The following is a 72,089-nucleotide window of genomic DNA, read 5'->3' on the forward strand; positions in this document are numbered from 1 at the left end:
TGTTTTACAGCTATTAAAATCCACTCTGTATTAGCTTTGCAGGGCCACCACATTTGGCTAGGTAAGATGCCTAGTCCACAGTAACACGGTACAGCAAAGATTTTACAAAATTTCCCCTTCAGCTTTAAGACTAATTCAACCATCTAGCTTCCCTGCAAATACAAGGTTTCAAAAAGACAGTTGCAATTTTAATTCATGTAACACGTCATATTAAATCCACATGACCAGTTCTCATCGTCACCCAGGGTGCTTGGTTTTAGGGAGAGGTTCAGGCTGAGGAGACAATGTGACAGGAGAATATGAGTTTGCTCATTAGCCCTGACTAATTCATCACATTGTAGGAGCTGAAACTACAACACAAGTTGATGGTAAGTTCCACTTAGGTGAAACTGTAGAAAAGAAACCCCACTGATAATATCTGGCCTCTTGAACGTACAGCTCAGGAAGGGCCGCAGACCAGAGCATGGGCTGTGCAGGCAGATCTCAGGGCACAGAGCAGCAGGTACAGACCTGCAACCACCTTTGAGTTGAGCATTTATTTTCCAAAGCAGGTGCTGAAGCCAACCTGCTGGGAACATCCGTCTTCTGCAGCCTTGCTGTGCATTATGCTGGCTCTGCCAGAGCTCACAGCAATTCATTCCAGTCTGTGGGAGGTAAACACAGGCTCAGCACACAGGATTCCACAGCCAGCAGCACCCAAGTCCCCATCCCTTCCTGGGGAGGCACCCTGGTTCCCTCCCACAAGAAACAGGGATGGCACAGCTAGACCTCAAGGGAAACATTAGATGCCCAAGGTGCAAATGAGGCTGGTGTCACAAGGAGAATACACACATGAGGACCAAAAAAAAGACTTGCCAAGTTAAGGACAAAGCTGCCACAAAAACGAACGGTGGTCATCTTTTCTCCATTTCAGCAGGAGCTGGATGGAACACTCAGCTGCTCTGCAAAAATCCAGCAGACCTGAACATCTCCCTTCACAGGTGTGAGGGATTTCACCCACCCACTCACCCATTTTCACATTAGATGTTTGTGATTAATAACGCCAGGCAGTGACACAAAGCAAACGGTTTATTCAGATCAATCTTTTAATTCCATCTCACCCTTTAAAATAAATTACCAAATAAACTCTTCCATGAACTATGCTCTAAATTGTGAGGTGGTCATAGGACAAGAACTTCCCACAGAGGAAAAAAAAAAATCACTTATTTTGGAACTTGTTTTGGTTTCCCTGATTTTTTTATTCTCAAAACATAAGGATTCTGTAAAATTTTAATCTGACACAAAAATCAGAATGCAGTAAATAGCAGATTCTCTGCTCAGTCACACACTGATTAAATGTTCATAAAGCAATACCAATACTTTAACAAGGGAACTGCTTCTACAAAATCCTGATAAAAGCATTCCTGGAAAACATTTAAAAACATGGTTTAGTTGATTTTGATGTGCAGTACCAGCCTATTTTACTGGGGTAAGTGGATTTAAGAAAAAAAAGAAAAAAAAAAACTGACCCAGTATTTTGCAGTAGGTTATCTCAATGCACAACAAGCTCTGAGAAATTAAGCCTCAAAACATCCCTATAAGTCAAGGACTTTACAAGCAGGGAAACTTGCATCAACAGTTAAGTCAGATGTCAAGGTCATACAAGGACTCAGTCTTGACACTTGCGGTCATCCTATCACATCACATCACAATATTTTTCAGAGAATGATTTATTATGACTATGATAATTACTGCTCAGGTTTCTTATTAGTGTTATCTGCTGGAATGTAACCACACCATAAGATGGGATGTTTTTCAGTAGAACAGTCTGATCCATTGCAAAGCTTCTTCAGATTTAACCCACAACTGCAAGCTTTAAAACACTAACCCTGCATGGTTCCTCATTTATTTTGATACCAAAAAGGAAGTGCTGCATCACTCTAAAACTGCAAATTAAGGCTGATGTAGCAATGAGCTCCAGCTGCATCATTAGAGAAGCACAACTCTGCACACCACAGGGTGTATGTCCCTTCTTTTACTCTAGCTTGAGTTCCCCCTTCTGCCTTTGTTTTTCCTTTACTTGGCTTTAGATTTTGGCTTAAGCAGTTATCAGTGCTCCCAGACATCTATTCCCAAGGGACTTGTCTTGCCCTCATTACCAGCAGGTGTCACATTGAAGGATGTGAAGTACCCTTGTTGCCGAGCTCAGGCTGCAGTCCCTGCTCTGGGGATTGCTGGGGAAAGCCCCATTCCCCCGTCCCCCTGCTGGGGCAGAAGTCAGTGCCAGCACCTTGAGCAACCCCATGTCTCTAGTCTTCTACTTGCACCATCTCTCTCCATTACCAAGAGATGAAAAGTTTCCCCTCCCAGCTGCCCACAGCACCAGGCTATCAGGCAGCTGGCCTAACTCTCTACTAGTTGCTTTCTGTCCCTCTCTCTAATCACAGGATTATTTGTTGATTAATAATTATGTATTTCTGTAAAAGAGAAAAAAATGCCTCTCTGTGAAAAAGTTTAAATATATAAAAACATTTCATAAAAATATTTATTATAAAAATCAAAATGCCCCATGAGCCTGTAAACGTTGCCTGTAAAATCTCCACTAACTGGAATAAATTGAAATACAGTCATTCAGGCTCTTCTCTGCCCTCTCCAGTAAGATTTTAAGATAGCCAACAGAAATGCCACTTGTCTTGCACTTCAACCCTCATGCCACTCATTTTTCTTCTTCGTTTGTTTACAATATGACAGTTCGGTTACACAATGCTGGCAATTTTCTTTGGAGGCATCATTTGTCTTTGCTTTTAACAGAGTTCATCATGGCCTGATTCTGAGCCCTTCTTAGGGAGTGGGTTTGAGGTCTGATTGGTAACAGGAGCAACACCAGGATGCTTAGAATGTGCATGTGAAAATACACAGACCTGGGAACAAAAGCAGAAGGAGAATATTATATTTTTCTTGGCAATAACATGAATTGTGCAATATCAGTAAGCAGAATTAAGTGCTAAGGGATGAATGCAGAATGTACGAAACCTAGAAAGCACAAAAATACACCCTTGAATTTCACACAGTCACACATTTCACACAGATCCACATTTGATATCTGCTGGCATGGATGAAAACGTTGCCGTGAATGTTAATGAGGCAAGGAAACAATCAGCAAACTTTGGAATCCAAAATCTGACAGCTCAGATAAACCCATCTAATTCAACCCCAGACTTATTCAGCCCATCTCTCTTTTAATGTTACAGTATACAAGGCCATGTTCTGAAGAAATATCCTTCATGCTTAAAAAAAATTTAAAAGTGACAGAAAGCAAAAAATTCATTCAAAGTCCTGACATCCGAAATAAATCAAAGCACTCAAGTTTTAACTGGGGAAGGTCAGGTAATGATATTTACAGAAGGCTTGTGTTTTTGAAGGTAACTACTCAGAGATATCGTTATTTGGTATCTCACTAAACATCAAATATTTTTATTTCAAATAATTCAATATACACAAGATTGAAGAGAAATAAAAAATACTTAAACCAAATATGTGAGGCTCTGGCAGCTTGGTAAGGATGATGTTTGGGAGCAGTACAGTCCAGCCCTTAACCACAGAAATGCATCTTTCCATGGTCTCATTTATGCTCCTTACCACAGTTCTTAATATCCTTGTAAGGTGCTTAAGACCATTGCTAGGTGAGCAGTGCTCAAAAAATTCATGCCCTAGTCCAAAGGTGTATAATTTCCTTGCTTAACAGTCTCTTAACAATGCTCAAAATCACTAGGGCAAAAAATATTAAGAAATGAAACTAAGAAATATTTGGAGTAATTTTTATATGGTAAGTTTTCTGTGTTGAAATCAAATTTTTAAGAAACAGGAATAGAAAATGTCGAAATTCAAACCCCTCCAAACAGACTGGCATCAGCCTATCTTGACTACCAGTTTCGTGTCTTTTATGTTAGAGGAGGAAATTGTCTGTCTTCTGAACCAAAACTTGTTACTCTATGTTGACAGTTCACTGTAGAATGAAAGAAAAGCAAAGCAATGTACTCCAGTCTCCTTTTTCTAATTATTTTCTCAATTTCCCTATTTCAATTTGGTTTTATTAGAGTACATTTGATATACTCTGCAACAGCAGTGTTTTCTTATTTTAAGGAACCTAGGGAAGTACTCATTTCCTAAGAAAAGAAGCATACTTTAATAAAGAAAAGCATACTCATTTCAAAAAGTAATGGGATGCCAGAACCCTCCATATCTCCTGATCGATCACATCTCTTGTTGTACCCATTTAGCAGCTGGAAACCTGGTCTTTGCTCAACAAGTCCTTCCTACTGCCCACTCACATTATTTTTAACCTCTTCAGCCTTGGCTATGGCTAATGGCTGAGACTCAGCTGTTCTGAAAATGGGAACTGAGTATATGAAAAGTCGCATAAGGACACAGAGAAGTACAAGCAAAGTGCCCTGCCTTGGCATTATGAATACCTCACTGTGTTACCGAAGCGCAAAAATCACCCCTTATACATTATGAAGCATCCTGTTTGAACTCCTTTCAAATTTGATGAAATGCCAACTGTCTTTCAGTGCAGTTTGGGTTATTTAACGAAAGTCTATGCCGGTGTGGAGAACAACAGTCAAGAGGAGAAAACTTACTTGTAAAACTTAATTGTGGGCTCAACAGCCAGCATAACAAATGGTGCAACAGTATAGCACACAGCCAGTTGAGTGACAACCCAGGTAACAATGTCGTAGGCCATCTTAAGAGGCACTGATGAGAGGAAGTAATGTCTGCAATTGTTTCTTATCTGCAGATTAGGGAAAAGTAAACAAAAAATTATATACATCCATTTCTTAGGCAAAGCCACGTGGACACATTGCAGTGCATAACTTACCATCAGCATTAGTATCACTAGAAAGGTTTATATGCCCATTAGAAAGCACTGAGTAGGAACACAGAAGTGTATTGACTGGCATATCCAAGATGCCACAGTCAGTGGCAAACAGAGAAGTGGCCCCCAATTTCCTCTCTCATAATCACAGAAGCAGACTCTCATTATGGGTGTCTGGCACAGCATCTTTGGGGAGGGCAGCTGTTATGATGTGATCTTCCTCCCTCCTTGTTTTCATTTATTACTGGTTATCAACAGTAAAACAAAGTTACTTCAAATGGACAAATAAGTGTTTATACCTGCAAGTATGTGCTGTTCCATAGAGATTTTGGGTTAGTTTCACATCTATGAAATCCTCATAAATGAGAGGCAAAGTACACGTTAAGAGGGTGTGTTCAGCAACCTCCTTTAGCCACAGTGGTTAATACTGATTATTAGTTTAATTCACCTTTCAAATTGACCTGACTATTTATCCATAGTCAAACTCTAAAAGACAACAGTGGTGCTTCCTAGCCCTGCATAACTGGCTGGTTCAGCCTGAAAGATCAGCAGTGATAAATTTATTAACAGTGAGACATGAAACCTGTTCTGACCAGTTTACTGCATCAATTGAATCCACATAAATTGTTCAAGTTTGGGCTAATGCTCAGCCCATAGCAGCTTCTTGTGTAAGACTGGGCCCAGAGCCAATTACACACCAGCATATAGGCAACATAACCCAGCAAAAGTCTGCAATCCAACATGATCTTGAATTCCGAGCTAATTTGACTGCATGGACATAGTTGGTGGCTCTACTAATTGTATATCCTCGAACAACATTTCCTCTGACAGCCAGGGACAGCAGTGCATCACATGCAGAATCAGTGCTGGTTCTAACTGCTGGGGGTACTTTGCAATAAGCATCAATACAGAACAAAGTTTCAATGAACATCAAGCCTGCAAAGACATGCAAGAGGGCTCACATCAGGGACAAGCTGCTTGACCACGTGATGGTGCGGTTGGCAACTGGATAGTATCTAGCACTGGCCTTAGAAGAGAACAATGAAAGGTACATACTGCTCTGGCTGCAAGTGTGATAAGGATTCCAGTGAGAAACGTAAAATAATATCCAGGATAGATACCATGCCACAGGGCCGACAGGATAAATGTTAAAGCCGTAGGGTACCAGGGAGCTCTGTCATAGCAGACACTGCAAAAATGAAAACAAAAGAGAAGAGGCTGAATATAACTGAACAATGGACACTGCATTTCAAATACTTCTCTGTTTCTAAGGTCTTAATCTGTTTCCTTAATGGTCTTATCTTGCCTCTGTTACAGAACTAGGGCACGAGGCACTCTCCTTTCATTTAAATGGAGGTTTAGATGGAATGAGGAAGCATGCTTTTTTGCACTGAATATCCAAAGAGTGCCTGTACTCATTCCTGGTGCTCAAAGCATTTAAGTAAATCATGGGATAAAGGACAGGCAAGACTTCCTTCACCTTTACATCACTATCTGGAATCATACACTACCCTTCAAAACTCTGATGACAGATCAAGAGCAAGCTGAAAGACAACGAGATGTGACCCCACCCTTCAGTGGTGAACTGAGATATTTTTAGGCACAGTTATCTGGCAGATGCTGGGAACAACAGGGAGTGCCGTAAGCTATTGCAAAACAGGGGATTCCTGCTAACTTTAGCAGCCTGAAAATCTTATTCCCAAGATGCAAGTGAAGGATAACAGTTAAGAACACAACAACAGGTCTATTTGGCTATCCAAAGTTTAACTGAAACACTGTGTTCCAAAGAAACAAGTCAAGATAAATGCTTTTCTTATCAGGAACATAATTTGAATAATGAAAAATAGTAGACATTGACTTTTAAGATGTATGTATTTAACATCATTATAGTTATGATAGCTACAATAAATCTATGCCTGCATTTCAGACACCATGCTGACTGTACACTGAGCTTTAATCATGCCACAAAGTGTAATGAATAACAAGACATAGCCCAATCTACAAAATTTGTACTTGTGTTAGTATTTATAACATGTGCCTTAACAGTCAGAGGTTAAAATCAAGTCATCTCAGTGCCATATCCTAAACAAGGACTCCTTGGCAAGCATCTTCTGGTAACTCCAAACCAGACTACACTTGGACTTTGAAGATTTTGACTTCTCTCCACTTCTTACTGAACTGGATCCCAGTGATACAGCAAGGCTCACCTCTGCATGGGAAATGTAGCACAGTAAAGCAAAACAGTACAGGAAGAATAATAGAGAGAAACAAGAAAATGCTATTACTTCCTATTATGAGGGATTCGAACAGTTCATTTATTACTTTGCTGCTCATATATAAAATATGAACATTTTACATTTGCAGCAATAAAACTTTACAGCACCAAATACCCTTGTATACCACCAACTGTTTAAGACACCGAAACAAAAAAAGAACAAGAGGCTATACATTTATGAGATCCACCAGTCAGCATTTTTCCATGCCATGTAGTGGGTTTGGGTCTCACATGCATGTTACTGTTTGATTACTCTTACCGTTTTAGCCAGGTAGCTGTCTGAATGTTCCAGTTTTCAATGTACATTTTAAAACTTGTTGCAGTCTAAGAAACAAGTTCATGTGAAATGTTAGCACTGAAACCTGTAAAATACTACTTGCATTTTAAATTCATGAGGAGGTACATGGAAAGTATTAATTCTAGCTGCTAACTTTTGTGAAGACCGTGCCACAATCCATCATTACATTAATATGATTTGGGAGGGACATTAACTAGGTTGATGGCTCACTGCCAACTTGGCACTTGCTCTAAAGTCTCACTTTGTTACATAAAATTAAATACAATGTTTGGTTATTTTTCAAATAACGGCAAATCTGAAAAGCTTTCTTGTTTTATATGGTTGGTCTTCCCTTCAGTTCATAAACAGCTTCATTTTTGGAAGAGATACCTTGCCACCCAATTATGCAGTCTGGACTCTCCTAGAGTACAATTAAAACAATGTGTTAAAAAAATCAAAAGAAATGCATTATTATTTGGAGAAGGAAGGGGGGGAGACTGAAAAACATGGATAAAAAATTTTAGGACTAAATTTAGAAGCCAACTGTCAGTGCACTGCCAAGCTTGAGAAACCAGAGTAGACTCCAGGGTCCTGAGAGAACCACCCATACTTCCTCTGAGTTCCCCCAGCTTTAAGAGACTGCTGGACTCCGTTGTTCAGCATCAGTTCCCTAATCCTGATCAAATTCACATCTGGTGGTTCTCCATCCCTGCTCCCTGCCTCGGTTCCATGCCTGCTGACAAAAACCTTCAAGGGCCCCCTCACCAAGCAGGGTCATGATTCAGTGACACTGCATTATTTTGCCATATCAGCTGCAGGCAAGCGCACACTGAAAAGATGTATTAAGGGCAATGATTTCCAAAGGGAACATGCAGATATCTTTGCACTTCCACAAAGAATCCCAAGGCTAGCAATTCATCCTCTGAATTTAGAGTTAAAATGATTAGCAATTCCCAGTGCAGCACTGCCACATTTTAATTGCCTTACTGCACCAAGAGAAGCCAAGAAAAATACAGTTTCTCATCCAACTAATATTGTCACTCTCTTTTGGTCTCCTTTAATTTCCCCAGTTACATTACCACGAGTGAAAGTAGTCACTGGCTGTCAAAACAAGCATGTTGCCAAGGCTTTCACATCCCCAACATGTGTTTAGCCCCTGTCCACGTTTTAATGCTTGTACCACTCCTGCCATGTGCTTTTCTTACTACAGATCAGATAGTCCCATTTAGCACTCAAGTTCCCAACTCTTAAGCAATTTTACATATGCTGAATATACAGACTATACCTGTACATACTGCACAATCACACTTCAATTTCCAGCATTGTTGTTGGCACATAAAGTGATGGTTCAAGGCTTACCCAAAGTCATGGTCTCTGTAGCTCCTTTTTTTTCTCATTGCACACATGATCAGATCAGAGAGCACTCTGCTTTATGCTCTTGGAAACAATATCTGATCTCTGTTGTCCATGAGACCAATAAAGGAAGTAAGTTTTGAGAGGCCTACAGTTCAGTGGCTAGAGAGGAGCAAAAGCTCCTATTTCCTTAATTTGGCTCGACTAAAGAGAATTGCTTGCTCTTCATTTTCCTACTTCAAACAAAAGTTTCCTCAGCTCATCAAAGTAGGAATCATCTCCTGCCGAAGACTGAATCAGATATTTATTCAAGATCTCAGAGTGACACGTAGGGTGCTGCTGTCATTGAGGAGTGTAAAGCATTTCTGGGCTCTGTATTCTGTACTGCTCAAGGAGAGATGTACACTGAGACTTAATTAATATTTAAAAAAAAAAAAGAAAGAATGTTGAAAAAGAGGGAGTGTATCATGATACTTCCAATTTTGGCATCTTCAATGAAGAATTACAGGAGCTTTTTCATTTTTGAGCAGAGCTATTACAGCACGTTTACTTAATCACAGATCATTCTGCAATAAAGCATTCAACTTATTTTCCTCCATGATTATGTTTAAAATCATAACTACAAAATTACAGAGGGAAGCTCCTCTTATTTCTAAAAAAAAAAAAGGCCTTAGAAAGCAGTCTCAGACACATAAATATTTTCCTATCTCACTGGCATTCACAAAATATTTTTCAGGGGAAACAGTTGGCCATCTTTTGCATTAGAGATACAAGCATAAATAGCTTACAAAAGACTAATGGATTTTAAAAGTACACTGCAGTCACAAGAAATGTGTGACAGATGTTTTGAGAAACAGTGCAGTTTGCTGGATGGCGCTCTAGACCAGTAGCCATCTAAGCTCTATGTGGCTCTGTCAGTTCCCATTCAGGTTGCTTGATTTGTACCTGTTATGCCTCCTACCCTTGCTTTTCTCCATTTACAAGAGGCACTCCAGCCCTTCCAAGTGTTTGTGCAATGACTGCTTGTGCCTCTTTCACTACCACCACTTATCTCAACTAGGCTACAAAAGTGAAAGTGTTAGAAGTAAATAAACAGACATTTCACAGATGGTGAAGAATCATAGCTGTGAGCAATTTACTGACCCACTGAGCTCAGCCACAATCTACAGCACTTGACTGCTCATTTATTAAATATCTGATGTAATTATTTATTAGCATTCAGGAAAATATTTAGAAATACAACCTGAATGCAGACCATGAGGAAGCCTGTGAGACAGATGCTTTTTATCTGCCCAACAGATAAAATACAAAACCTCTTCACGCTAAAGAGGAGCAGTCTGGTGGCATGGACTTATTTTCCTTTCAACAAAGCCTCTCCCCATTATCATGCCCATTTCTCTACAATTATGCCAATGCAGCCACTCCTTTATCTCACCTCAATGTTCCAGATATTCAAATTGGACAACAGGTCCCAGCGGAAAGTGCCTCTCTCATCAACTCCACTGAATCCATAACCAGCTGCATTGTTGACTGCATCTGCTGCAATGTCAAAGCAAAACAGGTCAAAATCAGACTGCTGGAAAAGCCATATTTTCTTACAAGTCAGTATGACACTAAACACACATTCAAACCAGTTTTGTAGCAATTAGCAACCTCTCTTTCCAAGAAAAGCTTTTTCTTTGCAAAGGGGCACTACAATTAGGCTACATAAGAGTCATTTCCTGAAGAGGAAAGACTAGCTACCCCTTAGGCAAAAGAAATAACAATGAATAGAAATCACTTTTCTTATTATTTTGCATTTATTATTCACCTGAGATAGATATACAACAAGTGTGGCCATAAAATGAATATTTTCTTCAAAAGGGCAACTGGATGTCACAGCATCTTCCAGAATTCTGAAAAGCTGTAATGTCTCAAAGACATGCTTACCATTTCTATTAAGAGTTCCAACATGATTGTTCTAATTAAGACTGGCATTCAGACTTCCACAGACAAAGCCTTTTGCTAATCCTGCTGCCCAGTGCCTCACTAAAGTGTCTCACCATCTCTACAAATCAAATATTGAGTAACTTCAATTACAGACTTAGCTACTTTAAGCACAAGTAAAAGCTTGGATAACAGTAGGCATTACATATTGCTACACACTTGTTCTTGCCCAGGGTGCTGGTCAACTATCTCCCTCCCTCAGACTTGCCTGGAAGTCACCTCATCACTGGATCTCGAGATTCTGCTTTCAGTGTGCCCCTGCTAGAAATACGTTCTTGCAGGACTAAGAAAACAGAAGGGAGGATTCATTATCACCTCTGAATCACTAGTTGCAGCCAAAACTGAGGATCATTGGAAGAAAAAGTGAAGTGCAAATACAGGTAAGGCTTTTCCTTCTAGATCCTTTACAAAATAAAAGCCTGGTTATGCTTTAAAAAGGTCAGTATTTCTTTTCCAATAAAGAAAATTGATTTTGCTTTGTAAATGCTATGAGTACAGGCACAAGCTCACGGAGAAGCCCTAATGCACAAAACTAGGGAGAGAATCGAATTAAAAGCAACATGACTAACAACAAATAAATAAACAAGCAGCCTTGTCTAACCTGAAACTTTCCATTTTATTTTTCCACTTTACTAAATGAGCCAGATTTTATTGATGGAAAGAAAGGCCTCCATGTTTTTAATTATCTCCCTGTTCAAAAAAACCCAAACGAACGACAAACAACAACCCTGCATGAAGTTGGCCCATAGGATCCTGCCCAAACTCAGAGGCTGGAGCTGCACGTAACAGTCACCCCAGAGCAGGGGAACTCCTGCATTTGCTCCTTCTTGCCCTAAAGATTGCAGGGACCAATCATTTAGTGTTTATTTGCCAAAAATAAGAAATCAGAAATCATAGGATCAGCAGTTATAATATAGCAGACCCCTCAGCCTCTTACTTCCCCAAGCTGCTGTCTACAGAGCGAGGTGTGAAGCACAGAAAGATGACAATTGTCCACACTCAAATTGCTCTCAAAACCCCAATCTCCACAAAGCTCAGCGGAGGTTTGTCGCCCTGCTGACTTGAACAGCTCTGGTGTATGGCTTTCACCACTCCTTGGGTGGAGGCACTCAGATCTGAAGTGGTTTGACAGCTCAGAGTTAGATTTGCAGCCACGTTCCCATGACTATCGCTAATGCAGCAAGAAGCTGAATTTTCTTTCCGTGGATCTGGAGGAATTCAGCAGCGCAGCTCTCACACAATAGCGTGCCTGTCCTTTTCTGAGGACAGGAAGCGTTTATCAGCCCATTTCAGCAGGCACTTTTGTAATGCCCTGGGCCACACCACCAGGAGCAAAACTGCAAAAGGATAAAGTGTCTGCTGTTCTGCTGCCTGGATTTGCAGTATGAATAAAGGAGGCCTCACCCTCCAGTATGCAGTGCATGCTTTCCACCCGCCCCCCCCCATTTGTAAGATATTTCTACAGCCTCTATGGCTTAGTCATGTCATAAATCCAAGTTCAATAATGGACTTTCAGTTAACTATAATGCTGGAAAAAATGGAGGCAACAATTTGACATTGGATCCCACAAAAATAAGTTTGTGAGCAAGCCATTCTTAATCTTAAAGCTTTTCCCATCCCACACATGCCAGTCAGTCCTGGCTGCCTTTCCTCGATCTGACAGTTTTATTCCCAGCAGTTTAATCACAGTCTCGCAATGAATCTCCCTGACTATTTCCATCCCATCTCAGTGACATCCTTCTCAGCTTCAGGTATATGCACTGCTGGCTGGGCTTTTAGGATCTCCCCTACACACACTGTCTTGTAATACCATCAAAAAAATTCAGTATATTTTCAGCCTGGCCTAAAGGATCTGACTCCTCACACACAGATGTGAAACGTGACTTCTAAAAGAAAGAAGGTACAATGCAAAAAGATTATTTTGACCACCAGTCTAACTGGTTCCTAAAAGAAATTTGCTTCTCTTTCTAATGAGCTGTCTTACTTCTCCTTTTCCTTGCAGAGATTTTTGGGTCCTTCCCAACACCTCTCCTTTGTTCCCCGTGGTTCTCCAGTCCTTTCTCTGGACTGCTCAAAGCCAAGGTGTATACAGGACCCCACAGTGCCCTAGAGGCACAGCCTAACTTCAGCCCCACAACATGCACCACAGCTCTCTAATAGAGAGACATGTGCTAAAGAGGGTCCTAAAGAAAGAGAGGGGTCTGTTTGCACTGTAACATGCAAAGCCTGAGCCAGCATGACAAATTTTAACCTCTCAACCCCATCGATATAAGTGAAAAGCTATGAGTAAAGCATAAAAATCAATGTTAAAAGGAGGATTTCCTGTAATAATTAATTTGATATATTAACAAAGTTTTAAGTGAGAGGAAATCGTTACATTGACTCTACTGTAAAGAAGCTGAAAAATAGATTTGGCTCCAGACACAGGGAATCTTCACAGACAAGCTGGAATAGATTTTATGCACGTTTTTTCAAAACTTTTGACATCTCCCCACTTCACCACGGTTCACTGCCTAAGGAACACAAGTACATCTCTCAAGTGAATTACAGGTCTAGGGACCGTTTTACTCTGTCCCCATCCGCAGTGTTTCACCTCTCTCCCATTTATGAAATTATTTGTTACACACAAAAATACATGATGTAGCCACACTTACCCAACGTCCATGCAAAATAATACTTTGGTTTTGCTGCCTGTGTTACAACATACAGGTAACCAAGTCTTGACAAGAAGGGTGTTTTATCAAGAAATTCGTTATCAATAATATACGCCATAGGAAAGTTCTTGGTAAGCGTCAGAAATAAAATGAGAGATACTAGTGTGATAAAAAGCTTGTACATCACTGCTCCCTAAAAAGACAAAACAATGAAACATTCATTAGAAACATTTGATTAAGGGGAAAACAAGGTAGTGTTCATGACATACAAAAACAATGTGCTTCAAGAACCAATAAAGTTAGAAATTACAAAGTTGATACTGACTAATTCAGAAGAGGTGATGAAGAAAAGGCCAGAGTAAAAGGTTTAGTTTCATTTGGTTTACTGAACTATCTATAGATACATACAAGGGACAATCAGTCACAAGTCAATTGTGATTGGTGATGAACTTCAAGAAAGACTACTACACTAGTTAGTGGAGGTCCTAAAATGAGAAAGAAAACAAACAAAACCCTACAATGGAAAGCAGAAATCCTCTCTATATGTACTATCATCTCCTGGAACTGAAGACTGGGTTCCTCCTCAAAGCCAAAAGCATTGATATTCAGTGTAGGAGTAGGTTCTTACTGCCCAGCTACCACCCAGAGGTCTTGCTAAAAATCACTTGTCCAAAAAGTGTATGTGTTGTACAGCACACTTATACCCATGGTACAGGGTATCTGCTCTGCCACAATGTTTTCTGTTACAGCTACCTACCTTCCTATATACTACTATTGACAATCATGTCAGTAGTTTGAAGTTTGTTTTCACAGAATCACAGAATATTCTGAGCTGGAAGGGACTCACAGGGATCATTGAGTCCAGCTCTCAAGTCAATGGCCCGTACAGGGATCAAACCCACAACCTTAGTGTTATTAGCACCAGGCTGCTAATCTCAGGGTCAAACACACATAATGAGTAAACCCTTCTAGATACAGTCATAATTAAAAAGTAAATCTGACACTTGGGTACCACGTAAAAACTGACTCATGTTCTGAAAAGACTAATAAAAATGCAATAGACTATTGAAACAACAATGTGGTTTATGAACCAAAGTACTCTTTTTATATGTTGTCCACATTCTGGAATAAATTATTGTGAAATTATTTTTTAATGTAGATTATAATATTCTCTGCTGATTTACATCTTATGCAATATAGGCCTTATTCTGACCTCAGTCAGACTAATGTAAATCAGAAGCGACACCTCTAGAGCCAGTAGAAAGACAACTGTGTGCAACAGGAATCAGCAATGCATAAGCTCATACTCAACCTCAGAGGAAACATTCTGCCCACACTCACAAAGCTACGCGTTCAGTGTCACCTTAAGATAAGAGACAGAAATCTGGTTTTCATGTGTTATACTGCTGTACCAGAAGGCCGTTTTATTAGAAGGTTTTAAGTAATATTAAAAAAAATATAAAATAAAATTAATGCTAATAGTATGTGAAAAACTTACCTCTGAGTCATATTACAGTGTGAGATTCTCTTGCAAAGCACCTGGACAGGCTACAGCTTCTGATAAGCCATGAATCATATATTTCTAACATCTCCTGTACTAAAGGGGAAATTTTACTTTTTTCCTGATGTTTCCTCTTCTGTCTGGAGCTTAACTGCAACTTGTCATTGTCAGAACCTTCAGACCATTCCCACTGCTTCACAAAGGAGTGCACATTAACCAGTGACTCGTTCGGCAAGCCAAACCCATTTGGGGAATTCACTAGTCCCTTCACCCCGACCTTGTGATAAAAACAGCAGCCACACACAGAAAAAAAACCAGTGTAACATTTACTGGGAAGATAATCCAAAACTGTTTTTAATTCTTAGTTTTTAATTATGAGAATCATGTACAAAGCTGTACTCTCCTACCCTCTGCAATAAATCTTCGTCATTTTAAAACTTACAGTTGGAGAAGGATCAGGAAGCCTGTCATAACCCTTCTGCTTCCAGTTCACTTCTAACAGTTTCATGTGCACGTGCCTCCCTTCAATGAAGGCAATATAATCCTTGTAATTGCTGCAAGGCCCAGCTATGATGCTCATAAAATTGAGAAGATAACTTAAATACTCCAGTAAAGAAGGTCTTGACCTGTGAAAAATCAGCCACACACACAACAAAACAAAACAAAACAAACAAAAAAAAAAAGGTAAAACACAGCAAAGGCTTTCACCAGTTTTTGTTTGCACAGTCTGCCTCATTTCCCCACCTCTCTCCTATCACCTCACCCCAGTTGAAAGCTCATTAGATCTGTTTGGGGGAAGATGAAACACAGTCTGCCTTATATTCTGGTGATGTCTGGCAGATGGCAGTCAGAACAAAAGTAACATGAAGTGCTTAAGCTACAGGTGAACTAACGCTAAGGATTTGAGAAGTTGTAATCTTACAAAGATTTTAGTTTAAAACAGTAATAAATTTAAATATCCACTCTCAAACAAACTGGCTTGTGCATTTTGACCAGGCCACCAGTACCAGGAGTGAGAAGCTGGTAATTAATTTTGGACATCTGTCCAGTAGGTCAGGGACCATAGTGCCTTGTTATACAAACCACAGGGCAGGGAGCCTTTAAGACCAGGGCTCTCAGTCCTGAGAGAGGCTCTCACTCACCCTTCAGTCCACCCTTTTGAAAAATGGGAAGTGTCATGTAAGACACAGAGGAAGAGAATGAAGAGACTCTCTCCTACTGTGCAAATAAAGGAAGTAATTGCCTATATTGCATCATGAACAGAAAAAGGAACAAAGGGAAAAAAACCCACATAAATTCTAAGACAGCTGAAGATGAAAGTCAAAGAAAGTCCATCATGTTTATTTTTTTCATTTTGCACGTGCATATCCCACCAGTTCCTTCTGGAATTTTACATTTTATGTAAAATGAAGAAGATTCACTGTCCTTGCCACAGGAAAAATAAGACGCACAGGGGTTCAGTTTTTTAATGTGGCAAAAAAATACCAACATCAATATCGTGCACTGAGTGCTCTCCACAAATGTGATAATAGTCACCATTCAAGTCAACATGGAGCCCTGAGATGAGAGCACAAACTTGAGCACAGTGTTTCAGGGCTCTCCTGTTCAAGGCACAGATGGACAAGCATAAACCAAAACCCACTTAAAATTCTTTCAGACTAAAACAAATTTCTAGCAGAAAAACTAAGCAACAGTTAAACATTTTCTGTTGCCTACTTCTATTCTGAAGTGGAATTAGTTTGAATAAACAGTTAGATTAGCCAGGATTTTCTGCATTCACCCTACTGGTTATTGTAGATGTGTAGATGTTAGCGCCTGAACAGTATGTTCTCTGGTGAAAGCATTCCACAGAAAGATGCAGCAAACAATTTGGGGTAAGTCTCATCTTTCTGTTCTACAAAATCAGGTCCATGATTTGAGCTTCTGAGGTCTACAGTAAGATTAAAAATAAAGTCATTAGTTTCAGCTTAGATACTGCACATGGTTGGGTGGGGAGACATGAGCAATGCATGAAGGAATGTACAGAGGATACAGTGAGAAACAAAAACAGACCAAGAACAAGAGGGAAGACAAAAGGCTGTATTACCAAAGGGGATTTAAAACTCTTCAGTTATGAGCTCATCTACTGTAAAAGAAAAAAAAAAAGCCTGTTTGGTAAGAATTTGACTAGAATTAATCATATGGTCACAAGGGCCCAGTGCATTAAACATTATGCTGCGAGCCTTAAAAATAGACACAAAGCTATACAAGACTACCTACAGGATTTTTGCTTTTCAAGAAATTATTCTCCTACTTTTTGACGCTCATAGGTAGATTTTCTGATGGCTAATCTTCTGCCTTGGAAATGAAGGAAATAATTTCCTTGGCCTTAAACAAACACTTCATGGTGAAAAGTAGTTACGGTTCTAAGACTAATTCTGTAACACAGATTCTTAAAAAAAACCAACAAACTGACTTGCATCCTGCACTTGTATTAAGAGACAAACTAGAAAAAAAGGCATTTAAAAGAGATGATCAGCATGCTCTCTGAAAAATGAGAAGACTGGTCACATAACATGAAGAACCGGGAGTATTAACATTATGGAGGGAGACAGAAAAAATAAAATTCCAGTGTTCAAAAATGATGGCAAAGGAAAGCAATACTTGAAGTTTCAGAGTCAAACCAAAATGAATTTTTACTATGCAGTGGTTTGCTGACAGGGTAGAAGTATTCTACTTAGGAAAATAACATATCATAGATCAGATGAAGATAACAGCCAAAAAGTCCATATAGTACAGTCTTAGCCTGAATTTAAAAGAGTTAATTCAGCAAAGACTAGTTTTGTTGCATGTGGAGTATGTATTTAAGTATAAGACATTGCCAAGTATTTCAGTGCTTTACTGACCAGCACAGGGATTGGATTGAAGCCCTGGATTGAAGAAATAAGGAATATAGGAGAGAAGTTATGTTTGTGTAAGGTGGGCAATAACAGCAGCATTACAAAAACACATACTCAAGCAAATAGAAAAAGCACATAGGACTTTTGGCATATCATGCACTGGATAGAAGCAGGGAATATTTTCATGGCCAAGACACGAAGTTGTTCCTAACATTGCAATGGAAAAGAAAAAAACAATAAAAACAAATAAACAACCCACACCCTAAACTTCTTTGGGAGAAATTAAACACAAATCACTAGGGGAATTACATCCTTACTTTACAGCAAGCCGATTTTGCTCAGCAGTGAGTTCCTCAGCTTGTCGCCCTATTCCTAGAAAAAAAAGTCACATTAGATCTTTCCAAAAGACAAACAGTAAAAGCTATTCCCAAAGCCTAATGTTTGCACCCCACATGTAACTTTCTAAAACCACAAACTTCAAAATTTCTTTGTCACAGGCAATTAATACATCTCAATTCCTAACTTTTAGGTCAAGTATATTCATGTTCTACCCTATCTCTTTACCCAGTTTCTTACCTCATTCCCCCTTTCTCACCCTACACTGTCAGGAAGAGCAGCCATTATATTCCCACACACACAATGGAACTGGCAATGCCATCAACTGGCAGTGACCCCCAGTAGCCTCTACAAACAGTCCTGGGCTGGAAAAACCTCAGTTGCCAGAAGCTGCTGGCTCATTTAAGCACAAGCCTCCCACTGGCTCCTTGGTGAGAAATGGAGCATTTCACAGCAGGAGGAGTGGGCAGTGGAAGGGAAGCAGGCTCTCAGGGAACAGAAGCTCCACTGGTGTGAAAGAACAGCCCAGCTGCCTGCTGCTGGAGCAAGCCTAAACACACACATCAGTAATAATCTGGAATTGTACAAGGTCCAGACTGGAAGGGTGACCTCCTGTTGAGTGCACAAGACCTTTGGGGCCAGAGGTAGAGCACAGACTCAACATCCCAGGAAAACTTTAAGGAAAAATCTTGTGTGATGGCCAGTGGTAAACCGATTGTTGCTTATAGCAAATAGCTCCAGATCTTCACTCTAAAGCTTTAACTGTGAGGAATCCCACTGGCTTCAGCAGAACTCACCAGGGGATGATTCACAGCACTGATCCAAGCATGCATGTGGATGAGGGGCTTGGCATCAACTTACACTACTGTTTTAAACCTACTGGCCATAAATACCAATACACACACAGAGGACCCATTTCCTAAAACGACTGTTGATAAGCTGCTCATTTCCATTCTCTCTCTACTGTTTCAGTTTGTAAATATTAAGAGAGCTTGAGCGTCAGAGAAACAATTAAGCACTTAATTACTTAAAGGGCTGGTTATTTTGTTTGTCTGTTTCCATTTATGGACAGCTGTGTTAAACTTTTACAAATAGAAATTTGTCACTGATGCTTGAGCTGCAAGCTGCCTCCGTTTGATCAACTGCTCCATATATGGGTGTTCACAATATAATGAGCCTTTTCCACTGTCATTAATCTGTAGGATTTCTGATCTGTTTAAAACACTCGTGCCTCTGCTGTTATCTTTTTCCTTTCTGTCTGTTCATTTACCTTCCATATTCTAGGTGTGTACCTAGGCTGCACACTGCTGTGGCATGCTGAGCTGGCTGCTAGCTTAACTAACAGAGGCAGGGAAGCCCCAGCAACATGAATGCCAATAACAAGGTCAATTAGCTAAGCTTCAAGCTGTACTTTAGACTCACTAGTGCAAACCTGGCTTGCAAACAATGCAAACCCTGCAGTCTGTGATGTGGCCATCACCTAAATCCTAGATCATAACAACTCTATAGCAGGTTACTTATTTAGTTGCCCACATCTTATAATGCAATGGGCCTCAGACCATCAGAAATTCACACTGCAACATCAGTAGGTGCAAGCAATAGTTGCTACTGATGACAACTGACATTTGTAGCCTTTGCACTGTACACTGTACTACACGCAGGCATTTTACTGGGAAATAATAGTGTTCTTTGTCACAGCACAGCACAAGACTGAAGACAATGCTGTTTTGCTTGCAGCTGCGCTTCTCTCTGCACTGGGAAAAAGCTATTGAATTCTATCTCTCACAACTCATGGAGTATATTACCACTGAATATATCAGCGCTAGCATATTTTTTGCTAAATTAACATTAATGACTGAAACCATGCACCAAACAGAACTCTTGACTTCTGAGAACCAATAACAGCTTCAGAGAGCTTCATGGAGATGCACCGTAGCATCTAAACAGGAGATACCAGTACTAGCTAAAATCCAAATTGGGCCCAAAGGAACTAGAGTACCCAAAGGGAAAAATACAGTTGTCTTTGACATCAGAGATCAGAGAACTGATCACGATTTGAAGTTTCTCATTTTCCTCCACAAAGCACTTTTCTTCTTCATTTGAAACAACTCAATGAACTACAACTCATTCACTCCATATCTCAGCCATAGAATGCACTGGAATAAAAAGGTCGTCATCAGGACGCGGGAAGAGATTCCTTTTTTCTTACCATCATGTAACTGGCATGCAAGTGTTGTGATCTTCTGTGTAATTATCATCAGCGGACTATAACAAAGACAGAAACAACAGTTACATGTCTTGTAGTACAAATTATTCCCAACTTTCTTACTGAATGTCTTTATTCCTTTAAAGGGCATAACTGTATTAGCAACAAGTGGAAAACATCCAATTAAAACTGAAGGAGGCACTCAGGCATAAGACAATTGCCTGGGTTCAAAACAACCCCACAGTAACTTGCACTGGAATTTTTAATTGCTAAGTACACACAAAGCCTTATTTTATGTCTCCCTATCGCACAGCAGTGCAAATTGTAGTTCAGAAGAAATCACACCACTAGGAAATACCAGCTTCTGCAGTCCACTGAGCTTCCTTTCAGGCAAAGACCAAATTCAATGCAACACTAGAATACAGCAACGCTTCTGTAACATAACTCCAGCTCTTCTTACTGTTACTCTCCTATTGTCTGTCTCCTCAGTGCCCTAAAAAAATGTTGATTCTGCAGATACAGATGCTTATTTCCCCACATGAATAGCTCTATCAATTAGGACTGTGTGCAAATACCAGAATAGCTGTCAGCACAGCAGTTTCCCACTTGCTTCTTGGCCGTCCAACTGCCTTGTGAACAGCCTGTGCAAGATACACTGTCCAACTGGGAGTGTACAGGCATGTGGGAGCTGGAACCTCTGAAAACATAAGCTAGCTGTACCTGAGCCAGGCTTACAACCCCCCAGAAGCTTTGGTGCCAACTAAACATGCAGCATAGAAATAACCAGTATGCCCAATAGAGCCACTTATAGTTCCCATTTCCAACTTGACAGAGCTTCTTGGCACTGAAGGCAAATGTGAGCTGCTGCAGCTAAGGACTAGGAAAAAAGACAAAACTCAGCATAGGGGCATCAGGAGCTGCCTCCCGTGAGGGTAAAGGACACAGCCAAGAGCATTTAGAGGTAGGTTAGAAGAAAGATGGGGGGAACACCATGGGGACAACTGACCACTTCCTCACTGGCAGAGGCTCCAGGGGTAACTGTAGTCCATATACAGCTTCTAAGGGCTCTGGATCTCTGAACACAAAACCTGGCACTGAACAACTGCAATCTGGAGGGACCCATGGCTGGCAAAGCAAGTGATGAGCACCTGCTCACACTGCTTGTCCCCACCTCTCTGCCCCCGGGGACACCAGCACAGGGTGCCCAGATCTCACATTACCTATGAGACCTTCACAACCACAATAGCCAAGAGGTGGAAATGGGTGATGAGGATTCACCATTATTTTTAAAGCATTAATTGTGATGCCTGCATGTAAAAAACCAGTTCCACATGAGAGACCTGTCTTCACTGAGGATTTATACAACGGATTGTTTCTCAATTTGAGGATAAATTAACATTAACCATATAGAAGTTTCTGCTTGAACACAACTGATGTCTTCAACCTGGAAATTAAAACTCAAGTTTGTATACATGCTATTTACACAGTTTGACCAGTATACGGAACTTTTTTAAGAGATGTAGATGATTAATCCAAATATTACAGCTACTCATTTTAACTATTGCAATATATTTTCTGGAATGCAATTAAAGAAAAAAAAAGTTGAAGGCTTTTTTTAGTTCAAGAACTGTATTTTCCCCAGAAAATTCTCAAGGTAAGGAAAGAAGAAAAGTGCAAAAGTTACATTCAATGATGTCTCTATCTAAAATAACATTAAAATACTCATGTTCTGCAGAGATTTTAAAGAGATTTTGGATCATCCTTGGCTAAGTGGTTAAGATAAACTGTTTGCAACCAGACTATCCCCCTAAGATAAATCAAACTGATTTTCAAGATAATTCATACGTGGAGCATGGTAAATGCACAAATTCTGGCAAAAGACATTCTTTCATTTTTTTGTCACTAAATTTCACTGATCTTTTTCCAGAGTCCACAAGTAATTCTGTGTGGGCAATTTGCATTTTCTACCCAAAAACAGAACACACAATATCAACCAACTTCATAATCAGAAATTATTTTTATTGTTTCAGCAGTCCCTGCTTGAAATGTAAGCAAAAAAAGTTTGCACATAAAATTCAGAATAGACTTAAATATGCACAGAACTTGAATACAATTGTAACACAAGGGCTTGTACATCTTTGGGTCACCTAAACCAGCTAAGGAATGGACAAATTCAACAATGACTTTTCACCTTCCAGACAACTTTAATATTGTAAAATAGTCATTCTAAATTTTATTCCAATTAATCTTTCAAGAAAAATTATTTATAAGCTGTTTTCACCATTATCTTCAACATCCTGTTTCTCAAAGTAGATTTTCTCAGACAAAATTTAGTTTTGCTTTCAAAGATACATAAATCCTAATCCTCTAAGCATATGAAAAGGCAGATTTTTTTAATCCTTAAGAGAGACAGAGGCTGTCAGTGAACCAGCAGTTCTACTGCAATAAACAGAGATTTTTATTTTGTCAGTGCTTGATCTTTTAGCTTTATGGAGGAACATTAACACTTGATTCAAATTGGTTCAATTTGTTGCATATGTTTTTTATGGCAAGCACTTCATACCAATAAGTGAAGTGAGTAACTTTAAAACTCAGGGTCTGAGCCATAACCGTATGACTTTAAGTGCCTAAATTTAGACACTTGACTTAGAAAATTGGGCCCCCATTAGGGTAAGTCAGAGAGAACCAAAATGCAAACAATCCTGACGTGCTGATTAACTGAGGGAAGCCAGAGTACAGCCTGCACTAAAGTCATACAACATATAAACACAGAGGAGAGATGTTCTCTTCATCTATATTAGGAATTCATTGCCTCATTGATGGCACATTGTAACCCAGCAGAAAAAGTCAGCCTTTCCTGCACGTTAATCAGAAAAGACAGACAGTCTGTCTCCCTCAAATCCCACCTCCAAAGGAGACAAGCAAGCACAAAAGTGATGCTTCTGACATCGTGGGTGGGAAGGAGAGGTATAAAGTACATTAGATACCTTCCATTCTCCCTCCTGACATCATCGTATTACATGTCATACATATTTTCCAGAGTGGCTGGAAAGCAGCCCAGCGGAAAAGGACCTGGGGGTGTTGGTTGGCAGCCAGCTGAACACGAGCCATCAGTGTGCCCAGGCAGCCAAGAAGGCCAGTGGCATCCTGGCCTATATCAGGAATACTGTGACCAGCAGGGCTAGGGTAGTGACTGTCCCCATGTACTCAGCACTGCTGAGGCCACACCTCAAGTACTGTGTTCAGTTCTGGGTCCCTCACTTAAGGAAGGACATTGAGGTGCTGGATTGAGTCCAAAGAAGGGCAACGAAGCTGGGGAAGGGTCTGGAGCGCAAGTCCTATGAGGAACTGCTGAGGGAATCAGAGAAGAGGAGGCTCAAGGGTGACCTTATCACTCTCTACAGCTAGAAAAGGAGGTTGCATCCAGGTGCTCCCAGGCAACCAGTGACAGGACAAGTGGAAATGGCCTCAAGCTGCACCAGGAGAGATTTAGGTCAGACATTAAAAAGAAATTCTTCACAGAAAGAGTGATTAGATTTTGGAACAGACTGCCCAGGGAGGTGGTGGTAGAGTCACCATCCCTGGATGTGTTTAAGGAAAGACTGGACGTGGCACTTAGTGCCATGGTCTAGTTGACATGGTGGTGTTAGGTCATAGGTTGGACTCAATGATCCCAGAGGTCTTTTCCAACTTAATCAATTCTGTGATCTCTTCTATACCCTACTTGGGAAGGTGAAAGCCTGCTGTACAGTGGCACTGGGATGACACACACTAAATCTTTCACAAGAGCAGTGTCAGATAACACTTCACAGTAAGGGTAAGCAAGGTTTCAGGTGAACAAGGAGCATCTTCCTCCTCTCTCACCCATCTACCATTCCCCACTGACTTGATCTCATGGGATAACCATGCCTTCACTGTAGGAATAGGCAGAGCACAACAAAATAATGACACTACTGGAGCTCTCCCTTAATTTTAGGGGGGGGAACCAGTATCATAAATTCCTAAGCACGTGAATTTTGATTATTAAAACTTTGCAGTACCAGAGTATTGAATTGTCATTTCTATTCAGCCTTTCAGGCAAGCTCTAGTTTTAAAGAGCAGTAAAACATTGAGTAAGTTAATACATAAAATACAGCACTGTATCATATGTAGTCAACTGTTTCCAGCATGGTAATATTTTAACGCTTAGATTCTACTAGAAAAGTCAGTAGTGCTAAAAACAAGAAGGGGAGTTAACAAAATTATAGAACTTCCAATTACCTTTCTTACTCTCGAATTTTGAGACACAGAGGTTATTGGAGTGGGGTAAATTATTAGGTTGAATTTAAAATCTACCTACCACATGTGCATTTAGAGATGAAGCATATTTATCTCTATTAAGGAAGCATTTGAAATAAAACAAATTTAGAAGCCTAAACAACTTGAAATCCATTGTATTTGAACACCTACGAATCGCTTTGCAGCCACGTGCTGAATGGGGATTCCACACCCTCTCCTCTTCACCTGTCCTATTAAGCACTACAGTTACAAACTAGCACAGAAACACAGAATTTGATTTACATGAGGTGTGACTTCCCTATGTTTTATATATTGGCTATGAGTTTAATCTCAGGTTGTAACTGCATTGTACCTGCTATACATAAACCATAGCAGGCAATTTTTAATTTAAAAAAAAGGTCAAGAAATTGTCCCAGGGACAATTTAATTTTTCAAGGCATCTAACACAGGATAAAGATAGCTTTGGGGTTTTGTTTGCCTCACATTAGATGCCCTGGAAAATAACACAAGACTAAAATGCAACAGTTTACAGAATGCTCAATAGAGGGTTTTACCCCCTAATTAAACCTTCCAAATGAAAACATACCAGTTAATGTAATTTTTAAACACAGTTTTCCCCAATGCAATAAATTTTCCAGGCCAGTGGAACTAAAGATGTCAGCATTGTTAGTAGACTGTTGTAGGGATCTTCCCCACATTACAGGCTGGCTTTTGCACTGAGCAAGCTTCGATGCTTACAAGAGAAAAGACATTTACCAAGCACAGTCTGCTTGACCTGAGGTAATCCCGTGGAGAAGTCTGGCACACGCTTGCTAGAAATAGTTTCCACTGACCTGATTTCACTAAGAGAGGAGGTGGAGTCAAAAGGCTCATAGCAGAAAAGACTCCAAAACAGCAAACGTTTATTTCAGGGTTACCTTTTTAGCCCTGAAGCCACGCTGAGAAGCTCACACAGTCACATTCTACTATGACGTTAACCATGCTGATGAGGGGATGGCCAAGCCAGAGACACCACAACAGCTTCACTGGCAGTGGGCTCTTACTTTTACTTTCGACAGTAAAATGAAGTACTGAAGCACAGAGAGGAAAAACACTTCACTAAACACACTTGCACTTACAAAGCAACTTCCAATTTGCATGTGCTGATGTGCTGCCATTTTTTTCTTCTTTTTTTTTTTTTTTTCTGTGAGAGCTCCCAAACAGTATTTCTTAAGCCTTCACTACAGAAACATTTCACTTAAAAGAGTGTTTACTTCTGGAGAAGTGTTCTGGTGCCCTGGGATGCACAATCTGCGTGGAGCTCTCTAGTAGTGACTGCCTGCTTGAATTTTGCCTAGTTCCCACTAGGCAAGAACTGCAGTTCTTGCAGGGATCCTGTGTGTCCAATGGTAAACGATCTCAGTGCAGTTCCAAGTGGACAGACCCCCATCTGAGCAGTAAAGCAGCAAACGGGCACAGAAACAGACTGATCCCCCCTTACTCACCCTGCACCTGCGCTGCTGTACTGCCCCAAATGCAGACCAAAGTTACCCAGAGCTGCTGGGATGGACAATGCAACAACTCACTGCATGTCATACATTTAGAAGACAAGAAAATAAAAATAACCAACCGAATTTGCAGGATCAGTTAGCACCTCTGCACTGTGTTTCAGCATGGTAACAGAGCACAGCTATCTTTGCTCTCATCAGCAAATGTATTTCCTTTGTAAAAAACAGCCCTTGTACCTTTATTCCTTCCTTTTGTGGTTGATACTAAGCCACCGAGAGGGAAAAAAACAGCAACAAAGCACTAACAACCCAGCAAAAATTCACTGCCTGAAGTGACACTTGTTACTAAAGTATCTGCTTGTATGGCTTTTCGAGAGGGCTCTTTCAACGATCATCCCTTTCTAAGCAGTTTGCTGAGAATGCTGCTGCTGCTGCTGTTCTGTATTTGGGATAGGGCGAACACAAAGATGTCCATGACATCTGAGGAGTGATGTCCACCAAAACACTCATGTAAGAGGTACAGATTTGACATGGGTGGGGAGGAAAACTGCTCGAGTCTCCCTGATAATTCAGCTATGGTCTCTCTAAGACCAGCAGAAGATTGAAAGCAGTGTCAGTGTGTGTGGTGATTTTCACAAAGTGAGTATCTCCGCTGTAAAGAATGGCAGCAAGAATCTTAGAACAATTAAGGTTGGAAAAGACCTCTAAGATCATCAAGTCCAACTGTTAACCCAGGACTACCATCTTCACCACTAAACCATGTTCCCAAGCACCATGTCACCACTTCCCTGGGCAGCCTGTTCCAGTGCTTGAAAACATTTTTCATGAAGAAATTTTTCCTATATCCAAACTAAACCTCCCCTGACACAACCTGAGGCCATTTCCTCTTCTCCTGTCACTTGTTACCTGGGAGAAGTGACTGACCCCCACCTTGTTTCAACCTCCTTTCAAGTAGTTGTAAAGTGCTACAAGGTCCCTCCTTTTTTCCAGGCTAAACAACCCCAGCTCTCTCAGCCACTCCTCATATATGAAAGAAACTCACATCTGCACAATCACTCTGACATTTCACTGAATGACCTGCAATATTAGGAAATTTTGGTCAGACACTGCAAGAATTCAAAGAGGAAACTAAAAAGCTCTATGAGCTTAATCAAGCAAAGGATTAAAAAGACACAAGTTCCATATGGATGCAGACATCCTCAGAATTCCATCCAGATGATCATATGCATATGGCATTTGTTCATGCAGCTTGCTAGATCTAAACCATATCTATTACTAGTTTCCAAAAATCACAATCAAGATTCCTTACTTAAAACTAATTTTTCCTTAAAGCCATAATATTACTATACTCAATCTGAGCCTGTGATACAAATGGAAAAAACACAAAGCGTATGATATTGCTACTGGTTTTATAAAGTTATATAGAAAGCAGGCAACTTACCAGCATAATCCTCTTAGCATAAAGAAGAAATAAGAGAGAGAAAGAGTTAGGATTTAGTTTTTCCAGGTATTATGTATAAATGTCAAGCAAAATAAAACATGCATGTTTCTCTCAAAGATTGATTTGAATTAAGGGTGAAGTACAGCATTCAGTTATTGTTTAATTAGTGTTAAAAAAAGAATAGTTTTCTTTGAGAAAGTAGTAAACAAAGTTCCTACATTATGTCACCACTCATTTGAGAAATCATATAAATGAAAGAGATTTGATAGAATATGTATATTTTTAAAAAAGAAATTAAAATTCAAGTGCAGCAAGCTGGAACTGGTTTTCCTTAAAACCTGGCAATAATTTAAAAAAAAAATTAGTTTTCCCTTAAGTACTATGTAATACATGAAAAACTGTTAAATCAAGAAATTGCTGCAAACAGCTTGAGTACAGTTCTGACTGTGGGACTCGGTGACTAAACCTACTGTTTGCATGAGTTAGAAGAATTAACTAGTCACCAGTAGGGAACAAGTCACTTATTTCATATTTTTTAACCCTGAAACGATGCATTGAAGTTTGATCTTCCATTTTCCAGTTTTCTTATGATATAACTCAAAAGTATTTTGTTCTCTCCATCTCTACCTGCATTTTACAAGCTATGTTCACAAAATATGGGGGCTCCAAACAAATAGCACAACCATCACTAAAAAAAAAATATATATATTTGCAAGCACACATCAAAAGGGTTATGCATGCAAGTTGTTAGGTGCACAAAGCAGGTCAAGAGAGAAAATGAAGGATGCTGGCTTTCATCACTGATGCTGTGAAACACTCATTTAACATCTGGCTTGTCATTTTAGGGAACTGATATTGGAAAGGGGATGGACTAGATCTGGTTAAGTGCCTATTTGATGCAGATTAAAACTCCTCCTTGCAACCAGATATCACCAGAGACTTACAGGATATTGAGACCTCAAACACAAGTCTGCAGATGATGGGCTTTTTTTTCCAACTTAAAGATTCCCCTAAATCCAGTGTCTTGCCTTCTCAATGTATATCCCCAGCCACATTCACCTAAAAGGGCGGGAGGCTGGAGAGAGATGGGCACAGCTCCACAGATTCTGTCTCGGTTGTTTATGAAGTCCTAAGGGAGAAATTTAAGACCATCCTTCCAGCTAGGAACCTGCCCGAATGCTTCCCTATTATCAGTTATCAACTATCTATTATGCAATAGATGAGGAACCATCAAATATGGCAGGACAAGCAAGAGGAGGTTCAGTTGCTGCTCATACATGATAAAACTGTGGCCAGAGAGTATATTTTGTCTCTCTGGGTCATCACATCTGTTCAGGTATGTGCATAAAGCCTCAGTGGGCACATATTATTTACAGTTGTTTTAAGACAGATTTATGAGGCAGACCTGGGTTTCACCACTTTGGACTGCAAGTTTTTATTGATACCACTACAGTATTTTTATTTATGCTAGCTTTTAAAATATACCATGAAGATGCAGTTCATATCCATACTATATTTTCCATTTGCTTACTACTTGGCAGTTTTATGTTTGACTCAAGTTTATAAATTGGTGTGTATCTTGAAGCACCAGGACAAAATCAAATAACACAGTAAGTTCAGGTATTATTCTTTCACTGCCGTTATTATTCTTGAACTCATCATTAAATAAGAGTAGTTCTTTTTTCACCAAGAGAGAAGAAAATGCTACCTGGTTTATAAAATAAACCCCCAGTCTCAGCTGGATCTTTATTAAAATATCTTCAGAGAGAGAGAGCTAATATGCCTCACAGTGCATTTCTGAATGCACTATTCAGAAAAGTATGATCTCTTGCATTTCTCTCTCTGCCTCTGTCTCATACACACACAGAGCTATACCATTCTAATCTCATTTACAGGCTTCTTGGTATGTCACACTCTTTCAAGACATGCTTTTTTGTATAAAAGAACCACAGAAAAATTATAGAACTAAATTTCTCTAAATGTGTGAGTTCCCATTTCTGCACCCTTCTCTAATAAAAAAAACCAAAATTCACAGAGCAACTTCCCCTCTACCCCCTAGAATTTAATTAAATGCTTAAACCCACTGCCTCAGAGAGAGACAAGTGCACACAGACAGCAAAAATCTTCAATCTCCTACTCTATGCCCGTAAGATGGCAGACTAAGAAGAGTCATGTCACAAGTTACTGTGCCAGTTTACAGAATTTTTTCATAGTATGTTACTAATTAGTCTGTATTCAGACATTCAATTAAACAAGTGGAATGCAGATGAGCCCACTGTTTTTAAAGCATGCAAAAGCATACCTTCCTTTCATAAAACATGTAGGGTTAGCTGTCTCTATTTTTGCAAAGCATCCTCTGCTTCAGTAAAATCAGAGACTACAGCATATATGAAAAACACTGTTTCATGGAAATGCATAACATATAAAAACTTGTGCTAATTAAACAGCAGCCACAACCTGCCCCCATGAGAGAACCCATAAAACTGGTGCCAACAACCAAAGCTGATCTCTTATGTCTGTTTGGTTTACTCAGAGCTGCTTCCAGCTCCCCTAGCAACTCTCCCCCTGCCCAAGCCCTCCCCTCATGCCCACTGAAGTGCCTGGGATGGGTAAAAAACACCTTCCCAGCTGGGGTGGGAAATATCTTCCCAGCTGGGGCTTCAAGATAAATCAGAATGGGGGAAAGGACGACACAGAGCCAACAGGTGTGCCTAGGAAGCTGGAAGAGCAGCCCATCTCACCTCTCAGGGCAGACCACCAGGGACCAGAGCACCAGCCATGCCACTCACCAGGACCATAGTAGTCCTCCAGCTCCAGTAAGAGGCTGTACAGACTTACCCTCCCAGGCTGCTCTAGGTAGAAGCCTAGCTAACCAAGCTCTACCTTCCTAACTAGACAGTGCCTCACAAAAAACCAGTAGAAACAATGAGTCAGTGCAAAAATCATACAGTGCTTGATCCTTCCTTAAAAAAACTAAAAAAAACCCACAACAAAACTCTTGGAAAAAGCTTAAGGGAAAAAAATTGCAGGTGCTCCACAGGTAACATACAAATTATTCTTAAAACGTACCAAAATTAACTAATACTAATTGAAACAGGAACCAGCTTCCAGACTCACTCACCCGGAAAAATCTGTAGTGAGAATACCATAATGAAATATGTATATTCGGCTTATGTGGCACAACGTGAGGTATCCCATAGCTACGACAAAGGAGTACCTAAAAACACAACATACAGAACACATAGTTACCAACACAAGTACCAACAAGAACTAAACTGGGTTTGGGCTACTTTTGATTTTTGCAAATTAGATTGTTAACAAGTCTGAAGCTATGCTACAAGACCTGGAAGAAATTTTCAAAGAGGACTGATAGTTTTGTGTACCCAGCTGAAACATTATGGAGATGTCTCTTCACTCTGGGGGTGGGGAAAAAACAAAAGAAGAAATAGGATCAATTCAAGTTGCATATTTCAATTTCAAAATGCCCACCTTCACATATTATTTTGAAATTTCTGCCCAACTAAAGCATTTGAAACCAGATGATACTGTATGTGCATCACTGAAGTTATTCACTGACTTTTTTATCTGTAAATGCTCTTTATTTACAGCTTTCCCTCAGATCTAGCAGGGACTAAAATATTTCAAGGTTCAGGTATTTTCTCTCCTCTGATTTTCTGTAAAGGCACATAATGACACATAGCCTATTCTTTTCAGCTCTGCATGCTGAAACATGCCATCTTCCAGAAGAATCATAGAATCATTTAGTCTGGAAGGACCTTTAAGATCACTGTGTCCAACCAAAGAAGCATTCCTTAAGTAGACTGTGACAAATTCATTCTCTGTTTTTCAAGATGATAGCAAACTTATGTTAGGCAGGGCAGTAGCATGACTCTTTCTATCTTAAGAGCTGAACAGTCTGAAGACTGCAAGTGCTGCAGTGTCTGCGTGGGCAGATGCAGCCCTTCATACAAGTAACTTCTCCCTGTATTTATGAGAGCAAGAAAGAGGATACTGGAGAGGTAAGAAGCAGATGGATGTTTGGAAACAGTTTGACACATGAAGCAATCTACACAGTGGAATGGAGAGCTGGGGCACCAGAATGAAAGGCTTGCATCACATGTACATGCCAGGACCAGGTCTACTGGTGTCCACTGTAGCAGAAGTTATCCATGTGGAGGAGAAGGTGCAAAGACCAACAGATTACAGAATAAGATGGCACATCGGGTACGCAAGGAAGAGCCGAGCCATAGGAGGCTGGTAAGCACACACTGCCAAGCAAGATTCCCCCCCAGACCCATAAGAGGATCAATCACAGGGGAGAACTAAAGGTGAAATCAGACAATAGGATCACTCAGCAGACAACTGAAAAAGAGCCAGACCTTTGTAAAATTATGGCTGGTTTTAAAAGAAATGAGTTTTTCCTCCCTAGGGACTAATAAACTGCAGTGTGAACGACAGTGATGGATTGCAAGTCATCCTGTAGGTCACATGGCCCATAGCAAACAGCTGGATGAAAGGCAGACTGAGGGGACACGACAGATTCTTCAGGAGATTCAGAGTAGAATTTATCTTATTTATCTGGGTCCGGCATCCCAGGCATCCTGCCTCAGCAAGGTCTTTGGACTCCTCTCTCATCTAGGGAGAGCAGCAAACATCCCTCTAAAGGCAAGTCACCCATCTCAGACACGTAAGAGTAAGAGACAGCCTGAAGGATCTAAAATAAGCCTCAACACTTAAGTGTAAAGCACTTAGATTGAAAGGGGGGCAAGAAGGGAGAGATATGCTGAACTGCTTCTGCAGCTGGGAGCACTTCTGTTCCTGGATTAAATTGTCCATTTATAGGCCTTGAAGGCTAGCAGCCTCACCAGAGAGCAAGATATCAGAAAATAACCAGGGAAAGGAGCATGAAGGTTAAATTATGTAGTTTATATCATTTGTTCTCTTCCACTGTATTTTTTGGAGGGAAAAAAAAGCCAAGTCTTGAAGCCCCACTACGAAGGATTCTGTGCTTTTACAGGCCCCCTGTATGAACAGCTCCAGAGCTTAAAGCAACATTGGTCAAGCTTACTCTCAAGCAGTCTGAATACATTGTTATTTTGCCAAAGTTCATAATGTTGATGCACTTTGAATCACACTGCCATGGCTAGTGGAATACAGTGGAAAAGTCCTAACCCAATCCTCCCAGACCTCCTGAGGTTTTTCAGCATGTTGGATTGACATTTCACATTGAATCAAATCAACTCATTACTATCTTGCAGCAGTGGGTGACATTATATGAACCAGCTTATTTTGTGTTGCAGTATACAGCCATTTTTCCCAGCTGTGTCCATTTCCCTATCATCACCTCAACTTACCTAGGAAGATGTAAATAACCATTGGATGATTCCCTGCATAGACTTGGTTCCCCGATCTACAATCACTAACTCCTGTATTTCCCTCAAGTGACTGGCAGGGACAACGCCCAGGAAATAAGTAATACGCATTTTTAACACCTTTTTGTTTTGGTCTCTGGATGGCATTTCTTTAACAAATATTATCCAATTACTTTTTTTTCTGAAGTTATTAATAATTTCTGGACTTCTGGGATTTGCACTCTGTGAGGGGGTGGGAAAAAACCTCCTTAATACCTATCTTGCTGGTGCAAAATGCTAGTGACTGCTGTAGACAGGCTTGTTGTTTATACTTCATGTTTCTAAATAATCTTAAGTGGGGATCCCACTTAGATATTAGACAGAGTTCTCCTCAGGAAGTGACTAAAAAGAAGGCGAGATGATTATCTGAACATCAGATCCTCAGACAGCCCTGGCCCTGAGGACAAGTGAAGAAAGGCTTTCCATTCACCAGCCCAGACTGTTGTGGATTATGAGCATTCAGCAGCAGCTACAGAAACAGCCACACAGAGCAGAGACAGAAATCACCTGTAAGACACCCAAACCACAGTATTAACCACATGCTGTTAGGTAGACCAACACAAAAGTACGGAAGTGGGAAGAACCACCAGCTATAAAGTAGCAGCTTTACAAATAAAAATTCCTATTTATGTAAACTGATGGGAAGCAAACAACTCCACCTAAACAATTTTAAAAACTCGCTGGTGCTGAACTCTCTCTCAAGAGAGTATGGTACCCACACGAGAAGGCTTAGTGACTGAACAGAGAAGTTCTTCCACACAAATTTCTCTCAGTCAGTGAAAGAAGAAGACATAACTATCCTGCAGTTTTCATTTTCATAAGAAAGCACTTTTTGTCTTTTGGCCAGGAGGGCACTCATTTGATAAAGCTCTTCAGGAGTCTTACGTGCCTTCCTTCCTCTAAGGCGTTTGTATAGGGAAAAGATCAATACCATGGTGGAGAACTTCTCGTGATCATAACATAAGCTTCTACTAAGCAGCAATGACAGTTCTGGTACTTTCTACTTTTTCCGGCTCAAAGCCCAGTACCAAATGCAAGACTTCATTTTGTGGATCACTAAGTTATGCTGCCACAGTGACCTTATTTGAACTACCTAACTCAAGAATAAGTGGAAAATACCTAAAGGCCAAAGAGCAAGGGGGAAAACACATTAAAAAGGATTATGGAATGCAATCCTCAAGAATACAAGACCAAGGAGAACATGACTTCATTATGTTTAAGAAACCAGAGGTTTGGCCATAAATTATTAAGCCTGGAAAAGCCAACTTTTGAGGGCAGCAATTTTGTAGGAAAATACATCAATGCAAGAAACCACAAATTGAGATTACATCTGCTTCTGTAACTGGATGAACAAAGCTCCTGCAAGTAACTGGGAAAGAAAAGCAGGAAAGAAGAGAAGGTGCTTCTAAAAACCCCTCATGCTTCTCCCTGAAAGCAGAGAAGGTGTCAGAGGGACAGCTCCACACTTGCAGCCACATCAGCTCACCTGTGGATGTTGGGAATACTCGCCATATTCATAATGCCATAGTTCATCATCACCAGGACAAAAAGATGAATGGAATACCTTAAAGACAAGAAAGGGAGTATTTAGATAATTTCTATGTTACCTGGAAGTGCTGGCATTTCAGAGTAAGGGAATATTTTTCCATGGAAATTACATAAATGCAATGTCATATCAGAGTACCAGTAAACATGGATTACCCCAATTATATCTTTATAGCCTGAATATCCAACATAGACTGATACTTACTGACAAGATGTTATTCATGTGTTTCACTGAGAGAGAGAGCAGCCTGGATCAAAGTGCACATTCAATTTCGATATATCTTTTCCAAAAGAGGAATCTTAACAGCAGACTGGCATGGTTTCAACTTCCAGAATAAACATCACAAATTAAATTAAATATTCCACTTAAAAATACTTTCATGACTCATTTTACTTTGAGGATTTGGAATAGATTATGCAGGTTAAGATTTTTTTTTAATTTATTTTTTTAGGATAACCTTAAGTGCCTTAAGGCTAAAAAGATGTGATCCAGAAAAGCTGATATGAAGTTTGAAAATATTTTTACCCAAGCTTTGTCTACGTGGTGACTAAATACTCACCACCCAAAGCAGAAGACAGCAAAGTATATTCCAAAGAGCGTTGCAAATGCATGGCGAACAGCGGAGCTGGCATGACTGGGACTCAAGTAAATACGAAACCAAAATGCAGCCAAAAGTGCAAACAGTTGACATGCTACAAAATTGATCTGTAAAAGACAAACAAAACAGAAAGCTGTTGTTATTCTTAGAGGAGAAGGGGAAGAAGTCTCTCCATTCTCAGAACAATTAACAGCAGAGGCGGGAAAAGGAGCAAAAAAGTGAGCTATGTATCTTTTGTTTCTTAGCATTCTCAATTGTGAGCCCATATGGTAACTTCTGGCCAATGACAGAAGGGATTAAACAAGCCCGTAGGCACCCAAAAACTCATACAAGAGGAAGGGTAGGCTCCAGCTACCCCAGGGTACGGAAGGGCTCTGGTGTTCCTCACTCTCCCTGGAGCAGGGCTTTACTCTCTTGCCATCCCGACGCAGGTGACCAGGCTTCCAGCCAGACTCCTTCTCTATCCTCTTGGTGGAAGGCAGAGGCCAGGAAGCAGACTGGGATTTTGAAGCATCACCCCAGTGCCTGACTTTCTCCAATCCCAGCACAAGGGCAAAATCAACAATCCTGATGTGACACTGTTTCACAAGCAGTAATAACTGGACAGCTGCCTTAGTTGAATTCCTCCACTCCACAGCATCTTCCACACAGATCTTCCAACTCACCATTTTTTGTGGTTCAACAGTGCAAAGAAAACAACTTTGTTCCACCACCAAGCAGACAGTTAAAGGAATATACAACTGTTCTCTGGCTACTGCATGTGGGAATCAGTCTGGCCCCATTGTAAGGAGGTAGCGATGGCAGTGGGAGCACAAGACACGCAGAGGGCAAACAGTACATGACTAGAGGCTACTCTTATCAGACACAAGGACAAGCAAAAGCTTCAGTGTCCTCAGAGCAAAACTGAGATCATGCTGCCTTCTTCAAGTCACCTTGTCTTTGGCAGCCTCAGCAAAAATCCCAGAAGTCAGAGAAAAAAGCAGAGCTCAGGAGCTGTCTCTAACAGAGCAAATACAGCACTAGGATACAACATCCTTAAGTCCACCCTGGACCCTAGACAGCTGGAGTTAAATTCATTTATTCAGTTGCAGTCCTTTTTTTTTTTTTTTTTTTTTTAAATCACGCTGAGCTCTACCGAAGTAAGTCATTCCAGAATGAGCAAAACTAAATAGGCTGCAACATTTAAGCAATCACTTGGATTACAGGATTATCCAAAGCTATCAGTCCAGGACAGGATGATATATCTCACTCAAATGCTCTGACATGCTGGCTGCCCAGAGGTGGTTGGATTCAGCCAGGCTTCTTGTCAAAAACATTTACAACGTGTTTAACAAGATACTACAGCCCCAAAATGCTTTTATTCTGGTGGACCATATCCAACATGGTGCAGTTCATGCAAATCCTCTTATTAGAGGTTTGTTGGCTTCATTGCTGCAGTTGCTTTATTTCAGTCATGCAGGCACTCATGCAATAGAATAATGCAATAATTTAAATACTTAGGTATGCTGAGTTTTAGTTCTTTGGAGCAGAGCCAATATCAATTGGTTTCTTGCTCATGTAAGCAACCAGCATTTATAACAGATGATGTCAGAGAACTATACTGAAGCAAATAATTCTTATTTTTAGTGCAAGATTTATAAAGCAAGAGAACAAAATTGCCCTGATCTCACAAAACACAGATGTTGTAGTAGAAATCCCAAACTCTTGTCTATTACCATAGAGTTACACTCAAAACATTAACACCTTGCTCCCATCCTTCCCCAGCCAGAGGTACAGCAGAAAGCTCTGAACCCCCTACAGGGCTGCTCTGATTGCATGCTTTCTAAGCAAGTTCCCAAACTGATGGATGCCAACTCATCAATGATAATACAGTGAACCTTAATCCCACCTCAGCCTGCTCCCACTTAGGGTCATACTAGCAAATCCAGTGCAGCTCAACTCTGCAGCATGCAGAGCTTCTCTGATTCAGTATAAAGGAGGAGAGTGCAAAGACTCACAGGAACTTGATGTTGCTGATTGTCTAAAAGACACTCACAGAAGCTTCACACCAGTAAAAGCCATCAAGATAAGCAAGTGTTTGCTTTTTACTTTCATCCAGCTCTCGTATGCCCAGTTCGAGATGTTAAGGATGCTGGGATTTCACAGGTTCACATACAGCAAAATGATAGTGCAAGATCCCACAGCAGACACACTTGTAATAGCATTTAAGTAGCTAAGGCAGTAGCAGCAAGCAAGCAGCAGAGACATCACATCACATTATACCCATTACATCACATCATGCAGTGAAGGACAGCTGATCAGCCCTGCATACATATGCTGCTGCTTGCCTACACTGTCAATTCTTTTGAGCATGTGTCACCTGTGCTACTTGGATTAAAGTCAGGATGGGTGCACCAACCATGCCACTATGATATCTTCATTTTGCTGTGCAAATTAACCACCACGGTTTCTTATCTGTGCTCTTTTTGCAGGAGTTGGGGTAAACCTTTGAACCGGGATAAAAGCAAAGTACACATCACCCTTATGTTTCAATTAGTTTTCAGTTTATAAGGGCTGTTTCTGCAGAGCAGCCAAACATCAGACTCAATGTACACAGCAAGCAATAATTTGGTAACAGAATTTGGTCTGTTTTCCACAGAGTAATAGAGGGACATGATAGCTTTTCACGTAACTACCACCTCTGTTTAGTTATTTTTATGTATAATTTTAAACACATACAGCATTCACATGTGTACACACAAAGGCTGCCAGTTCATCTGACAGTGACTTTACTGCATTCCATTTAACATTAATTTTACTCTTTATTCTACATATTTAAGGCACCTAAGTAAACAGATCCCTAAGAATTTAAGAAATGTTGTGCTGCATCACAAGTGAACTATGTCACCCTTTTCTCCCTTTCTTTTCCCAAAAAGAAAAGGGTTCATACTACTCCCTTCTGGTTATTTCCACTGTTGATAAAAACACCTTATAAACAGTTTATTGAGGGCTTCTGAACATTGACGAGTGGTGTCCACATAAAAATAATACAGAAATAAAAACTATATGTGAATTAACCCTTCTCATTCCGATCCCCCATCTCAAGTCATTTAACCTATTTTTTTAGCCAGTCACATCTATTCAATATTGCCATAAAAATTTTGCTCATCTGCTCTCCACTTTGCTAGCAGAAAAGAAACACCTTTGCTTTTTACAGTCATTTTCTTCCATGCTCTAGAGAGTAAGATGTAATAAAATTAGGAATCAGAGCACATGACAGGTTGCCAAAAGAAGACACTGTCTTCCTTTCATTTTCCATGATTACACACTGGAAGATAGAAAGGCAGTTTCATCACAGTATCCTGCAATGACATCTGGAAGACTTGTATCTGAGTCACAGCCAGCTGAAGACAGCCTTGCAATGCAGAAACAAGATATCTGCACTTTTGGAGAGAGAGAAAATCTGGAACAGCTCCAGCTCAACTGGCTTGATCATTATTGTTGTCTAGTTAATGAATCCTTTTATTCTTTATTAGTCTCAACTTTAAAAAGCTGGATGGATCCAGAGCATATAAACATCAGGTGTGAACAACAATGAAAAAAAATAAACTGTAGTTCCTCTCCTTATTCCTTCAGATTCTGTAGCAGCAATAACTCAAAGTGATATTTAGATTGCAAATCTGAGTTTTATACAAAGCAAGCAATCAGGTCAAACCAACTGACCAAGCACTCATGATGCTGATGCAAGAACAACCAAACATAACAGTTTCAAAATCCCCTTATACTATTATGCTATAACCCAAGCCCTCAAAGTTCATAAAAGGCTAGTTCTATCTGCCTTGAGCCTTGGCATTTTCTACCATTTTTAACAGGGTGAAACCAACTTGGCAAACGTTGGACTGGTACTGTAGGGAGGGGACAGACAAACTCCTAGGGATTTGGAAGCACCCTTCCAGTCATCTCCATCAACAGGCAGGGCATATTACATAGGAAAGTCATCTCCTCAACTTCCTAACTACTCTCAGAGGACAACTGGGTATTGGGTCCCACTAACTGTGGGCACTTTAAAGGGCAAATACCAGCTGGCAAATCACAAAATAAAGGTTCTAAATACCTGGCATTAAATACATGGATCTAAAAATCTCACCATTTGGAGGACCTGAGCCCAGTGGAAATAACAATGAATAGGAAGAATTATCACCTTTTGTTCTGGAAGCAAAGTGGCTCCATGGTGAAGCCTGGAGGAAAAAAAAAAAAAAAAAAGAAAAAAAAAAAAAAGAAAGAAAACAAAAGTAGTAACTTGCCAAATCCCTCTAACAGGAAAGCCATGGAGCCATAGAGGATTCCCAAAAAGAGACAGGTAAATATGTTGCTTGGTGCACTGAAAAATTACTAGAAAAAAACCCCACAAAAATCTTAAAAGAGGAAAATGGAAAGTGGTTTTCCTAGCTAGGAGTTCTGGAGATAGGAAACAGAAAATATGAGAGGAGACAAAACCTGGATTTATACACTTCCACCTAATCATCACAAAGAATCTTGATCACTGCTTGCTGTAGTTCAAAGTAGGCTGCTAATCACCCACTTCAGGAAGTTTCCTTTTCCCTCACCCCATAAGCCTTGCATCTGCAAATCTCCCCATTTAAAAAAGTGGTAATATAAATTTGAGAGTTACTAGATCACACTCTAGGAAGACATAGTAAGTACAAGCACATAGTCTCTTATTTTAGTGCTTTAAACCTTTTCCTTATAGTTAAGCATCAGAAAGAAATATCCTGCATTCTGTTTTGACCACAGAAATACTTTGTTTTTCCTCTAGTATTTTTTTCCTCCCTTACACTATCAGAAAGACTGACTCACTGTCCAAAAATCTAGGAGGATACAACAAATTGACCATGCAGTTCTCTCCAAACTCCAAATGGCAATTAAGTCCATTACGCAAACCAGACAGTCCTCTGTAAGCAAAATTCCTAATAATGCTGTAATTCACTCACCATGAAAATCACTATGAGCAGTCACACTGCTAACTTGTCCCTCGCTGGATGACAAGGTGCCAGTGTGTCCCCAACAGCACACAATCTTTGGACAAAAACCATATTCACAGAGGTATAAGCGTGTTACAGCACAGTCAGGCTGCCAGAATATTTCCAGCTAGCATCCAGGTCCATGTCCACTTCGATGTGTAGCAGATGATCCTGTCTGTCCTCAGATTATAGATATCACAGAAGATACCTCTATTCCAGGCTTTGCAATTACCAGACAAATGAGAGAATAAGGCTTTAAATCTGCATTTCATCTGCTGAACAAAAGAAAGTATAAGAACAGAGGCCTCTCATAGTGGCTCAGCATAAAGTTGTAACTCATAGTCAAGACACTTTGTCTTTGCTGCTATCTACTAATGAGCTACTGAGCATTAGTTTAGGAGGTTGCTACAAGGTTTTTATATGGAAAATTAGAATTTCTCCTCTATTAACCAACTTAACACAGATCACCAAACAGCTGTTTTCAGTATTTGTAAAAGCATAAAAAACCTTGTTAACAGAAACTACTGACAGCAGTAGTAACTCCTCAAGTCAAACCACTGTCTGTGAAGTCCAACAGTCCTTGGGCAGTATTTTGGAAAGGGGATGCCATAATAAAGGATTCCACTTTGCCAGAGATCAGCCCCATTTTCCAGGATGGTGTCTTTCTTGCAAAGAATAAAGCAAGAACTACAGAAGTGCAATAATTTGTTTTCCATGTTTAAAGGACTCTTTTGTGCATATAATCAAAAGACACCTTGCAAACAACATGTTTAAGTTCACTTTGCAAAAGATATTTCTACTTCGATGTTGAAAAATAGATCTGCTGTTATGATAACATTTCATAACATCCAAATTGTGATATTTAAAATGGGTGTGTTAAGAATGAGAGATGGAAAAGCCTTTAATCAGATGTCAAAGATATCTGATACTTACTGAAATTTTTCAAAATATTTTGATCTTCCAGACTATTTTTGTGAACTATAAGGACAAATATTCTCTGCAGAGATCACTTAGCTCTACACAGGGAGGGGACAAACACCCCCAAAAAGGAGGGCAATATCATAGAAAGTTTCCCACTGCTAGAATTTTGAGTTAGGTTTCCAGAGAGAAAAAGGATTTGTGTAACATCATCTGTGTAGCTCCCCTTATTGCCCACAGTGGTATCGCTTTGCACAGAACTCGGAGCACTGAGAGCCAGCACAAACAGGCATTTGTAAAGAAAGCAGAACCGACTGCCACTTGCAGGGTGCTTGTATTTTTTATTTATTTTTTTTTTATAGTCGGGCACTGTGGACTGCAAATGGCATGGATTAGAGAAGAGACAAATTAATATACATTGGGAAAATACTGATTTGACTGCTGAAACATCACAGCTCCAACACTATACGAAACCAACTCATTTCTCTGGCTTTGTGTTGTAGGAGCCCTATGGAAGATTTTGAGGGGACAGAAGCAAAGGCTTGAATACAGAATTTCTTTTGTGGAAGAGAGATAAAATGCAAATATGCATGACTAATTTAAGATTATTGTGCTCTTCAGAAACAGCACTAAGTTGTCATAGCCTTGGCTTTTTTTGTGCAGTTGCATGCAGAAAACGGAGCTGGTAAAGTAGAATATACCAAACTGACAGTATTTTGGCCTGTTGTGCTGTTTTCCTGGGTAAATTCTGCTGTTTCCGTACTTGCAGGGTCAAATATCCTTCCATGATTTAGACTATAAACTTGAAACAGATGTTCTTTCTGGATTACTTCTGCGAAGCCACTAGCAGAATAATCACTAGCAGGACATACAAATATAGCTATAGAACACATTAAACCCTGAGTCTTCAAAAATTTTTAAAGAAAAACATTTGAATGAAAAGTAAACTTGAGAAGTCAAATCTACATCATAATGCTAAGTCACACACCCATACTTTTACCTTTGATGTCTGATAAATTGAACATGTGGACCTGATCCAAAACTGGCTTTAGTTTGCTGTCAACAGCTCTCACATTGAGCTGTAATGACTCTGTATGTTGAACAGATATTTAAGCACTGATTATTTATGTGCAGCAATGTTCTGCCACTACTTATATCTCACTAATTACTCCTCTCTCAGCGAGTAATGCCAAATGATGACATTCCCTTGTACCTGAGATACCCAGCACTAATTCCTACCTGCAATAGAAACAGCAGCAAAATCAAATAATCTGGAGCATTTACTCATTCAGGTAGTTCTTTTAAACCAGAATGCCTTTAGGTTATTAGGAGAGATGCATCATTTTTTCAGCCGACTCAGCAGTGAGATAGCACACTAATTACAGTACCCTTAAATCCAAAAAAAGTACTTTAAAAAGAATAATTTGACATATCACTGTGCAGGTAAAGTATCACACAGTATAATGTGTCAGACATGTCTAAAAGCAGAACTACAGATAGCAGGTCAGAGTATAGAGGATATTTTAATCTAAAAAGGAAAAAGAGTAGTAAAATATTGTTATCCAAACAAGAAGTCTGACCAAAAAAATCAATACCAGCCTTGCTTTTCCAAAAGCTTCCCAAGGAAATAAGGGTCACTTGGATCAAGCACTTCCCGTAAGAAAGATGTGATTTTGTGCCATCTACCCTCCTTGCTTATGCAAAGTTTCATAGTGATGCAGAGGGTACAGACTAACCTTGTCATCACATTACTCCATCAGCTCTTCTCACAGGGTGCGCTCAAAAGACACCATTTAAGAGTATGTGAAGTTAGGAGACACATGCTGAAGGGAAAAATAGCAGAAACACGGAAGACAACAACTCTGGGAGAGTAAAATACAACAAAGCAGAGACAAGTGCCTGCAAAGCCTCCTCTGAAAGCCTTCCCACAGTGGGGACACCAAGCACTTCTTCTCCCCCTTTCTTAGCCACCTGCAGGGCTCAGGCAGCTATCTGGAGCTTGGTTCCTTAGTTTTCATAATCATTAAATACACCACTTACCCATCTTTTTCTCACAAACGAATTCTTGGATAATAGGTATTGTTCCCGACTGGTCTTTTCAGACGTGATGAGTGCTCCTAAATCCCAAACAACTAATTTCACATCACCTCTCAAGAGCATTGCCAAGCCCCTGCTCTACAACACTGTCAACTCATCCACCACAGACAAAGGGTCAGCAACAAACAGGAAGCAGGACCAAGACAGGTCTCATTAGACATGATCCAGATTGACTTCAACAACCTCAAGCACTAGCTGCTCTAGAGATTTCAGTCAAATTTCTACATTTGTATTCTTCAGGAAATAACTTCAAAGTAGCAGCACTAAGAATAGCATCAACACAGACCTGATTCCCCCCCCCCCAGATTTAAAGGTTTAGTTTTTAAAAACTTAAAACACAGCACAGCAAGCCAAGCACCTTTTCACTTTGTCTGTATAACTGATCAGTACCTAGATGATTTATTCAAAAAGAAAGAAGACAATACAGACAAGTGTTTGTAAACCCAGCAACCCTGCTGGCATATCTTTCTGTGGCTTCAATGTCAATTATCTTCCCCAAATACCAATGGGAATTGCACGAATGTAGGAATGGCAGGATCCTTGTAGCAATGTTTCTAAAAACCCAATTCAGAAACACGCTTAACTTTCAGGTCAGATGAAAGCCTTGTACATGCACATATTCATCAATCTAAAAATAAAACAGTAGGCTTAAAGTGCAATCCTTCACTAGAATGGGAAGTGGCACATCTAAAATAACTTGCCCCATTCTTGCTGTTGCAATGTCTGTGCAATTCTATTTTCAGTTCCTTTTCTATAGAAAAATGTAAGTGGTCTTTAAAAATACAAACCAACACAAACAGACCAGTTTTGTTCACATTATCCCAGTTATATCCCAGTAAGTGGACATAACAGAAAGAAACAAATATCAGTAAGGGGAAAAAAGTGCCAACTTCACAAGTTATTCTAAGCCAAAAGAAAGCTGGCTTTTTTTTCCCCACTATAGAAACTGTCAGCACTGTGCTAAATTTAGGCACATTATCCTTGGAATTAGTGGCTTGATCAAAGACTAAACTTTTCAGATATCACAATGGTATTCTGTAATACTTTATTAGGCCTTTAAACACAAAAAATCTGGAACATCCTGTATTTAAATGCTCAGTCATGCTCATAGTAACTTAAAAAAAGGGGCACTGTAAACGTTAGTGTATTAGGACACGCTTAAAAAATTTATGCAAGGACTTTGCTAGAGGAAGGGTAGAATTTATCTGTCCTGACATTCATTTTGATACCTGAGGCAGTTCATCTAAATTTCTTTTGATTTCGATGGGGAAAAAAGGCAATTTTATGTTGCAATTCAACAAATCCTAAAACACAAGTCTAAAAGAGGTACTTCTACTATAAAAGTAATCTAGATGAATACGTTTAAATGTAGAAATGTACACTGAAGACTTACAAAGATGAACAATATTTATACTACATGCATTAACTTTACCAGAAGCAAAAAGAAATCTCTGGATTGTGAAACTGGACTTCACTTAGTTATAAGAAATGAGGTTTCCAAAAATGTCCCACAGTTTCCCATGCTCCAGTGTTTGGCTTAACACTTAAAGACACCATAAAATGGTATCCTATTACAGAAGCTGGTATTCTGCAATAAAATAAGCCCACTTCAAGTGCCTGAAATAAAACTGAGGGGGAAAAAAAACCCCGAAACAAAAACAAAACAAACCCAACCAAACCGAAAAAAGTGCCAATCAGGAGGAAAGCAAACTAGCATATCTACTCCCAGACATGTGTAGAAGAGTTTTAGGGCAACAATGCTCCTACATGATGGGTGTAGTCAACACACTTGGTTTCCTGCTTCCCCAAGCAGGTGCTACAAACCTCAGTTCTTCCTGTCCTCTTCCTTGCCTGAGCAATCTTGTATCTCCAAAACACAGAGTGACGGTATTTGCAGATGGAGTGAAGAACAAAAAAGATGCTTTCAGATGAGCTTAAAAATATAATTTTAGGGTACATCAACATGGAAAGGTGAGGATCTGTGTTGTACTCCCATGCTCCAACCTAGCAAAATAAGGGGCCACCCTACCCTTTCCAACAATGCAGAGTCACAGAATTTGTTGAAAGAGGTACAGAAAATATTCCCAGCTACCTTTCACAGGCAGAAGAGAATACACAAAGATTTTGGGAAGCCATCAGTAAGGGCCAGGGAAAATCTGCAGTGAATCTGCTGAGAATTTTTTTTGGTTTTAGAGTTAATTTTCAGTCATCTCAACCTGTGCAGATGTACAACTGACAGGTTTTTCACACAAGAAGAAAAAGAAGCATGGCAAAAGAGGAGGAAATATATGCACGAGCACTGTTTTTAGTAGTAAACTTTAGTCAGAACCATTTATTTGATTGGAAAAGTCAGTTTATACTTTGGCAATTATGTTTGCAAACATAAGAGTTAGTAAATATCACTCTTTTTGCTTCCATAAACAGTTGCTTGCAGAGTCACCCATTTTCACCAAGGTCCTTGATTCTGCTGGCCAGCAGATTTTCTGGATAGCTATTTTCTTCATTTTTAGCCTTTTTCCAAAGAGATGTGTATGGGTTTGCTGTTTTGGGGTTTGGGGTTTTTTTTCAATTTAAGCAAAATTATCTTTTTTTCATTCCTTTGCTGTAACAGTGGCCATGTGGAATCAGAACTGCCAACTCCAGACACTCACTTTCAGTCTCCTGAGATTTCACAGCCATAAAATACTGCTCTTTCCTATTGTTCTGCAGTTTTAAAGTAAAATTATTGCTCTATGCTTTCTAATATATGACACATTTATCTAACCTTCATTCACGTGGGTTGCAGACTTACTTTTACTCCCTTCAGAACAGTGGCAGGAAGAGAAGCCACCAATAAAACGTGTACAGTGACAATATCCTGTTGTGGTTTTTTTTCCTTCCTTATTTCTGCTCAGAATTTGCAGCATACTTGCTTCGTGCTCATTTATTTTGGATCTTAAACCATGCAAAAAGACAAGAATGTAGCCCCAGCTGTTTAGTTATGCCTGTTACAAGCACCTTACATCTACAGCAAGTATCTCTGGAAGCTGAACTTTGGAGCATGTCTAATTTTAGGCGCTTAACTTCAGACATTATTGAAAACAAGTAACTTGGAGATCACAAGTACTCAGGACTTGGCACAAGTCAAACATCTCGACTGTGACTGAAATAACATCTCTGGAAATCATCAGTACCTTTCCAAAAAAGTCATGCTCTGAAGGAATTTCAGGGTTGACCCCTCAAATTAAAAACAAACAAACAAACAAACGAAACCCCCAAAACATTTCCTAGTTTTCAAACCTAGCAACCAAATCAAAACAAAAACTAACAGGAAAACACACGGCATCAGTAAGCATCAGTTGCTGAATAAAGAAATATAAACAACAACAAAAAAAGAAGAGATATGTGTATTTTGCTATAAATTAATTTTATTTGCAATATGCTATATTTGAGGAAAAAAGACTTAATTTCCTTGTCTCATTAAAGCCTTCTTTACACATCCCTCCACCAGAGCTGCACGGTTCTATTTGCATGCAGTACAACAGAACTTTTGGTTATAACACTAATACTTTCCAAAGATAACTGCAATATCAGGAGGAAAAAACTCACGTTTATATTGTTTAATCACAGTATTATATTTTTGTATTCTTGCCATGCTTATGAGTCAGCAATAGCAGAAACATAACCTGCTTTTGTTAGGCAACAGGAATAAGTCTCATTTTTTCCTCTTCAACAGTTTGGGAAAAAAAGAGAAGAATGCTCTTACAGTTTAAAATTATTACAGTGATGCTCCTACTATGCAGTGACAGGCAACTCATTATCCAAGAAACAAAGTACAACAACAAAATTCCAAAAACTCCAAGTGAACTGTTCTTGAAATACCCTTAGAATTTGAACATAGCCAGGGAAAAGAAATTCAACAATCCTTTAAGTTGCATAAACAATTATAACTTCCCTTTCAAACAAGCTCTTTACACATAAAGCCTAAAAAAACATGCTTTAAGAGAACTAGGACATTGCAGGATCTGCACAGCTTTCCATCTCTCAGGCTTTCCATCTCTCTTTCTATCGCAAGGCTTTATGCCACTAAAATCTGGACGTCTCAGAAGCACGATGAGAAAGCATTTCAGGGTTGATTTTTAGCAAACTTAGCTATCTCAAAACACACGTGGAGTTTTCCCCCACTGTTACTATAGCACTAAAGTGCAGACTTAGATTCAGGTAGCATTTCAGTTTCTCTGATGCTGGAAGGCACAAGAGCAATGAGCAGCACATACTTTAGACTTTATAGAGGACAAGGGAGAGGAGCCTCAGAAGCAGATGACCAGGGTTTCCAATGACTGCCTGAAGCCTCTCCAGGGCAAAAGATGGTAGTTTCACCTGCCAGCAAATAAATGAGACCGCTGTCTCATAGACAGAAAGACACAAAGCAACTGCAAAGACATGATCCTCGAATCATGTGCCTGGAAACAGGCACATTTGCCATTTAGGGTCTTCTAAACTGGACTGCTACATCACCCTTACATCTGTGCTCAAAAACTGAAGTGTCAGAGGAAAAGGAAAAGGGAAGGCAGATTCAGAATCCATTTCCCCCTAATAATCATTTAAACTCTGACTCAATTTTATCCAGGCCAAAAAAAAACAGGAAGCCTAACTGAGATAACTAGGCAACTGAGATAATGGTGCACAAAAAAGGTATGATTGATAAACAGATAGATAGCAGACTACTGATCAGGGTGTCAGAAACCTATCAAAGGATGAAGGCAGACTTTACTAGACACCTGCTGGCAGAGTCTCTTCAGAGAGAATATGCAGATTGTGAAACTACCAAATACGGCATTGAAGATATGCAGCATGAACTGAACAGAGGGGAAGTGCTCAGCATAGGGATAAAAATCCCCCAACAGTTAAAAATCAGAAGAATAAGAGGATAACCAACAGGGAAATACATAGTAAATCATATAAGGAGTCAGTTACTTTTTATATAAACTAATAAATAGAAGAACAGGTACAGCCAGGGCTGCTTGAAAGTGGGATGTTGGAGAAGTGACCTCTCCTGGGCGTTGGCTGATCTTCCCTACAGAGATATGGTGCTTCCTGCAGTATCACCATGTGAAGAAACATGAGTAATAAATCCAGCACTGAGTCAAGCTCTGGGAGGGGTTGACGACTTTAGCAGCCCCACTCACCCATAATGGAAGAGGCCATGCTTGGGACTGCCAGCAGTGACTTGGGATCCTAAAAGCATCAGCAACACCAGCAGCAGAGCTGGCAGAAACCAGTGCCTGCAGAGGGGACAGGCCCTGAAAGGAGCCAGAAAAAGAACAGGTACTCCCAAAAGCTTTTTCTTTTAAGCTAACATTACTCTAGAAACTCATGTTTTTCAGATAAACATCCAGGTCCACACTGGCTCTGGCCAAGTTAGTACCTCCTGTTGAAAGGTGTTTCACAGCCATGTCTGGACTGCATGCAAAAGACCTTAATTTTAATCACTGATGAATCTGCAGCCTTTCAATGTTATCACATTTTTCTCTGCACATGAAGAAACACAGGGAGACAGAAGGAAAGGAGTCCCTTCTTCCTGTGACCAGAAAGATTGTGAACTCCCCATCCCTGGAGGTGATCAAGATCACCTGGGGCTCTGAGTAACCTGGTCTACTGGAAGGTTCCCTGGCACAAGGGGTTGATGTTAGATGATCTTCAAAGTCCCTTTCAACCCAAGATGAATTCTAAGTTCATTAATTCCATTTAATGAACTAGTTCTTGTTCAGTTTAGTTCTAGTTCATTCTAAATTCCAAGAATTCTATGATTCCATGTCCTGGATCTATTTCTTTTATGCTGCTCACATATACTTTCACCATGATCCCTCTTAAAAGTCACATTTCTAATGCAAACCCTTTAGTTCCCTCATTTTGCTTTTGCGTGTTTAAGAAAATAAGTTTACCCTGTAATTTTTTTCTCTTTTACCTAGTTCATATTTTCATTCTATTTTCATGACAAAGAACAGTAGTCATCTTTTGATTGACAAGAGCAACTACAACGGGACAGAAACATTTCCCTCTGCCCTGGACCATTCTTTGTTCTAATCCTCATTTTATTTACTGATTATCACCAACAGAACATCTCTGAAACTTTCTTTTTCCAAACTGCTGAGCCCATTTTCCTCTCTGCAATGTTATATTTGAAAATTGGGAACCAGAACCCTATCACAGAAGTGGTAATAAAGGTAACACAAAATTAAAATCACATTCTCTGAATAGAAAACAAACAAATGTTTCCTCTCTCAAGAGTCTATCGCATTTCACAGTGTATCACAGCAACATGCCTACACTTTTGACATACTTGTACAAAATAGGGAAAACCCACCCATAACCATACCACTGCAGTGTTATTGTTGCTGTGGCAACTACAGACCACAATTTTTTCCCTCAAGAGAATTAGCACAAACACAAACACACACACACAAAGGCATAGAAGTTGTGAGTGCTAACAGTGCCCACAACTCACTGTGGATACATAATGCTGCCATCAAAAACTGTATTTAATTCAAAAAAATCCTTTAACTTCTCAGTCACTATCTCAAAATCGTTTGTCTACACTTTGTTTTCACCTTCAATATAGCATAGTTGGCAAAACATCCTGAAAAACCATTACACATAAGAAGTGTAAATGTCAGACTATTAAAACTCCACTTCTGAGCGAACAAAGTAATTCTAAAACTCTCTCTAAAATAGATAAATTATTGATCTATAAGCTGGAATTTGCTGGTATAAATACTTAATGCAAACCATAGGAGTCAGGGATTTGAACCTGCCCTCTGTGTGTGCACACGTAAGATAAACAAAGTCAATAATGTACTCTCCTTAACAATCCCTCTCACTGATAACAGGAAAAAACCTACTTTCACCAGTTTATAATGTCATTTAAGCTAGATGTAAGAGTTAATAATTAAAACTATTCTACTCAGTGGTCCATTAAAAAAAAAAAAAAAGGTTTACTTAAAACCAATACATGAGCACAAAAACAAGCATGGAAGTTATTCAAGAAATGCTGGGAGTGGGGGGTCCTCAAACGTCTTGGGTTTTGCCTTGTTATTTTACCTTCCCCATTCCTGTCCTATCTGCATACCAATGCCAAATTGCACTTGAATAAGAAACCACAAACGAAGAAAATGCTCAAGTCCAATTAGAGCTTTTGTCACAAGACTGGGGCCTGTAGAGGCAGCAAACACTCACCCAGCGCATGACAGCCTGCAGTTGAAGTTTCTTTCTTGGCCTGAAATTGTTATTAAGTTTTTCTAGTATTCTGCATGCAATCCAAAGAAATTATCCAAAAGAGTATTTTCTTGCCTCCTCTTCCAACCCCAGATATGCCCAGCCTGACACACTCACTGAACTCAAAGACCACAGAATATAATCTCACACTGATCAAAAATTTTAAACTTGCTATTCCATAAGATTGCCAGTTTTTTGTCTGGGACTTACCAGACAGATACACACACTCAAATCTATTTGCCTTTTGCATAAGTCATCTAGGTAGGCAGATCAGATGCTTTGAGACAGCATCCGACCCACTGTGCTGCAGAGTGTCACATGAGGGCACAGGTAAAAGTCCCATTATCCAGCCACTCAATCGCCCAGGAACACCAGGCAAATGTTCAGGGTGCTCAAATCCCACCTGGACAAGGCATCCAGAAAGAGGGAAGTGAAGAATTGTTCTACTATCGTTTTGCCTGAGACCAGACAGCATGGCAACACCCATGTTACAGACTGATTGACTAACTTCCTTAAGTTTTCAGAGTAATACTACCATTTCCTCTTAAAGAAAAAAAATAAAAATAATTCCAGGGTGGTAAAGTTGTCTAGTTAATACCTTGAATTTTGGTTTTAAAAATTATTTTCTATTTGGATATTTTCCTAACACTTAGAGGAATCATTGAGAACAAATTCTTTGGGAATCTTTAAATGTTCCAACATATTCGATTCAGAAATATGTTTACAAGATTTTTTCCTCACATTATTAAGATTTTTTTTTTTAAAGCCTGGACTTTTATTACCATGAGGGAAGCCCACAATGAGCAGAAAAGAAATTTCCACTCAACTCCATTAAGAATGCAACATACTGCAAATAGACGCCCTCCAAAAAACTTCTAAAAAACCATTTATGTCAGAAACTATTGCTTGTGCTTTTGTTTTTGCGCTCACCTACAATTTTGCAAAACCTGTTTAAAGTGCTTTGAGCCAGGAATAAAAAGGACTAGTGAAAATGAACATTTCCAGTCGAGATCATACGAAGGGAGAATGACGCAATCCTGACCTGGGGAAGGACCACCCAAAGGGTTTCCCAGAGCTGTTTTTCTCCTCGTGCTGTTCTCTCCCTTGGCAGAGGCAGGACTGGCTGACCCAGCTGATCCCCGTGCAGAACGGGCTGGATTCCACCTATTCAGAAGTGACCAAACAAGCCTGACCAGTGCTGTGCTCTGAAGAAACCGCCAAATGAAGGTCAGAGAATTCCACTATGTTCATCTTACCAAGTGCTATGGTGCAGCAAAACGGGTTTGAAGAGCAAAACAACTGAGGGCGAGGACCCCTCATTCGAGGGACTAATTGCTGGAAGGGTCTCAATTCAGAGGAGCTGAACTCTAGTGCTGTGTGCGCCTTAACAGATGAAATACTGCAAGTTTCTGGGCCACATCCTTTGGCTTCACATTCATAGACAGCAACCCTGTGTAGGTGCTCCAGGGCCACTTCATGTACAAAGTGTGCCAAGTGGGGACAGTCAAGAGATTCTTTCCTGAAGCCCACTCCTGATCCAAACTACATGTTGACATAAAGACTCCCACCACTATTAATAAAGGACAGTAGAAATTTTTGCATCAGACTGTACTTTTAAGAGCCAGCCTGAGTTTCTGGAAGGTCTCCTTAATCACCCTCACTAGACTACCCAAGTATCCAGGAGACAAGGCTTGGTACCCTCAAGGTTACCTGCAACTACTAGGTGACATACAGAGCGATTTTTTTCATTCCAAAGAGAAACACGGCCCATTGACATCAGACTTTTTACGCGGTTTTAGATAAATACAAAAGGTTGGATTCACCTCTGCAGTAATGCCAAGCCCAGTGCTGCAGCCACCCCTGCCCAGGGATTAGCAACACCACTTGCAGTTTGGCAACTCTGCCTCAAGTGCTGCCCACTCTTGTGAACTGTAACAGGAGCCAAGGAACAGCCAGGGCATTAAATACTGTGCCAGGCTGGCCAATGTTCAGTAAATTCTAAGCATCAGGGGCTCCCCTGAAAGCACAGAGCCAGCTCTGTGCTCAGTGCCTAGAACCCTAGGCTGGAGCCCAAGAGTATTCATCAGTACTCTATATTTTCTCAAAATAGCTGCAGAGCACCACTAAATCAGTTCTGGCATGATTAATGTGCAGAGAAGGTTTCAGGAAACTTTATGCAGCCCTTCAACGTTTATTTTTCCAGATCTTGTTTAATACAAATGAAGAAGGAAAGTGCTTAAAAGGGGGGAAATTGTAAGCAGCTGATTCCAGTTGCACTTTTGTCCCCTGCCAAATTAAAAATTTAATAGGACAGACTTTGTTTTCAAGGCATAAGAGATGTGGAAATATTTACACTCATAGTATCAAGACATCAGCCATGACTTTCAAGATGCAGTGCCCAACTGAGTGAGAACACGTTGAAAAAGGCAGCACATGTTTCCAAAGCAGAGGAAAATGTGTATTATTGCAATTGTTAGTAATAGCTGAACTGAAAAGGAAAAAATGCTTTGGAGACAGCCTTATTCTTTGGAATGTACTATACTTCTGTCCCAGTACTGTCTCCAGAAGATACAGAATTTGCTCTAAATGCACTATGAACTGCCCTGCTCACAGGCACCTCTTTAACTGGGGACCAAAGTGTTATGTCCTTCATGGCATTACAGTAAACCACTAATGGTTTCTTTTAAAGACAACAGTTTTACAAAATCTGGGTACTCAAAAGTCAGAAAATATCAAAATTAAAGTTGGTTTTGGCAACATAAGTAATATTTCTCTATAAATGTGTTTTAAGATGTTGATTTCAAATTTCATTTTTCCTTACTGTTTCTCAAATATGTAAAATTTACACAGCTTTATTTTTTGCAGTTGAGGGTGACAAGTACTGCTGCACTTTAAAATGAAAATGTAGAATTTTCAGTTGTAAAATGAGTGGCATTAGGAAATTGAAATGTAGCATAGTTGAACATGGACAGTTGTTGCCATTGCTTTAGAGCAGCTTTTTTTAGTTAAAAATCTGATACTAACCCCTCTTAAGTGTAATGAACTTCCATCTTCAGTTATCCCACTTCAGTCTGTAACAAACTACCTTTCTTTCTCAGCATTACATCTTCTAATGACTCAACTGACAACCACTAAAGGATCCTCGAAGTTCATAGCCTAAAGTTTGTTGAGTTCCTTGAAAGCTACTTTTTTATTTGGCTTTACACTGCCCAAAAAGTGGATTAGAAAAGTCATGCAAAGAGGCTTGAAACTAACAGATCTGCTGACTAGCTAAATCAGAAAGCGTAGAAGTGAAACTGAAGGCGGACAGCAAAAGAGTTGAAAAATGTGAAAGTTAACAAAACCATCCCTTATTTTGGGATCAGAATACATGTTTTTTGTAAAAGGAAAAAAAAAAAAGACACATATACTTTTTTCTTCTTTCTCTTTTTTTAAACCAGCATGCTTTGTGCAGAGAGTTATTCAAACTCAAGGAATGGTGGGAGGACATCTTTAATACTTGAACTATCACAAGACTCAGAGGCATGTCCCACACATGTCCCTCCACAGTTAGTGTTTTATTTAAACTTCTGCCAAAACATAAGTATGCAGATGACCTACAATGAAAGAATTAAAATGAAAAATAAGGCCTACAATCAGCAGCCAAAGCATTCAAAATTAAGTTTAAATGAACATTTTTTTCCTCTTTAGGGAAACATGGCTAGCCTCATCAATGAAAACACTGAAGTTAAAAGCCCTCTGATATAAACATGAGAAGACATTCATAAAGTTTTTGAGAGAGTCTCCCTGAACAGAGAACACATTTCCTTGAAAGTCCTCAAACTTGGTACTGTCCAACATAGGTCAGTGTAAGGCCTGTTAAAATGTAAGGTTTATTGTACAGCAGTTGACCATTTGCACTAGAGTTGCTACTTCTAGGACAATAGGAAACCTGGGATATAAAGAGTACTACAAAATAACCTTGAGCAGTGAAACTTTTTAATCACATCTTAACCCTTTGAACCTAAATTACTTCCAGAGATGCCTAGACCTTAGGAAGGTGTGGTAAAAATACATATGGATAAACAATTCCATTAAATTTACTTTTAATATAGCTTTAAATAATATATTTATTTCTTCACTGTATTTATACACACTCACACACTTTGTTTACATAAATTACACTATTAAAAGTTTAATGTTTAACTTCCCATATCTCACTGATTTATGGTAGAGGACTATATCTCAAAATTGATTATTTGGGGCATATATAACAAAAAATTGTATACTTTGCCAAAAGTCACTCTATAAGTGTACTGGGAGGGACGACATTCCAGCATCACTGATTTGGAGCATACGTGATAAGGAAATAAAAAACACCCCAAAACTCTTTTCCAAATGCTGCTGAAGGTATGTCATTGACATAGCCAGATATTTTTAGAACGCAAGTCAACTAAACTTCAAAGTCTGCTTTCCTGGGATATGAGAATGAATTGAACACACAGAGTCTTTTCATCCTCTTTCAAACTCATTAATCTTATTACCAAATATAGCACTTCTTAAAAAATAATATTTCAATGCTAAATTCAAAGATAAATCATCCATTAAAGAGACATGCAAATACACACTGAGAAATCAAGATTATTTTAGCATATAAAGCAGAAAACTCCACTATGTTTTCATGCAGTAAACTACTAAACAAAATGTGAACAGTCTGCCAAGGTACACAGTGCAGACAGGAACTGCTACCTCTGTAATTCTGTGCTGCTTTTAAACCTAAGTTGTAATTTTTTAAAATTAAGAAAACAACCAATGTGAAAAATTAAATTTTCATATTCATCCATGCTTCCCATAACGAGTGATCCAACAGCTGCTTCTTAGATGAGAAAACATTTTCCACCTACCACTACTACAGCTTTTCTGCCCCTGCTATGAAACGGTAACAATGACAACTTTCATTTTTCAGACCTTCAGCTCAATTTTTTTCTGGCCTTTTTCATAGACTGAAATCTCCCTCATAGCACAGTCCTCATGGAAAACCTATAAAAGAAGGGACAAGTCCTCTGTGCACTTAACACAGAGGTGGACACAGATGGCTTTCACATACCACAGTGACATAGAGGGTCTAAGTTCCACCTCTGCACCTTTGCCTCTTGCTCTCTTGGCATTTTTGAAGGTTCAGGGCCAGCCATGGGGAACTGCCAGCCACAAGGACCAGAGGGAGATCTGGACTGTCACCACCCAACAGGCTGAGCACAACAGTGCGAACACACAGTGACAAACCAGAGATACCTCCCCTGTTGCAGCCCAGCCACTGAGCAGAAGGCACAGAGCCTGTCAGCGTTACAATAAACCTGCCCCTGCTCCACGTGGGATTCATATCTAGTAAAACAGTCCTTCATATGCAGAGCGCCATTCTGCTTAGAGGAGCAAGTGAACTTTTCCCCCACAACAGAAATCCCTCTCTCATTCTAATGAGGAAGGTAACCCACCCACCTGGCAGAAAAGCTGTGTGAAAATGTTTTTATTTTGCTTCCAAGGGCATTAGCACTGCAGGTCAGAGTTGAGACTCATGACTTGAGGGGACAGTGGTAGCACAATGCTTCCATGCAGTGATCTGGGTATTTCCTATTCCAGGGCAGCAGAAATCTCTGATGCTTCGCATCGTGCAGCACGTTGCAGTAGGGCAAGAGGAGACGTTTTCAAATGATTGATAGCTACTAAGTAGGGTGGATTTTCAGGTGAGGAAAGCTGTTATTTCATCACGGCTGTGATGCAGTTCTGTGATAAACCCCAGCAAGGTGGGGCTCCTCCTGATGCATCACTGCTCCATGCTGCTGGAGCCAACAGGGTCGTTCGCAGGGACGGCACCTACACCTGTACACAAGCTCTCATAGCCCAGCCACACTGATGACCCCAGAGCACGTCCCCCCCGCTTACTGGTGTGGGCTCAAGGTGCAAATCACCAGATACAGAAGTGCCCACCATCAGCACCCATGAGACCAGGGCCCTGGGACAAACACAGCTTGTAACCAGATGTAGTGAAGCATCCTCAGACCCGGAAGAGTGCAAGGAGAATTTTCCCCATGGACAACATCATCTTTGTATCACCTTGGCTGAATGGAAGGGCAAGTTTTTGAAAGCTTAGAAAGAAAAACTGCAGTCTGTCAAGACTTCATTGTTTGGTGACTGAGTCATTCTAACACTATATGTACGCTGGGGCACCACAAAGAAGCTGCAACAGTAAGCGTTTGCTATTTCTGGTTTTTTTTGGTGTTCTCATATTCATCAATCATGGCATGGAACACCTCAAAAAAGAAGCTATTGCTACTCATTATTCTTCTTCTAAATTAATAGCATACACATAATTACAGGTCTTTATTGTTTAACTGTTTTAGCACTGAGCAACAGACCTCTTTTCTTGCATCAAAACCTGTTTCCTGTCAAAAAAGGGAAAACTGGCATGGTTAGATGAAGGGTTATAATCTGTAGAATTCCTTACTCAACTTGGAAAAAAAACCAGTAGTAAAAAACGACACCTAGCACCAGTCACTCTGCAAACAGAAGAAAGCAAATAAATTTCAATCTTCTGTTTGTTTTTTACCAAGCACACCTCTGCTGCCCTTGTTTCTTAGAGCACAGTTTAACCTCCTAGCAATTTGGTGGAGACTTGTTCTGGTTATCACAAACTTTCAGAGCTAACTTCCTCATCAGTGAAAGAATGCAGGAAGGCAGCAGGTGCATGCAGGCTTGAGGGACAATAAAAGGTGTTGGTGGGGGAGGGCAACGTTTTCTGCCTGTTAGGGGTCAGTTTAACTAGGAGACTATAAACAATTAGAAAACACCACCACAGCCAAAAATCTATTGTGCTGTTAGGGATTTAGTGCAAACTTGCTCGCCCGTAAGACTGCCTGTGTGTGTGTCTGTGTGTTTTGCCTATCTCCATACACACATTTTGCAATTCCATCAGGCACTTGGACTAGGCTGGAAGTGACTTCTGAGCCTGCCTTCCACAGTCCCGTTAGCCACAAAAACAGCGCCTGAACGTAAGGATTCCTTACAGGCCACCCCGGCCCGGTGGTTCCCAGAGGTGGGCCAGCACCCGAGCTCCTGAAGCATTCCAGACTGCCGCAGTCAGCCCAGCGCCGTGACTGACAGCATCCAGCAGCATCCAGCAGCGAATTCTTGCGAGAGTAGGAAAAGCGCCAGGCATTGCCGGGAAAAATGAAGGGCTTCCACGGTGACAGCAGCTCGCTCGCCCGCCCGCCCGGCAGAGCGGCACGGCTCGACCCGACCCCCGCCCAAACCCGCTCCCACCGCGGGGGACGGTGTCTCCGCGCTGCTCCCGAGGCCCTTAGGCAGACGCGCGGCGTGACAGCGACGGACCTCCCTCCTCTGCCAGACAGGATCCCCTGTTTCAAGACGGCCGTGGGATCCCCCCCCGCTCCCGCCGCTCGCCGGCGCGGCGCGGCTCGCAGGCTCACCTGGTCCAGCGGGATGCCCAGCAGCGTGCTCAGCGGGTGCAGCAAGGTGGAGCCGGTGGTGCGGTGCGGAGCGCCGGGCTGCTCGGCCATGCCGCATCCCCGCACGGCCCCGGCCCCCGCGCCCACCTGCGCGCCCCTCCCGTCCCGCCGCACCCGCTCCGCGCAGCCCCGGCCGGCACCGCCCCGCCGCGCCCGCTCCGCGCCGCGCCGGGGCCAAGGGGCGCTCCGCGGGGCGGGGCCGTCGCCGACGGCCGGGGCGGGCCGGGGCGGGCTCCGTGGGCGGGGAGCCCTCGCCATCCCCGGGGCTCCATCTGTCGCCTCCCGTCGCCCGTGGCACGGCAGGGTATCCACGCGCGGCGGCACCGGGACTGCCGTGGGCCCCGCGGGCTCGGCTCGGCAGGGTGCGCACCGACAGCCGCTGCCGCAGAGGGGTTTCCCCTGTCCCAGATTCTTGCCAAAAGCACAAACTTGTCCGGCACCCGCAGGGCCAAGGCGCCGGTTCACAGCTGCCCCAAGCAGAGGAGAGCTGGGGTGTCACAGCCAAACCAGTCCTATGAAGAAGGTTTTTTGCCTTTTTTTTTTTTATAATAATTATTACTTTTATTTTATTTTTTAATGTATTTATTTAACAATGAGACTTTTTTTTTTTCAGTCATTGCTCTTAGAAACACTAACGTTTTTAGTGAAGAACTACCGATTATCCGGACACAGCGATTTGCATTTGCTGGAGACAAATGCATGTGATTTGGGGAAATAGTGACTTTTCCTTCACAAGGCAAAAAAAAATGGGAAAAGGACTAGTGATCTTCTAAGTTATATCTTTATCTTGTAAGTGAAATATGGCCATTAAATAGGTGCTTCTGCCAAGTTCATCTTCTCTGCAGAAGCAGTGTTCTTGCGCTTGCCCCGGACAATGTAGTATTGTGTTGCAAGGAGAGCTCAGCAACGCTGCACAGCTTTCTGTTCGGCTCGCCCTGCTGGCATGCTCAGAACCTGAAATACACCACAGGGTCCTTGCAGGCTCAGTTACAGGCTCTTCAATAGGCTCTGTCATTTTCTCTTCTTCAACTAATTGCCAACTGTGGTAGCTGAAACTGTAGTAGTGGCTTAAAATGGTATCATGCCATGCTCAAAGTGCCCCGTTTACTCTGTACAGCAGAGTGCTGTGCTGGAAAACCCAGACAAAAACAGTTCAGTAGGGGAGGAGATTTACAGAAGCAACATTCTCTCAATAGTATCATTTTAGTGGTGCCAGTTTGAAAATATGTGAAAATATATACGTACACACCAGCACACACAAACTTTAAGTAGGGAAAGTAAGTGGTTTGGAAGAACCAGATAGCCATGCATAAGAGTTGTTAACTATTTCCATTATAAGTCGCTCTTTCCAGTTGTTTAAAATTTGCCAGCCTGAAATTATCTGGATGGAACTTTCCATGGTCTGTGTCCACCACAAGCAAGTTGCTTGTTGAGCTTTGGCTAAAAATGTTGACCTGCTTTTGGGAACAGAATAAAATATTACACACACCATGCTACAGATATTCGCAAAGCTTTTTTCACTGTGGAAATCTAGTACCTCTAGGATGGTGACTTCAAGTTTAGACACGGTAGTTTTTCTGAAATCAAGGAAATGCCTTTCCTTGTCTTTGTGAAACTACTCAAGAGTCATCAACTGCCAAAGTTGCAGATGGGATTAGCCATGTGGAGGCTCAAGGGATCAGCACATAACATTTCTAAAGCGTTCTTCTGCCCTTTACATTTCCTCCATGTGACTGGACTATATCTGCCACTGCAAGAGGAGAGTGGGATACCACACAGCTCCAGGCATAGGAACTGAGAAGAGCATGCCTGACTCTCTATATTCAGTACTCAGCCATCTGGGCTTTGTGCGGTGGTGAAAACAGCTGCTCCGGAAAACAGCTGGAAGGAGAAAAAGACAGATGGAGAAAGCCGGGCGCAAGAGCACAAGAAGGAGGAAGATGACAACTCTGAAGTGGGTTAGCACAAGAAGCTCGGTGAAGGGAACTGGAGGGAAGTTGGCTACAGATGCAGAGGAATAGAGCAATCCTTTTACTTTGTACTCTACTAGTTTCTAGCTATCAGGACTTCCAAGATGGAAATTTCATCTGGAATATCATGTTTAATAGCCTTTCATAAGCCTATTTTACCCTTCTAATATTTTTTAAATTAACTTATATTTTTGACCTCCACAGTATCCCATGGGTTCTGCTGTTTAATTATGTGCTGTATGAAAAAGTACTTCCTTTGGTTTGTTTTAAAGCAGCTGCCTTGTAATTTCATTGAGTTCTTGTGCTGTGAGAAATAAGTGAGTAATCATTGCTTAATCGCCTCCCCCATTCTATTCATAACTTCATATACCCTGAGTTGCCTCTTGTCCTCACTGAGGAGTCTAGTTAATCTCTCATTGTATGAAAGTCATGGGTATCTTTGTTCTTCCTTTTCACATTTTCCTGTTTCTATTTTTTGAAAGGAAGAGACTATAGTTTTGTGGTAACATAATGTGTTGTTCTGTATTCCTTTACCAAGAATTGCTAACATCATCCTCGTGACTTCAAAGACTATTTTCTCAAAAGTAGTAGGTAATTTGCAGCCTAATGTGTATGTATAATCAAGATTTGCTTTTTCCTGTTTACATTTATCAGTATTAAATTTTAACAGTCTTTAAATTGCACCACATATAACACTGTAAAATCTGTTGCAACTCTATAATGAAGTTTCGATTATACTGAATTATTTCATATCCATGCTAACTTGGTCTTCTTATGTTCTTTCCAAAAACTTAATGTGTTCAACAAGACAGATTTCTTTGGATCAATTTTCAATGAGACACTTATTCTCATCCTGTATTTATTTCTTTTTAACAGCTAGAAGTCCAGGAGGGAGTATTTCCTATGATCCCGTGATTATTGTATTTCTTTGGGCGAGAAACCTTAGCCTTTCTTGTATCTGAAAATACAAATATACTTTCTTGACAGGATCACCCTTAGTGTTTAGAGAAATCTAATAGATCAAGGATGTATAACTTCTGTGCAATGGCTATAGTTTCCCCATTATACAATAGTTTCCTGTGAAGACAATAGTCTTCAATGCTTAAAAGACTTACAGATATCAATAAGAGTAATTAAAAAGCTTAAACTAAATTCTAGTACAGTCTAATATTATCATTTTCTTTCATGGGAACATGAAATCCCTATGAGCGTTTTTCAGCTTTTAAAATGTTTCCTCCTCTGTTTTCTTGTAAGAAAGACAAGATATATTTCTTCAGAAGAGCAAATTAGACTTTGTGGAAAGAGAGATATAACTATTTTATCGTTCACCTTACAACACTGACAACATGAATTTTGTATCAGGCTCTTTTATTAAGACAAACTAGTTTACACCTAACAAATAATTCTGGTGTTAAAGTAGAAATTAAACAAGAAACATAGGTGGTCTTGCTAACAGTTTTTCTGTCTGGATCTGCGGTGTGTGATGTCTTAGTTCAGTTCTAATTGAGAAATACATTATTTTTCTAAGCTTATATAATGTTATTTTATAAGCTTATATGTAACACTTCTGTAGGCTTTTTAATACTTATTTTCTTGTTTTGGTTTTATTTTTTTTAATAACTTGCTAACAAAGAGAACTAGCATACAGATATTCCTGTGTTTTCCTTCATATCAAGACCTGTTTGATGTTAAATTTATATTTGGGTGACTGACCTTATAAACCTGGTAGTTTTGCAGCTGATAGGATTCTCCCATAACTAAAACTTCGAAAAAAACCCAAAAAGACTTGGTAGGTTTTGTGTTGCAACTGTGAAAGAAAATATGCTGGCTATGTAGCTGTTACACACTTAGTAACAACACAGTTAAACTTGCCATGGGTTTTTATGTCATCATTCACGTTAGGACTGGGTTATTGGTATGTATGTACTTTTCAGGTGATACTCATAAAATAACATGAGTTTTATGTGTTCACTGGCAATTCTTGAGAAAGGTGTTTCCCTGCTGAAATTCCTAATTTCAGCAAAGCATTAAAACACATGCTTAAATCCCATAGGACCACAGTTGTCATTAAATTTTATCTAATGCTTTAGTGCCTTGACATATCAGAGTGAAAATAAGCTCAGTTTATGGAAAAAAATTGATGAAAATATGGAAAATATAATCCTTGCTCAGTCTTATCTAAAGTAAAGTGAAATAAAACTGTGTGCAGAAGAATAAAAAAGTAAGTGTGAGTATTCTGATTACTTGCAAATACAGGGAAAGTATTGTTGCCTGGGTATTTTGATTCATTACCCTGAAGGTACATTAAGACAACTGCTGGATAATAAATGTAAGTACAAAATGAAGTACCTTGAGGAAGGGTGTATTTATTAAGTAGTTCCAATCAGAATGATTGAATGAGATGCACTCAAGGATGTTTTGTTTTGAGTGATTGACGTCCTTCAATCTAAGTTTTAATCAAAAAAAGTTGTGGACATGACAATAGGTGTTGAAGCTGTCTGCTATCTATAGATTATTGTGCCTGTGCATATTTGTATGCATAAACTTACAGATGTGTGAATGTTGTAATTGAAGGCTTTTGCTGTGTGCTCACACATACTGCACACATAAATCATGTACATATTAGTAATTTAATCTTCTTGTATTGTTAGTGACAGAGAAAATGTTATTGGTTGTTGCTGAAATTTGCTATAATTATACAAGAAAATATATCTATATGTGATAATAACCTCATAAAAAGGGTGACATATGCTATGGGTACAATTTGGTGCTTTGCTGAACCAAACTCAGATTTCTTGAAGCCCTGAAGTAAAATGGAAATAGCAGCTTAAAATTCACTGGGAGCTACAGGAGCCATAAGGAAGTGGACAGCATTTGGAAAATTCGAGAAAGTCTTTACTACAACAAGTCTTTACCACAAGTCTTTACTACAACACGTGATGCCAAAACATTGAAAGGTCTTTAATGTTAACTACAGCGCAGGGAACATCTGATCTAAACAAAGGGGTATTTTGAAAAAGTAGGCAGACTTCCAACAACCTCTGTGGTTACAAGGAATGCCCTTAAATGTTCATATTTTTCTTGCAGTCACCTACATCTGTGCTCTAATATTTGCAATTTTATAAATTAATCCCTACTTTCATTCAACTTTTCCCTTCTCCTCAGTGGGACAGAAATTTAATTAAAAATGCACATTTTCTTAGTTGAGAACTCCTACTCTTAAATCTTAAAAAGGTTTCAGAAATCTCTTCTTTGGAATAAACTAACAGTAAACTAATTCTCTATAAAGCAATTAACAGTTGTATATCAAGAACATGTAGTTTCATTATTAAGGTTCATAGATTTTCAAAGATTTTCAAAGTTTTATGCATACTATTTATACTGTGAACTCTCTGAGTAGTGTCAACAATCTAGATCCCAGCTTTTGTACCAGCACTGATATGCATGTGCAGCAGGACAAGCTCCTAATCCAAAACTCCTCTGTAGAATAATTTTTGAACTAATTTACTTTTTCCAAACTCCAAAATAAAATATGAAAATTTTTTTGGAGGCTAAATTCCTCTCCTGAACACCCGGGTTACAGCATCAACACTGGTGATTTCCAGGAAAGTGGTTCTGCTATGTTCCAGGCTTTCAGGTGGGCAAAAAAAGCACCAGCTAGGTGCATTTACAGTACAGCCAGTTGCTTGTGCTATGCTTTGGAAGATGGATAGTTCTGCATCTCTCTGATGCAGAACTCTCCACCTACCACCAAAACTGTGGTGAAGATTTCCTCCCTTTTAACTACTCTCTGACAACTCTTCCCCAGGGAAAGCCTTTCCTCTGTCACTGGGGGGCAGAGTTTGTGGTGAGTATATTATCAGTATGTATCTTTCTATAAACCTCAACTGAAAACTAAAGTATATGTCTCTCTCCAAATGTGCTGGGGGGAGATGAAGATGAGCGAGCCAGGCTCTTGTCCAGAGTGCCTGCTGAGAGCACCAGAGGCAACAGGCACAAATTAGAAAACAGGGAGAGAAAGTAAAACACAAAGAGAGAAAACCCCCTCACCTTGAGGAGGAAGGCCAGCAGCAGCATAGGTTGGCTTTGCAGGTCTACTGGTGCACCAGGGTCCAGTGTCTCCTTCAGCTCCTGAAGGACTTGTCCCGCTGACAGCTCAGTGGAAGATCCCCGCTGTCCTTGCTGCAGGATGTCCAGGAGCTCCTGCAGGAGAGGCAGGAGAGTTGTTTGGCTGAAGAAGCAAGCAGTGGCAGTAGCCAGAGCTCCCTCATGCTGCAAAGGACCTGGGACCAAAAGCGTGTTCTAGGGGTGAAGAGCCCAATCCCCCATCCCCCAACCTCCATACATAGCAACCCTGCAGAGCAGCCAGAGGAAGGGAGAGCCAGGGCTCCCTGTTCCCAGGCTGCCTTACTTACATGGGCAGGGCAGCACACCATCCTCCTCACAGAGGGCTGCCAAGGGCTGACCTAAGAGAGCCCTGCTGCAGCCGGAGCCCATCTGGCCTGGGAACTGGGCAGCAGCCATGGGGCTCCACTGCAGAACAAAAGACCAGGGCAGCCCCTTCCTCCTCCTGCTGTTGCTGCCCATCTCTCCTGCTGCAAAGGAGCACTCGCTATTATCAAAAAGGAATGTTGCCTGCTGAAGGAGTCTTCAGAGATCATAGTATAATGACTTTTAATATTTTCAAATAATAGTGAATTAGAATGTGGATATGTTGGTGCAAAAATAAAGACAATAGGAGGCAATGAATAGAGGTTTGCATATACTTCATAGCTGGTGATTCATTCTACTAACATGAGGCCTTCTGTGTGTAGACTTGAGACAATTTTGCCATCTAGTTTCTTTTCCTACTGCTCAGAGGGATCTCTTGACTTCAGTAAAATCAGTGGTCATAAGGCAGGCACATGCAACTATAGGAGGATTCTTTTTCCATTTACTAGTGAATTGAAAAGAAGATGATTTATATTGGATCTTTTTGGGAGCTCTACTACTCTTCATTTAGGAACATTTTGAGCTGTAGAAGACTGTGTAATACAGCTTGAAAGTAAAAACTTGGAAGGGCATTTTGTGATGTACAGAATGAGAAATTGAAAAAATCGAAGTTTAATAAGAATTTCTCATAGATAATATGAAAAAAAAAAGGTTCATGTAAATATTTCAGAATCCAGACAGTAACTATCAGACACATGGAGATTTCAGTTCAACTACATTTCATGAAATCAAGAGAGAGGTTTTATAAAGAAAATAGGAGATGTCTAGGAGTGTTAAAATAACAATGTTTGTACTCTTAAGAAAGGGTTTGCATAATAGTTGTTTAAATGCAAATCATAGTGCATTAAGATTTTTGATAATAACATTCCTTCAAAATTCCAGGTTTAAGTTTACTAGGCACCATCAGTGTATCTAGTATAACTCTTCTTATCTGTGTCAAATGAAAAGAGAACACGAAGATAATTTAATACAGAGTGACTTTTCAGCTTCTTCAAATTGTAGCTCACTGGCGGCATTGTTTTTTAGTATCATCCCAGTCTTCACAGTGATAGTCTCTTAGAGTTTGTTCTCTGCTACCATCTAGAGGGGTAACTGTACAGCACAGAGAAAAACAACTTTCTAGAAAGTTGGATAAATAGCTCCAATTTCTCATATCACTTTTTTCCCCACAAATCCTGTTGGCAATAAATACAATAGGTGTGGAAAAAAAGATGATGAAACCAGTTAGGACTTACAGTTAGCAGAAAATTATTTTATTGCTTTGAAAGCTGTAGGTGTATTACTACAATTTTATATAAAAAAAATTAACTTGGTATAAGGAAACAAGCTCTTTGCACTATAGTTAAAAGTCTCATGAAAAAGATTCAATTAAGTTGCAGCAATCATTCAGTACCAGAGAAGGGATTTAGAGAGCCAAGGTCTACAAAGTTTTTTGTCCACTGCTGCTATCAAGTAACACTGTTAGATAAATCCACTGCTCAGCAACACGTATAGCCTGAATAAAATACCTAGTAACAGTAGTGCTAACTGAACACTTTGTCCCTCAGTAGACTGTTAAAGAGGTCTAACTGTGTACACTACTCTTATATGTGTATGGTTTGAAGCTGATGAGTGTCATTTAAGGTGACCAATATATTAATTATGTAACTACAAGAAATTCTGGATTGTAAAGATTTTCTAATATTTTTTTCATAGAAATTACATTTTTCTACTTGAAATTGGTACTTCATTACTCTGTTTAACTGAACACCTGTAGAGACATGGTTAACACATGCTCAACTAAAATCTCATCCACCCTCTCGCTGCTCTTGTTGTAATTACTGAAACTTTTTTTCCTGCAGCATTGGCAAATTTACATTTTTCCGATCAGAGTGTGACTGCAAAGTCTATTTCCCAACTTCTCCTTTTTGAACATGTCACTCTTATTTTTGCCTATTCTGTTTTGCTCTGTCTTGTGTCACTCTTCCTTTTCTAGGTTCCCTTTGTCTATTCATCCACCCTAAGACAAGCGTTAGCCCTTATGTTAGATTTTCAAACGAGCACTCTTGGGTTTTCTTCTGAACTTGCTGTTTTACAATTAGGAGTTGACCCTAATAACCATGCAAGATTAATATACTATACTCTTTTTAATTACTTCTTAAAACTTTTTTTTTTCTTATTGTTTCAAGGGGGAGGGGGAAATGCTTTCCTAATGAAAGCTTGTCAACAGAGAGTTGTTATGCTGAGATCACAGCACAGTCACTGATTAGTGCTGTCTTATTGTTTCCTTGGCCTTCTATGCCAGCTGGTCTATATCCAGCTTTGAATCCTGCCTCCTACTTAGATCATTAGCCCCTTCAGCCGGAGCCGCTTGCTTTATTCTGGGCTTGTGTAACATCCAGCAAAATAGGGTCTTCCTCCACGAATGCAGCTGCTTAGCACAGTGATAATAAATGTAATAAACATATTGCTGCTGTGAGTATTATTATGTATGTAATATTTATATGCATGGAGGAAAGGACTGGATTCAACACCCAGTAAACTCCTTCCAGAAAGAACATGACCCAATTAAAAATGAAACCCTTAGGTGTATTTTCATCACTGGCAAAGGCAGGACCCCTGCTGACCGATCAGTAAAACATTGATGATGTTTGTTTTAAAGGCAGGCACTTAACAGACCCTCTTGGATGGATCAGTCTGTGTTGCTGCCTCAAGCCAGGATCATCAAAGAAAAATTGTAGATACTTTAAGGAAGAGAAACTGGGATCTTCAAAGTCTCCTGACATCAATCACATCCAATAGTAGATATTTTATAAACTTACCATGGATGTTGGAACACCTTCTTGGCTGTCACAAGACCCGGTTAAGGAAAGAGACCTGCTGAGACTTGGTTAAGGAAAACAATTTAGATGAAGCTGACCATTATCTTCTTTAGCAATTGCTCAGAGGGAGCATCATGTCTACAGTATTAAATGACCGTACGTGAACAAATTACAGGTTTCTTAGCAGTGCCAGGAAATAAAAAGTAATCATCTGCTCTACTATAAAGCTGAACATCCAAATAAGTGTTTAGCTTTATTAGTGGTCCAACTGGACCAATCTCATAGCACAGCATGTATTTGCTACAAGACTAAGATGATACATAGAAAAACTGGGCCTCCAAAACCCATTGGAATGGTGCAACAGAAGAGTACATAAAGGTCATGTGCTCTGAGGAGCTTGATGTTATATGGATAATGTGATTGCGTCTGTTGTAAAGATGTTTGAATATTACTCTGTCTACCTCAATCGTACTACTCAGCTCCTCTTTCAAAAGTCAGCTCCCTTACCATTAGCAACAAGCCTTTTGCCCAAGCTGGCAGGAATGTCATGAACTTGTCTTTGCTGAATGTTTTTCACTGCATATTTTACAGGCTCATCTAAGAAATGAATTGATTGGCAGTGATGCAATCTGCTAGATTAAGTCCAATGTTACTGAGTTTCAGCAACTGTTATCTTGTTCAAGTGATGATTCTGTTAAATACTTTCAGGGGGTTAAAAGTCCAGTGTGAAAGAAGGGATGGAAATGACTAATGTAGCTGAAAGCTTCACTCATATATTGCTGCTAGAGATTCGCTATATGGCTATACGGCCAGAAGTGATCCTGTGATGGTCACAAAGTCTGAACAAGCTTCATTTTAGAAGGATTCAGCTTTCCTTTTGTCTTCCTACTTTAGCTTTCTTTCCACTAAATCAGTTTTGGACTTCATTTGGAGAATATGTACTAAATGTAGAAATTGAGTACCAAAAATTATAGCTATAAGATGCTTCCCTTACTTTTGAAGTGAAGTTTTGCTTAGTTTCTCAGTTTGCTTTGCACATTTTCCATATATCTGCATCAATGAGAAGATGTTGAATTTCACTACAAAAAACCTTTACCTGACTTTGTACTGCAGAAGTGGCCAAGGCATCGTGGACACCTGAACTCTCATTCTGTACACATAGTAATGGAGCTTGTCTCAGAAAATTAAGAGGTTTGGGGGTTAAAGACTGGGGGGAAAAAATCCATCTGATGAGGTAAAATAAGCTTTTGGTAACAATTATTTCTTGTCCAGATTGGAGCCAAACATTAAGAAAGGCAGATTCTCTAGCTTTTAAAATTGCTGGGAATAGAAAAGAGTTATATTCCTATCAAAGTTATTTTAACAGATAATTGCCCTGAAAGACAAACAGAGAGGTGAAAAATGAATACTTAATGTAGAGGAAGGGCTGATTCTCTGTCCTAGTTAGGACAGCTGAGACCAGTTCATCACTGGATGGGTGTAACCCAAAGCTGTGTATTCTATAGCCTTCCATGCCATTTCCCAGAAACTGTTATCAATGAACCATTTACACCATCTGCCCATAGAGCCTGACTCCTCAGGCTATAAACTAGGTGCTAAGCGGCCTTCGAGATAGGAGTTGCTCTTGTCCTCACGCCCATTAAGGAACCCCCAGCCCTGAGGGAGATACTGAGCATTCCTGCCTGAACTGGAGGATATATGATCTTGGAGTCTTGAGACCTTTTGAACCACTCATGGGATCCAGAGGAAGACTGCAGACCACTGCTCTCAACCAAACTGCAGACCATCACTCTCGACTGGACTGCAACCACCACTTTTCAACCAGACTGCAATCACCACTCTTGACCAGACTGCAACAGCACTCTCACCAACAGGTTTTCCCCTCTCCTTTTCCTTTGGACTCAGGGGGCCCAAAGAACACTGTTCGTGCCCCAGGGTGCTGGGTTATATATTTGGGGTTTGTGGGTTAAAACCAATTGCTTGTCTGTATAATTGCACTTATTGTATTATTTTATTAAATTGTTATTCTGATTTATAATCTTTCTTTTGAGTTGAGTTCATTTCCCCTGCTGGTTTGCCTTTAAACCAGCACATTCTCCTGTCATGAACAGGTAAAATAGAAGTTATAACTTTGTAATATTTGTAACCACAAGCATGATTATCTTTAAATCAGAAACCAATTCTGTTATTAACTCCTATTAAAAAGGAAATTCCAAATTAAGAATGCCAACCTACAAATTAAAAATACCTTCCAGTACCTTCCCAGCATCATTTTTTCAGCTGGGCAGTATCTGGTGTTAACAGAAGGGTGCTGAAGCTGATGATCTGTAGCACTGGACAAGAAGACAGTCCTGACAACCTGCTCATTTTGTAGGTTGCATTCCCCTTGGTAATGATAACTTTCAGAACCTTTTTCCATGTTTTCCTTCAGCACCATTTCTGAGGTGCAATTAGACCTCAGTTAAACGCGTGACTAGCAGACGTCTGCAGTTTCCAGTTGGTTCCATAGGCATACTTTCTTTCCTCTATCCCAGTATTAGAACCCTTGGTCCGGTGCAGGCTTTCTTTACATGAGGTCGTTGCTTCTGTCACTACACAGGCAAAACAGCTTCTTCTGAAGTGGATGACCCAATTACTGTGGTAACAGATGGGCCAGTGTACAATGCACTTGCCAGCTGACTGCTTGCAAACATGTTTCTAAACGGATATCATCATAATTCGCTGCACTGGAACTGACAAATTGCATTCTACGTGACAGAGTATGATATGGATCTGCTGCAGTGATAGCCTCCTATACAGTTAATGAAAGGTCTCCTTTTCCATCCCATGCACAGGCAATGCTGACAGTGAGGGTGATCGCCACTACATAGTTACTGAACTCCTGTAGTTTCCATTGATGCTTTCAGCTTGCCTGAGTTATCCCTATAAGGAAGCATTTAGGCTTCTCATCTAACCCAAATTTATCTTCTCTAGCTAGGCTGCAGGTAATGTCTTGCAGATTGCTGCTGAGTGCCAGTATGGGCAACATATTCCAGTTATGTGGGTTTTTTGAATGTCACTACTGATTTTAGGGGCCTGGCCTAAGATTTTTAGAGAGAGCTTCCTGACTTCTTGAAACCAAGCAATGCAATGATTTTGGTTTAAATTCAAACCACAGAGGACTGCAGTTTACATCTGTCATGTACACCGAGGGATGCAGCCATTTGTTTGTCTTGAAAAAGACAAAGAGTGGTGTCAGATCTGCTGTTCTGCTGTGTCTACCAATGGGAAGCACCTTCTTCACACCCAGGCTGAAATTAAGAGGTAGTGGGACAGTATCTGAAACATAGAAATACTCAGGACTTCAGTCCCAAATTCCCATGCAATGCAGGCAAAGCCCTCTCTTCAGCCACCACAGAGGAGCTTATTCAGTGACTGTGCTGTCATGGCCTGACTCTCCCCACAAAGCACCCTGACTCCTGTGACATCCAGAAGAAAACAACAGAGCGTAACAAAGAATTAAGACTGCTGAAAGTGTATTAACTCTGAGCAATCCCTGCTCCCTCTTTCCATTGGATTTGCCAACTTTTACATGTGTAGATTTGACTCTGGGGAAGGAAAGTAAAGCAAGGCTATTCATCCTCATCACATTAGCAAACCACAGCTTTGCACATTTTTCCTCCTGCAAGATTTTTCTGGTCATAAGAGTGGCAGGGCAGGTTGATAACAGCATTACAGAGTTTTACATTAGACTTTTGGAAGAGTAAAACTAGTCTGTGCTGTACAGTATGGTAAAACATGACCTAATGTTGCAACTCCATTCTAATTTGCCCCTGCCTAATTCAGCTCAGGTTGAGTGTGCAGATAATTAAGAGCTGACTGCTTGCTCAGGCTGTTCCTTTGGTTTCTCACTCATGCTGGTATCATGAAATAGAAAAAAAAATATATCTCAAAGCCAAATTTGTTGCCTCAAGATCCCCACAGATACAGCATTCATCTGCATTTTTGATTATGGTAAAGAGTGCAAAACACACAGGTAATCCTAATATTCCCAAGAGATGTAACAGAAAGAAAACAAAATTAAAGCCACTAAGTTATTAAAATATTTTTGTAATTACAGCTCACTAAGGATTCTGAAACAAGCTGTGGATCAAAAAATCCACAAAAAAGTGTGATCCTTTCAATAGGTGCTAACTCTCTGTTGCATAACATACTCCTTGCCATCTGCAAATTGCAATAGCTTTACTGACAGGGCTATTCCTTTTAGAGAAACAAACTATCCTTTACCTCTGCAGGATGTGTCTGAGGCTGTCCCATGCATCAGTGAATAGCTTTTTAGTTTCTGGCACCATCGTTGTGGTTCCTCAGCCTGAGAGGTCCAAGCACACAAAAAACCCAGCCACTTCTTCATAGTTATAAGAAAACGCCAGCAATCATTTCCTAAGTATGTGACTGTACTTGAAGATTGTGTTTCACTTGCATTTTATACAGTGCAAATATCTGTAACTTATGAGACAACCTTAGTCATTTGCTGCTGAGAAGTAAAACCGAATACCTTTTAGCACTTGAACTGCATTTCAGAATTCAAGGCTGTGAACAGGAAAAGCTAGAAACAGTCTTGAAAATACTTATTACCCGAAGCAAATATTTCAAGAGCCTATTTAACAGCTAAAGTGTAAAGAGGAAAGTATGTTATACATGGTCAGGAGTACAACAGTAGAAACTTCTAGATGATTAGTAGGCATTTTGAGAAGCAAATAATTGACCAGCTGGGCTAATAACAAATAGAAATGCATTTTTTAGCCATTTTTTAAAAGCTGTGCTAATTGTTTATTTTGACTTTATAAACTATGTGTATGTCTTTGGCCTCAGGAAACTTGAGAACCTTGAACTTCATGAAGGGCTCTGCTCTGTTTGGTATATCAGAACACATAAGAATAAAAGCTTTAACTTCTACTTTACTCCAGACTTGCGATCATACTTTACTCCAGATT

General features: G+C 40.1%; 1 protein-coding gene across 4 annotated transcripts; it reads right to left on the bottom strand.

Annotated features, from left to right (window-relative positions):
- Positions 1–1,050: 1,050 nt before the first annotated feature.
- On the bottom strand, positions 1,051–57,971 carry MBOAT1 (membrane bound O-acyltransferase domain containing 1). Of its 4 annotated transcripts, none has more exons than XM_064665646.1 (13): positions 57,816–57,971; positions 35,045–35,190; positions 34,426–34,503; positions 30,650–30,745; positions 20,326–20,381; positions 18,098–18,152; positions 15,344–15,527; positions 13,401–13,593; positions 10,196–10,299; positions 7,390–7,454; positions 5,912–6,044; positions 4,620–4,771; positions 1,051–2,900 (listed from the first exon to the last, which is right to left on the bottom strand). In XM_064665646.1, the coding sequence occupies exons 1-13, from the start codon at positions 57,903–57,905 to the stop codon at positions 2,768–2,770; spliced, it is 1,485 nt and encodes a 494-aa protein (XP_064521716.1). In that variant the 5' UTR covers positions 57,906–57,971; the 3' UTR covers positions 1,051–2,767. The 4 variants fall into 4 exon arrangements, 2 of the variants coding, with proteins under 2 accessions (XP_064521716.1, XP_064521728.1); XR_010432954.1 differs by having other exon boundaries at positions 2,761–2,900; positions 5,977–6,044; XR_010432957.1 differs by lacking the exon at positions 1,051–2,900 and having other exon boundaries at positions 4,740–4,771; positions 5,977–7,064.
- Between the last annotated feature and the right edge of the window lie 14,118 nt (positions 57,972–72,089).

Source organism: Pseudopipra pipra, chromosome 1 (genome assembly GCF_036250125.1).
Source record: "Pseudopipra pipra isolate bDixPip1 chromosome 1, bDixPip1.hap1, whole genome shotgun sequence".
NCBI lineage: Eukaryota > Metazoa > Chordata > Aves > Passeriformes > Pipridae > Pseudopipra > Pseudopipra pipra.

What these genes read in the sequence shown, in the direction of transcription:
- MBOAT1 (XM_064665646.1), bottom strand. Translation starts at nt 57,905, where the DNA reads ATGGCCGAGCAGCCCGGCGCTCCGCACCGCACCACCGGCTCCACCTTG. An exon ending in GCTGTCTTCTGCTTTGGGTG is followed by an intron (nt 34,504 to 35,044) that starts GTGAGTATTTAG and finishes CTTGTCTTTAAG; the next exon opens with GTATTCCATTCATCTTTTTG. An exon ending in TGCATGCCAGTTACATGATG is followed by an intron (nt 18,153 to 20,325) that starts GTAAGAAAAAAG and finishes TTTTTTTTCTAG; the next exon opens with GAATAGGGCGACAAGCTGAG.